This window comes from Phascolarctos cinereus, unplaced genomic scaffold, assembly GCF_003287225.1.
Source record: "Phascolarctos cinereus isolate Bilbo 61053 unplaced genomic scaffold, phaCin_HiC Scaffold_4;HRSCAF=312, whole genome shotgun sequence".
In the NCBI taxonomy this organism is placed as follows: domain Eukaryota; kingdom Metazoa; phylum Chordata; class Mammalia; order Diprotodontia; family Phascolarctidae; genus Phascolarctos; species Phascolarctos cinereus.
In genome coordinates, this window is record NW_027555847.1 from 99400181 (window position 1) to 99472269 (window position 72089).

Sequence of the window (72089 nt, forward strand, 5' to 3'; positions counted from 1 at the left end):
TAAGGAAAGTCTGGAGCCATACAGCTTTTTAGTCCAGTAAAAAATGCTAAAGAAAGATTCAAAACTGTGTCTCTAAGGTTATTTTCTATATAAAATAATTTTGGTGAAGCCATTGGGCAACTACTTTCATCATTTTTTTTTTTTGGCTATGCAATGTGGTTAAGTGACTTGTCCAGGGTAACACAGTTGTAAGTGTCAAGAGTCTGAGGCTGAATTTGAATTCAAGTCCTCCTGACTCCACGGCCAGTGCTATATCCACTATGCCATCTAGCTGCCCCAAATGTTCCTATTATTAACAATATAGACTAACTCAAACTAAGTAAAAAAAAAAAAACTTTTTACCAGGTAGATATATTTAATGATCTTCCTTATTAATTGCAATGGTTTACAACTAGTATTACTTTTAGAATAATAAAAAGTATATTCTGGAAGTGATCTTAGAGGCTGTCTAATCCAACTTCTCATTGTCTAGCCTAGATTCTATCTAACCTTAAGTGTTGTCAGGCTTACTTATTATTGTCCTGAGACAATAAATACTCAATTGATAATCAAAATATTTTCATAAGTAAAATGTTTTCCTTGCTTCCACTTATAATGTGTAGAATTCCTACTTTTCTAAGAGACATTCCCCAGAGATACATGGTCAAAGGATATAAACAAGATGAAGATCGATTACATTACAATGTTGGAATTAAAGTACAGTGTTTTTGACTGTGGTTTATCAGTTCAATATGAGGTCAGAATGAACATTTGGAATGGAAATATCTCTCAATTTGTGCATCTCATGTTTCCTTTGTGCTCCTGCTATACTGCTTTGCTGGTAGAACACAGCACCTTCTTTGAAGCAGGCACACCATGCTCGGTGGTCTTATAGTGGCATTTCCCATGTCTCACAATCAATGCTCGCATTCTTCAGAGAGACCTTGAGATTGTCCTTCTACTGTCTCTTCTGACCTCTGTGTGAATGCTTGCCTTGTGAAAATTTTACATAAAATAACTTTTTAGGTAAATACATTTGGCATTTGGACCATGGGGCCAGCCTGTCAAAACTGTGCTCTCTGCAAAAGAGTTTGAATGCTTGGCAATTGAGGTCAAGAGATGGCCTCAGTGCCTGGTACCTTATCTTGCCAGGTAATCTTTAGAATCTTCCTATGGCAATTCAAATAGAAGTGGTTGAATTTTCTGGTATTGCACTGGCATTTTTCCTAGAGTTGTCAGACAGCAAACACCATGCCAACCACTCTTTCAGAAACCAACTGGCTCTTGAGTAGGTGCCAATCTCCCAGATGAAGTATCAGCTGATAAGGAGGGTTCTGGCAGGGACCAGATTGGCAAAGATGACAAAGGAAGAAAGTGACAAATCTTGGTGAAGATACAGGAAAACAGGCACTGTTAGTAAAGTTGTGAATTGCTAAAAATCATTTTGCAAATCAACTCGGAACTATGTCTCCCAAGTTACTCACCCATGTATATCCTTTGACCCAGTTAAAATAATACTAGGCATAGAACTTCCAGAGATCAAAGAAAAAGGAAAATTACCCACATGTACCAGAATATTCATAGAAGCTCTTTTCATTGTAACTCCAAACTGGAACGTAGGCCAACTGTTCACATTTGGAGGAATGAATAAACCAATCATGCTGCATAAATGTGAGGGAATATTACTTTATCATAAGAAATAATAAAATGGGCATTTTCACTAGAAACTAGGAAGAGCTCTATGAACTAACTCCAGATGAAGTGAGAATTAGAATAGTTTATACAAGGACAATAACATAAAGAAAAACAACTTTAAAAGCCTTAGAACTCTTGTCCGGATGGGTAAAGATGCAAAGTGTAAACCACTTCTTGCCATAAAGGTGATAGAATTATAATCCAAAGAGATAGACCTACTTTTTTTTTCCCACAAATGGTCAATTTGAGGATGTAAAGGTAGACAGACAGATAGATAGATAGATAGATATAGTCTTAGTGGCAGTGCAAAAAAAAAAAAACAAAACAGAGAGCTGCCTGAATAATTGAAGTCTCAATTAATATATTTTACTTTTTCCTTATTCTTATAAAAATATTTGCTCAATTGTAATTATACTTATAATTCCTATCTCACAGGTATTGTCTTCACACTTTTGTCTTAAGTCACTGTGTGAAATGTGTGCTATTTAAATATTTGTTATTATTACACATAGATCTTAAGGCTACCAGCACATTTACTTTATAAATATGAAGAGAAAGAAATAATATTAGTTATTTCTTTGTTGCTATGAAAAGATGAGTTACTTAGGGAGATTCAACGGACTTTTCATGCTCAGTGATGCAAAACTGAACACCTCACTTGGTAAAGAGAAGCAACTCCTTGTAGAATATACTGCTTTTACACAAATGACTGTACTGATTGCATCTGATTAAACTAATTTAGAGCTAATCAAATCTCTCCACAAAATGCTGTCCAGATGATTCTATTTTACTCTGAGTACATTTTAATGATAAGGACTTTATTAATAAATTCTTGTTCCATGGGTCGTTGTTTTGTACATCTGTGTTTAATGCCCCTATTCTCCAGGGCCTCATCCTCAGGACTGAATCAGTAATGTTATTTTAAGGCATTTCATTCTTTGACATCAGCAACTTTGCTCGACCATTGTTTGGAATGTGTATATAATAGTTTCTTCAATTCAACTTAATTAATATTTATAGAACCTTAACAGAATCAATGTAATTTTCTTAGCAAAATAAGATTTGAATGGAAAAACATTGGTGCTCTAATGACCACTTTTCGTATTTATTACACATTTAGAAGTTAAGACAAATCCACTCATCTTTCGTCACTTGGGTAATCAGTACATAGAGGGATACATTGATGGAGTGGAAAGAGGACTGCACCTGGAGCCAAGAGTCCTAGAATTAAGTCCAAAGTCTGAATTTTATCACCTGCCTGACAATGGGCAAGTCACTTCAACAATTTGGGCCTCAGTTTCTTCATCTATATGATGATGATAATGATGATAATGATGATGATGATAACAATAGCTAATGTTTATGTAATACATACTATGTGCCAGTACTGTGCTAAGCTATTTATAAACATTATCTCATTTAATATTCACATCTAAAATGCATTATATACTTATGCTACTTCATAGATTGTATGTTTTGGGGGGATGAATAAAATGCCTTGTAAATCTTAAAGCACTGTGGGAGAGTTAGCTGTTAATTAAATTCTATCTATATACTGTTATAGAAATTGTCTAATCTATCAACTTTCCTCTTCTGCCACTCAAATACATACACACACACACATACACACACACACACACACACCACACAATTATTGCATAGTCTCTCACACACAGAAGGTAAGTAAATCCTCCAGTAAGTACATCTTCAACCAAAATTCACTTAGAAAGTATTACATAGAGGCATTGTTGTTTATCTATCAGTTGAAACTGAGAGTCTATCAGATGCTTTCTGGTGAGAGAGTCAGTGATTTTGATCTTGGAAGCAGTTAAGAATATGGAGTTTGTAATAGGGAAAAATGGCTGCAAATCCTACCTTTCTCAACAGTTGTCTGATCATGGGTAAGTTCCTTAATTACTCTAAGCCTCTGTTTTCTCATCTTTAAAATGGGCATGATCATATTTCATTTATCTTTTTTCCATGTTGAAAGATCTTTTCTGATGCTTAGGCACAACATAAAAGTTAAAATAGTTTGTTGAAATATATGCTAGCAGAAGATAAATGGGAGAGATTTAGAGTCTAGGTCCACTGATGGTCCATAGGTATTTCATTGGATGACCAGCCTAATCAAGCTTGGAACTTTTCTGTAAGTTGTGTGTAGGATGATTTTTCTATCTTCTTTCTTTCTTTCTTTCTTTCTTTCTTTCTTTCTTTCTTTCTTTCTTTCTTTCTTTCTTTCTTTCTTTCTTTCTTTCTTTCTTTCTTTCTTTCTTTCTTTCTTTCTTTCATCAGCACTGGCATCTCATTACAGTTTTCGTTTAAGGTATACGGGGCCTGAGATCAGCAGTCATGAAGGAAGGACCCACAAAAAAGAAACTGTAGATCCTTGGAGTACTAAAGTATAATCTACCTGCCTTACAGGGGGATAGTGAGAGGCAAAGAAGATAATATATGGAAAGTGTGTTGCAACTTGCTGAACCCTACATAACTATCCTATTTTAGCTCTACTAGAGAGGCACGGGAAAACACTTTGAAATTAGATACCTTCTTAGAGTTGATTACAATAGTCTAGCCTGCTCAGTAATTACCAGATTATCTGTTTTGTTTTGCTCTTATTTTTTGAAATTTTATTCATTTTATTATGAACTTGGGAAATAAAACAAGGATATCTATAGCATAGCAGAATAGAAAAAAAAAAGATGATTGTATATGAAATTACAAATCTAGTATGTAAAACTTGCTATTCCTTTCAAATATATAATACAGTTCCAGGAGCCAAGATGGCGGAGTGAAAAGGTAGTTGCTCTCACTCTCCCCTATCAACCTCTGAAAACCCAGAAAATATCACCCCAGAAAAAAAAAATACCTGTAACACTTGAACTAGAAGAAAGACGGGGAAACAGCAGTGCAGCAGCCCAGCAAATGGGTCTCCCAGTGCCTCAGCAGTAATAAGGGAAGCAGAACTACAAGGGGCCCCAGGCAGATAAGTACCCTGCGGCATTCATCTGAAAGGAGGTGAAGAAAACAACTTAAAGGCTTCCTAAAGCCCTGGCCTTGCTGATTCCAACCCAACATCAGGTGAGCTGTAGGAGCCCTGAAGCCTCCAATTGTGAAGAAATCCTGAAGCCCAGGTGGTAGAGCAGGCAAACACCAACACCTGGACCTCCAGTGCCTCAGTGAGGGCGGAACCGGTGGAAACCAGCTCAGAAAACCACCAGGACCTGGCATCCACCAAAGGAATCTCCCAGTGCATTAGCAGAAACGAGGGAGACAACACTGCAGGGGGCCCCAGGCAGATAAACATCCTGCAGCACCCATCTAAAAGGAGCTGAAGAAAGCTAAAGGAAAGGAAAAGCAGGCAACCTAGAATTGCCTGAAAGTTCCAGCCTTGCTGATTCCAGCCCAACACAAGGTAAGCTGCCAGAAACCTACAGCCTCCAATTCCCAGCATAAGAGGCCCCAGCACAAAGCCAGTGACCAAGACCTAGGCTCCCAACACAAGAAGCTTGGGTCAGTACCCTCTGTTCCCCAGCAGGAGAGCTCAATCTCTTTAAAGGCCAGGGAATAAAGAAACACCATGAGTAAAAAGAAACGTACCATAGATTCATATTATGAGAAGAGTGAAGATCAAGACAGAAATTCTGAAGAGGACAACATTGTCAACAAACCCACATCTGCAACAACAAAAGGGAATATGAACTGGTCTGAAGCCCAAAAAGCCTTCTTAGAAGAGCTCAAGAAGGATTTTAATAGTCAAATGAGAGAGGTAAAGAGTCCTTCAAAAATACAATTGGCCATTGGAAAAAAAATACACTGAAGAAAACAAGTCCCTAAAAAACACAATTGGCCAATTGAAGAAGGAAGGACAAAAACTAACAGAAGAGTACACTGAAGAAAACAAGTCCCTAAAAAACACAATTGGCCAGTTGAAGAAGGAAGTACAAAACTAACAGAAGAGTATACTGAAGGAAACAAGTCCCTAAAAAACACAATTGGCCAGTTGAAGAAGGAAGTACAAAAACTAACAGAAGAAAACAATCTGTTAAAAACTAGAATTGGACAAATGGAAACTAATGTCTCTATGAGAGAGCAAGAATCAGTCAAACAGAAACAAAAAAATGAAAAAAATAGACGAAAATGTAAAATACCTCATCGGTAAAACAACCGACCTGGAAAATCGACTCAGGAGAGACAATTTAAAAATTATTGGACTACCTGAAAATCATGATGAAAAAAAGAGCCTGGACAGTATCTTTCAGGAAATCATAAAGGAAAACTGCCCAGAAGTCCTAGAACCAGAAGGGAAAATAACCATAGAAAGAATCCAGATCACCACCTGAAAGAGATCCCAAATTGACAAACCAAGAATATAATAGCAAAATTCCAAAATAAACACATGAAAGAGAAGGTGCTGCAAGCAGCCAGAAAGAAAGAATTTAAATATCATGGAATCACAGTCAGGATTACACAGGACCTTACAGCTTCTACATTAAAAGACCGCAGGGCATGGAACATGATATTCCTAAGGCAAAGGAGCTTGGAATGCAGCCAAGGATCAACTACCCAGCAAAAATGAGCATCATTTTTCAAGGGAGGAGGTGGATATTCAATGAAATAGGAGACTTCCAAACTTTCCTGATAGAAAGACTAGAGCTCAACAAAAAATTTGATCTTCAAGTACAGGACTCAAGAAGGACTTAAAAAGGTAAATAGGACAATATGTTGTTAATAACGGAGGGGGGGGCTGTTTAAACCCCTACAAGGGAATATGAGACTTGCAACCCTTGAGAACTGTATTGTTATTACACCTTGTTAAAGGAGTATACATAAAGAGGGTGGATATTAGTTGACTTTGATGTAATGATAACAAAAAAAGTCTAATCAAGTGGGTTGAATGGATCCAAATAAGTGAATCAATCTGATCTTAGAAAGTGTACTGAGAAAGGAGGAAGCAGAGAAGGGTAAATCACATTACAGGAAAAGACACAAAATCCTATTACAGCAGAGGGAAAGAAGCTGGGTGGGGGGAAGCATTGTTTGAATCTTACTCTCATCAGATTTGGCTCAAGAAGGGCATAATATAATCAGTTAGGTATAGAAATCTAACTTGCCCTATAGGCAGTAGGAGGGAAAAGGGGAAAGGAAAGGGAGGGGGAAAGAAAAGGGGGGAAGAAGAGGGAACAGCAGTAAGACTAAAGGGGAAGAAAAGGGAAAGGGATAATAAAAGGGGAAGGGACTGAAGGAGGCGGTGGTCAAAAGCAAAACACTAGTGAAGGGGAGAAAGGAAAAAGAGAAAGAAAAGCATAAAATGGGGGAAAAAAGGATGGAAAAAAGACAAGATAGTAATCATAACTGTGAATGTGAATGGGATGAACTCTCCCATAAAAGAAATGGATTGCAGAATGGATTAAAAACCATAATCCTACAATATGTTGTTTACAGGAAACACATTTGAAAAAGAGTGACACATACAGGGTAAAGGTAAAAGGCTGGAGCAGAATATATTATGCTCAGCTGAAGTAAAAAAGCAGGGGTAGCAATCCTGATCTCAGACAAAGCAAAAGCAAAAATAGATCTAATCAAAAGAGATAAGGAAGGAAACTACATCCTGCTAAAAGGCACCATAGACAATGAAGTAATATCATTACTAAACATATATGCACCAAATGGTATAGCATCCAAATTCTTACAGGAGAAGTTCAGGGAGTTACAGGAAGAAATAGACAGCAAAACTATACTAGTGGGGGACCTGAACCTCCCCCTCTCGCACTAGATAAGTCTAACCACAAAATAAACAAGAAAGAAGTTAAGGAGGTGAATAGAACATTAGAAAAGTTAGGTATGATAGACCTCTGGAGAAAACTGAATGGGGATAGAAAGGAATATACTTTTTTCTCGGCAGTACATGGCACATACACAAAAATTGACCATGTACTAGGGCATAAAAACCTCACAATCCAATGCAGAAAGGCAGAAATATTAAATGCATCCTTTTCAGATCATGATGCAATAAAAATTATATGTAATAAAGGGCCATGGAAAGATAGACTAAAAATAATTGGAAACTAAATAATCTAATCCTAAAAAATGATTGGGTCAAACAACAAATCATAGAAACAATCAATAATTTCATTCAAGAGAATGACAATAATGAGACAACATACCAAAACTATGGGATGCAGCAAAGCAGTTCTTAGGGGAAGTTTTATATCTCTAAATGCTTACATAAATAAAATAGAAAAAGAGGAGATTAATGAATTGGGCATACAACTAAAAAAACTAGAAAAAGAACAAATTAAAAATCCTCAACTAAACACCAAATTAGAAATATTGAAAACCAAAGGAAAAATTAATAAAATTGAAATTAAGAAAACTATTGAACTAATAAATAAAACTAAGAGCTGGTTTTATGAAAAAACAATAAAATAGATAAGCCTTTGGTTAATTTAATTAAAAAAAGAAAGAAGAAAACCAAATTACTAGTATCAAGAATGAAAAGGGAAGCTACCACCAAGGAAGAGGAAATTAAAACAATAATTAGGAATTATTTTGCCCAACTATATGCCAACAAATTTGACAATCTTAGTGAAATGGATACATATTTACAAAAATATAAATTGCCCAGATTAACAAAGGAAGTAAAATACTTAAATAACCCCATCTCAGAAAAAGAAATTGAACAAGCCATTGATGAACTCCCTAGGAAAAAATCTCCAGGGCCAGATGGATTTACATGCGAATTCTATCAAACATTTAAAGAACAATTAATTCCAATACTATATAGACTATTTGGGAAAATAGGTGAAGAAGGAGTCTTACCAAATTCTTTTTATGATACAAATATGGTGTTGATACCTAAACCAGGAAGAGTCAAAATAGAGAAAGAAAATTATAGACCAATTTCTCTAATGAATATAGATGCAAAAATTTTAAACAAAATACTAGCAAATAGATTGCAGCAACTTATCACAAGAATAATACACTATGACCAGGTAGGATTTATACCAGGAATGCAGGGTTGGTTCAATATTAGGAAAACTATCAGCATCATTGAGCATATCAACACAAAACCAACAGAAACCACATGATCATCTCAATAGATGCAGAAAAAGCTTTTGATAAAATACAACACCCATTCCTATTAAAAACACTAGAAAGCATAGGTATAAATGGAGTCTTCCTTAAAATAAATAGCATATCTAAAACCTTCAGCAAGCATTATATGTAATGGGGACAGGCTAGAAGCATTTCCAATAAGATCGGGGTGAAACAAGGATGTCCATTATCACCACTGTTATTCAATATTGTACTGGAAACCTTAGCTTTAGCAATAAGAGAAGAAAAAGAAATTGAAGGCATTAGAATAGGCAAAGAAGAAACAAAGCTATCACTCTTTGCAGATGACATGATGATATACTTAGAGAATCCTAGAGAATCAAGTAAAAAACTACTTGAAATAATAAACAACTTTAGCAAAGTTGCAGGCTATAAAATAAACCCACATAAATCATCAGCATTTCTATATATTACCAACAAAGCCCAACAGCAAGAGATAGAAAGAGAAATCCCATTTAAACTTACTGTAGACATTATAAAATATTTAGGAGTCTACCTCCTGAAACAAACCCAGGAACTCTATGAACACAATTACAAAACACTTTTCACACAAATAAAATCAGATCTAAATAATTGGAAAAACATCAGTTGCTCATGGGTAGGCCGAGCTAATATAATAAAAATGACAATCCTACCTAAGCTAATTTACTTATTCAGTGCCATACCAATCAAACTACCAAAAATTATTTTATAGAGTTAGAAAAATAATAACAAGATTCATTTGGAAAAACAAAAGGTCCAGAATATCAAAGGAACTAATGAAAAGAAATGCAGGGGAAGGTGGCCTAGCAATTCCAGATCTTAAATTGTATTATAAAGCAGCAATCATCAAAACTGCTTGGTACTGGCTAAGAAATAGGGAGGTGGATCAGTGGAATAGGTTAAATATGCAAGACACAGTAGTCAATGACTATAGTAATCTATTATTTGATAAACCCAAAGACCCCAGCTTCTGGGATAAGAACCCACTCTTTGAAAAAAATGCTGGGAAAACTGGAAAAGAGTATGGCAGAAACTAGGCATAGACCCAAATCTCACACCATATACCAAAATAAAGTCAAAATGGGTTCATGACTTAGATATAAAGGCTGATACCATAAGTAAACTGGGAGAACAAGGAATAGTTTACCTATCAGATCTATGGAGAACAGAAGAATTCATGACCAAACAGGAGATAGAGAACATTATGAAAAGCAAAATGGATAATTTTGATTACATTAAATTGAAAAGTTTTTGCACAAACAAAGCCAATGCAACTAAGATTAGAAGGAAGGTAGAAAATTGGGAAAGAATTTTTACAACCAGTCTCTCTGATAAAGGCCTCATTTCTAAAATATATAGAGAATTAAGACAAATTTATAAGAACACAAGCCATTCCCCAATTGATAAATGGTCAAAGGATATGAACAGACAGTTCTCAGATGAAGAAATTAAAGCCATCTATAGTCATATGAAAAAATGCTCTAAATCATTATTGATTAGAGAAATGCAAATCAAAACAACTCTGAGGTACCACATCACACCTATCAGATTGGCCAACATGACAAAACAGGAAAATGATAAATGTTGGAGAAGATGTGGGAAAATTGGAACTAATACATTGTTGGTGGAGTTGTGAAATGATCCAACCATTTTGGAGAACAATTTGGAACTATGCCCAAAGGGCTACAAAAATGTGCATACCCTTTGATCCAGCAATAGCACTTCTAGGGCTATATCCCAAAGAGATCAAACAAATGGGAAAAGGACCCACATGTACAAAAATATTCATAGCAGCTCTTCTTGTGGTGGCAAAGAATTGGAAATTGAGAGTATGCCCATCAATTGGGGAATGGCTGAGCAAGTTGTGGTATATGAATATAATGGAATACTATTGTGCTATAAGAAATGATGAACAGGCTGACTTCAGAAAAACCTGGAAAGACTTATATGGTCTGATGCTGAGTGAAGTGAGCAGAACCAAGAGGACTTTTTACACAATAACAGCCACGTTTTGCAATGACTAAGAATGTTAAACTTAACCCTTCTCAGCATTACCAGGATCTAAAGCATCTCCAGAGGCCTTGGGATGGAAAATGCTGTCCACATCCAAAGAAAGAACTATAGAAGTTGAATCGCTATCACTTATTTTTACCTTCTGTTGAGTTTTGTTTCATCTTTCTAATTGTTCCTCCTATTGGTTTTAATTTTTACTTCAACTTCACTAATGTGAAAATATATTTAATGGGTATATAAATGTAAAGCCTATATCAGATTGTGTGCCATCTTGGGGAGGGAGGGGGGGAAGAAAAGGGAGAAAAATTTTCAACTCAAAAGCATGTGGAAGTGATTGTTGATAAATCAAAATAAATTAATAAAATTTAAAAGAAAAAGGAAGAAAAAGAAAGAGTGGAAGAGCGCAACAGGGAAGAGAAATGTCTGAATTTTTAGACAATGGAACAGAAAGGGATCTGCAACATTTAGACCAGAATACTTGATTTGAGTTCCTGGAAAAATTTTAGAATGTCTTAATGATAGGGTTTATGAATAATTAGAAAGGGAATCAATGATCACTGAGTTAGCATAATTTCATTAAAAGCAGGTCATGTTGGACCAACCTCATTTCCTTTTTTGACAGGGTTAATTGTCTAGTAGATAAGGGGAATTATACAGTCAGTATGCTTAGATATCAGCAAAATCAGTGACAAAATTTTTCATGTTATCTTTTATCACAAAACAGACGTGTGGGCTAGATGATAACATAGTCACATTAATTCAGAGAGAATGTATGACTGGACCAAATTGTAGCCTTTGTTGTCAACTTGGAGGGATTTATCTGTTGGAGAGTTCCAGAAATCTCCCCTGTGCTGAGAAGGAGAGAGAGAGAGAGAGAGAGAGAGAGAGAGAGAGAGAGAGAGAGAGAGAGAGAGAGAGAGAGAGAGAGAGAGATCAAAACTGGAAGGGATAGAGTAAAGTTTTTGATAGAGTTATAATCTGAAATGATCCTGAGAGGCTAAATCTAAGATGAAATCTAGTAGAGATAAAATAAAAGCCTACACCTGGAATGTAAACATTTTTCAGGAAAGCCAGTTTTCCAGATTTGTGCCATGTATAGAACACAATAAGAGTAAATGTAGCTTTATTAAAGAATAAAGTTATTGTATTTTTCACAATAGGAAAACAAAACAAAATATAACACTTTTCACAATTTTTTCAAGTTTGATTGGATGCTGAGAAATATTAATGAAAACCTTATAGACCTCACTTTAAGGTTACTTAGAGGTAGGTCTGTCTTTCAAAGTAATTGCTATGAATGTGTTGCATTCCCCAGATTATAGAAGTCTTTTGGGTGTTGGATGATATGTCAGCAAATCCAGAAATCATTTCTGCAGCCAAAAATCTTCTCCATCAAATAGATTTTCAATTTTTGTTCACCCTGGTAACCTGGGATTGAATTCTGAGTCATATTGACAAAGTTAACAAGCATTGCAAGATGCAATGTAAGAATTTTGCAAGCATCAAAAATATTAGTTGGATACACAGGCATATTGAGACATATGTGTTGATATAGAAGAAAATAAAAAAAACCTCTTGTTTATGAAAATAAAATTACAGAAGAATTAGAAATTATTACGATTTTCTGTTGAAGTGAGGCAATAAAAGAAATAGTCCACATAGGGCAAAAGGGGATTGATTTTATCCAAAAGGTATTATTTCATATACTGTAAAAAGAAAGTTTTGACTTCCTCATGGCCTATGTAAGTTTCACAGATAATTTAAATTGGAGAAGTGAAGTTTTGTGAGGAATATTATTGGATTTTCGATTCCTTTCTTTTTTCTGTACTTTGATAATGGAATTGAGCTTCAAATACTCATATTTTAAAATAAAACATGGATCTCAATCCTTTCTCTTAATGGAAATATGGGATACTGGGAAAAGATGACTTGGTGTCTAGAGCCCTGAACTTGAATCCCAGTTTTGACATTGACTAGATGTTTGACCTTAGGTAAGTAACCAACTCTCTATTCCTCAGTCTTTTCATTTGTTAAAAGGAAGATAATAGAAGTTTCATTGTGTGCATTTCAGGGTATTTGTGAGAAGAAATCTTTAGTAAACATCATGTTATATAATATCTATACGCTTATATCTTATATAAATCACTTCGCATTGTAGTACCCTAGGCAGTTCTCTATGGGAACAGTTAAGGACTGCTTTGGCAAAATGGAATTTCCTCACCAGGATTTTAATGTGTCAGGGACATCACAAGTGCAAGCAACAATGCACAAAAGCAAAAACTATACAACATTATACAAGTATGAGTCATTACAATGATTCTGAGTTTGGCTTAGAATCAGGAAGAATCAGTCAGCTAGGGAGTGCCAAGACAATGGATAGAGCAAAGGACCTGTTCTCAGGGGCCCTTGAGACCCCAGACATTTACTAGCCATGTGGCCATGGGAAAGTCACTTAAATTCTGCTTCATTTTTCATGTATAAAATGAGGACAATATTAACACCTGCTTCCTAAGGTTGTTGTAATAATATGTGTAAAGCATTTTACAATCCTTAAAGTGGTATATAAATACTAGCTGCTGCCATCATCATCATCATTATCATCATCATCAATGCATTACACTTTGGATTTGCAAGATGATACAGGACAGCGTTCTTATGGGATTGCTATCCAAACAAATAAACATTAGGGATTTTTATGTGCAATCATTAATTCACATGTTCTTATTGAATGATTTAGGAGAAGGTCTTTAGAAAACTGAAAATGATTTGTGTTTAATATCATCTATGATACCATTTCAGTTCTCAGATATAAGTAGATATATCATGGAATATGAAGAAGAGTACATTATATTGTATGGCATAACCAGGACAGTAATTATGAATTTGCATTGGAACTATTTTTACATTTGAAATTGTACTCATATATTAATAAAATATATTTTGTCATGCTGATATTATCTTGACCTTCTGCCATTCTCATGAGAAATCTAGAAAGGACTCTAACCTTTGGGTGAACTCCCTGAGGCAAGGTGATGGGAAGACAAGAACAAAAGTTAAACAAGAAAGGCAGGGATGGACAACTTATGATACATATCTTCAGAGAAAACATTTAGATAGATAAAATCACATGCCTAATGAGAATTTGAGCTAACTCAAAAGTGGTAACTTTTCTCAATTTAGTTTAATTGAACAACCAATTCAGCATGATACAAAGAGAAAAATCAAATATTCTCTGACTTTAAGAAACTTACATTTTACTGGGGGAGATGGGGTAAAGAGGGAGGATATGATACAACATATCCTTATATTAGTAAACAAAACGAGCATATGAAATAATTTTTGGCCTGGGAGGGCCACTAAAAACTTAGAGTGGCACTTGACCTGAGCTGTAAAGGGAACTAGAGTTTCCAACAGGCCAAAATGAAGAGGGAGAGCATTACACCTACGGAGATGTTTATTGATGAAGACTAAGCTTGTAAACTTTGGTCACTGGACAGGTGGTGGTGTCTTCAAGAAAAATAGGTAATATTGAAGGATCAATAGGTTTCAAAAGAAAAAAAAAGAATTTTTCTTTGACCATTTCAAGTCTGAGATGCCTGAAGTACATTCATCATGAGGTGTGCAGCAGGCAGTTGGTCAGGTGGGACTGGAATTCCTCAGTGCAGGTCTTTTCTCTTTGATGCAGATCACAAAACTTTCCAAACCTTTGTAGATAGTGCTATTAATAACTGATTCCAAAAATACCATGTCCTCAAGTCCAACCATTTTCTGATGAGGCCCTCCTCACTAAATTAAGCTGGTTCTTGCAAATAAGCACACAGCATGAAATCAGGCTTCTATGCAAAGCCTTTCTAGCTAGGTAGCTAGATCCTCACCAGTTATAAAAGATTCCCTAGTTACAAAAGATTCCACAATCTCAAAACTATCATAGCATTTGATTTAGATAGCTCTTCTAATCCATTATCAAATTCATTTTTGTATTATGGGACTTGTGAAGGTATCCAATTTAATTTACTTACTAGATCTGTAAACTCCTTGAAGAAAGGATAAGGACTGATTTTTTTTTTTTGGTATATAGAACTCCCTGGATGAGGAAGTTCCCTCTACCAATGGAAGTCAGTACTTTTTGAGTGACTAATTATCTAATAGAATTTCATAGAACATTGAGAAATTAAGTGACTTGCCCAGGGTTACACAACCAAGATGTGTCAGGGAAAGGATTCAAATCCAGCTCTTCCTGGCATCTCAGTTGAGCTCTCTATTTTCTATACCATGCTGCCTATCATGGAGGACAGAGGCTTAATTTGCTTTTCAGTCTCCATTGTGCCTAACAAAGTGCCTTCAAAATTGTTGTTTTACAATCAATTTTCAGTCATATCTGACTCTTCATGACCCCATTTGGGGTTTTCTTGGCAAAGATATTGAGGTGGTTTGACATTTCTTTTTCCAGATCATTTTACAGATGAGGAAACTGAGGCAAATAGGGTAAGGGACTTGTTAAGGGTTACACAGCTAGTAATTGTCTGAGTGTGATTTTGAACTTGGGTCTTCCTGACTCTAGGCTTTGTGCCTTATCCCTGACCCAGCAAGCTGCATACCTTCAAATGAGCAGGTCTATAATTATTAGATTCAGATTGAATTGATTTGACCTGAATTCAGTTGCCAATGCACTCTCTGAGTTAATATTAGTCCTTCAGCAACTGACAGAAGGTAGAGACAAAGTAGCATAGGAGAAAGTGTGCTGTGCTTATAATCTGGGAAGAAGATTTTGAATTCTAGCTGTCATACTTATTAATGGTGGTAAAAAAGAGCAAGCTACTGAAGTTCTCTGGTCTCGGCTGTGAAATGGGAATAACATATTGACCCTTCCTAATTTTTTAGTTTGTTATGAAAAGTGTAGTATAGGTTTAAGATGTTATAGAAATGTGAGTTATTTTTCTGATATTAATAAGAACAGCAGTGACTGAGTATGCCTGATTGCACTAGGTCCTACTCATACATAACAATAATAGATTAAACAAACGCTCTGAGAGCAGTGAATTACCTCCATTTATCATGTGGCTACTATAACCTTATGGAGAGGGCATGACCATTCTTCATCAGATTTGGAGAGAATAGCACCAAGGCACATACATGGCCCTGGGAACTATTAGAACCAGTATATATGAAACATTTTTTTCTGGTGGTTGTCTCCATGTTTCTGGCAACTTTAGTTCACTACAGATTTCATAGTAGTAACACAACTGAACTGATACTCTATAGTCAGAATTTCATTATGCAAGACAAAGAAATTAATGGAGTTCCATTGTCACAGCCATTGATGATCTATTCTTTCATCTTTATGTTAAGCTCCAGGTGCTCCACCTTGGATCTGGGACTATAGCCATTGCCTTAGGATAGGATCATCTTAGCCCTGATCCTGGAGGTGAGATCTTACTGGATTCCCACTTCCTTTTAAGTGTGGGCAGACAAAGACAGATTAGGACCACCATTATAACTGTAAGAAGTCTGCTCTGAGTTTGAGGAGCTTAAAAATGAGGAGATGTGATTGATTCCTCCTGCTCTTTCAAATTCCTTCACTTGGCAGTTAAGTGTGCCTCCTAATGATAGATTGTGTAAAGACAAGGTAAGAGAAAAAGCAAAAAGGCTCCCCCATAAGACTTAATGTATCCAAAGAGATTTACTAAAATCTTTTCTTTACACCTGGCTGGAGACAGGAGTGACATGATATAGCCCTGAAAAAACTATGCCAGTTTAGGGCAATAATGTATTGTGTGGTGATGAGAGTGGAAATTAGGAATGAGGCTTCCTTGCTTTTCCTTTATGTACAGAAAAGTTATATCTCTGACTTGGGTTACAGATGTTTTCTCATTTTCAGGGGTGATTGGTAAGAAGGGACGTGTTATCTACTACTTCCACTCTTGTTTTTTTGGAATCTTTGAACACAATAATTGGTTTAGGGGAATGAGAGTGAGTGAGGAGGATGTTTTCCAATTTACTCTAAATTAGTTAACAAGAAGGATATAGAGAGTCTTATCTATATTGCCAGATGCTATGGGGATTTCTAGGCAAGACGAATGTTTATCTGTGAAGTTATTGAGAAAAGAAGGGGATGACCTTCTTGGCTGGTTTTAGGGATGAAAGTAAAAGAAAGAACAAACAGCACTTGTATGATTCTAGTGCATTGATATGGGCATGAATCTTTTTCTAGGGACTTCTACCTGTTAAATTATTTGGTAAGAGCCAGGAGATTACCCCTGGGTTATTCTTTTGTTTTTCTTTTTTTCTTTTCCTTTGGGACTCTAAATATTAATAATTATAGATTCGATGGCAGAAGGAGAATGGCATCCTAGTACACAAAGATCCTAAAGCAGGGAGAACATGCTCACTTTTAATATAGTTATGTATAATTGTATATATGCATATATATATATTCTATAACAATAAAAATACATTTATACCTCTCAGAAGGAGAAAATATTTACAATTATAAAATCCTAAGAAGCTAATATATGCATATACGAAATGTTGTCAAGAACACAGAACTATGGAGAATAATAAATACTACTAATAGTAATGACAATAATTTAGCACTTATTTTATGCCATATATTGTGCTAAGCACTCCACAGTTACGATCTTATTTAATTCTGACAAATAATCCTTGGAGGTACATGGTAATATTATTTGACAAATAAGGAAACTGAGGTAAACAGAAGTGAGGTGATTTTCCCAGGGTCACAAATCTTGTGTTTGAGGCCAAATTTGAACTCAGATTGTTCTGATCCCAGACCCAGTGCTGTATCAGGAAAGAATTGTAGAATTTTAAAGTTCTGTTATCTGTCTCCAAAAGTTGGGTAGGAATAATTTCAGGAAGTCACCTTGCATAAAGTTTGCCATTTGTTTTGAGATGTTCTCACAGATTATCCCCCCATCTCCACCCCCATCCCTTATGAGTAAATAACTCTTCTTCTAAGTCCTATTCCTCCAATACTAGGGAGTCTATTGACACCCTATCCTAATTAGTCCTTATTATATCAATAAGGTAAGAGAGGGAAAAGGAAGTGGGAAAAGTATAGAATAAGCATTTACATAGTGCCTACTAGATACCAAGCACTACGCTCATTTCTTTTTATAAATATTGTCTCACTGGATCCTCACAACAACCCTGGGAGATATATGTTATTATTACCCAATTTGACAATTATGGAACCTGAAGCAAACAATTACTTGCCCAGAATCACACAGCTAATGTCTGAGGCACAATTTGAAATCAATTCTTTCTGACCCCAAGCTCAGAGCTCTATCCACTGAAACACCAGCTGTTCCTAAAGCACACTAGTATTTTTTTTGCTTCTTGCATTTTCATTACCTAATTGGTAGTTCCTTGGTAAGCAATGGGTGGCCTTTGAATGATTTTGAACAGCAGAGGGCTGTGAGCATAGTTTTCTAATAGTAAGGCCAATCTGATCAAAGTTTGTGTAAATAATCATCTGTCCTGTTATAACAGCAGCCTCCTAACAAATCTTAAGTTTCTTCTATTTCCAATTAATCGTTTGGTCTTTCTGTGACATTAATATATTTATCCCCTCCATTTCTCTAAAACTTATAAAGGTTTCCTCTTGCCTATCAAATAAATACCACATGGCTTAGCCTGACATTTAAGGCCTACAGCAATCTGATTCTACTTTACATGACCAGGATGACTCACATTCTTCCTTCTCATGTGCTTTATGCTCTGGTTAAACGTGACTACTCAGTGCCCTCTGAGATAATGGCACGTTTGTGTGTCTTCTCTTGATTCCTTTGTTTGAATCTTCCTGCCATGTGAAATACCCTTGACCTTGCATCTCTGATTGTTGACATCCTAACTCTTCCTTAAAGTCTAGCTCAAATATCATAGCCTCCACAAAGCTGTCTTAGATTTTCCAATCTGGAAGCTGATTTCTCCCTCTTTTGATCCTGATAAGTCTATATAATTCTTTTAAGCTCTTGCCAAACTCTAATTTGTTTTATATGTCATTGTGTTATATGCTATATCACAGCTATTAAAATTCCAGAATTTTAGGGTTAGCAAAGGCCTTAGAGAAAATCTAATTCCATGGCTTTACTTTATTGTTAAAATAAATGAGACCAAGAGATATTAAGTGACTTGCTCATTGTACAATTAGAAGTGATATAATTATGACTATACCCCTGGTCTCCTGACATCTAGATTGGAGTTCTTTCCATTCAACCACACTATCATTAGATTATACATTATTTAAGGAAAAGGACCATTTCTTATTTGCCATTGTCTACCTCCCCATGTGCTAATAGTTTACTTTTATGTCTTTTATAGATTTTTAGTAAATGTTAGTCAAGGCTGACTACAGCTTTCACATAGTCTCTTACAAAATGTGTTACCAAGTAGAGTATGTGGGCGTGATCCCATAGGCAGGTAGATAAGATATCCATATAAGCCTGGATCTTCTCTCTGAGAAAACATGAAGGTGGTACAAGAATTTTGATAAAGTAATCCAGAGACCCCACAAAGTCTGAGAAAGATAAAATAAGAAGGCAGAAACCAGTTAAGGCAATTATAATAAGGGTTGCTACAGAGGCTCTGAGTTTCCTGAGCTCCTGTGATCCCTGTTATTTGGTTGACTTTGATATGAGCTCAGGGGGAATTAATGAAACAGCTATCAGCTCAATAGCACTGAAATTATTTTTCTTTCCTTAGAACTTTTAAGTCACTTCATGTCTCTATATATACTTCTTTTATGCTTTGTTTTTCACTCTAGTTTACAGACTTATCAAGAAGTGAGTGAAGAGATGAAGCATTAAATGAGGGCTTACTGTTTACAAAGCACTGAGAATAAAAAGAAAAGAAATTTAGACAGTCCCTTGCTCTCAGAGTTTACATTCTAATGGGGGAGACAACACATATACAAGGTTTCACCTGCAAGTCAAATGGAAAAATCTCATGCTCTTTATGGTACAGAAGCAAAGCAAATGCTAATGTTTCTTCTTTAATGCCACTTACACTAATACATGTATATGGTTCTTATGTTGACAAATTAAACAGTGTCAAGAATTTTAGTGTTAAGGACTTTCTTTTTTTGGGTCTTCATTATATCTGTTTATCAGACCTGCAAGAAGAGTCTCTAGGCTGCATCTCTAGAGCTTTCCAGGGTGATGAATGAGGATACTGATCTAGAAGCATTGTTATTCCCAAAATTTTTTTGGTTCAAGGGGCCAGGTTGTTACCATGAGGGTTTGAGGTAAAATAACAGTCAAGTTGGTGGTGGTGACTGTTTAATTTGCTTGGCACATGAAGCCACCTACCTTTTCCTCACAATGTCTTGCTGCTTTATCTTGGATGACAGAGGGGATGGCTGTACCGTTCTCCACAGCATCTACTTCCCCAGAAAGGGAGCTCAGACAAGTGAGGTAGCAATCAGGCTATGCGCTGCATAAAACCATTTTGGAGGCACTAAAAGTTTGCAGATTCCCAGCCAGAGTTGTCAAAATCAAATTCTTTTATCCTGAATTGATTTGGAAGCAAGGTTTTGTATCTGGTAAAATTACCTTGATAAAAGTACAGGCCATATAAAGGTCAAACAGCAGTTACAATATGAATGAAATACTATTTGACACAACCTTGATCTTTAGCTTTTTTATGGTTAGAGGACCTTTAATTTCTAATGAAATAAATTACCTTGGCATAGAAGATGGATCTTTCCCAAAGGTTTTTCAAATCACAGAAATGGCATAACAAGGCTGACTCTAACTCGTAATTGTATGATTAATGCATTGAATAGCCTTGTGCCTTTGTTGCACATTCATCCATTTTATTGAAAGAATTCCCTGAAGATCAATTCTCTGTACAAGACAGAGTGAAAATGCCAATGAGTGAAATGTTTAAAATAATAAGGAAATCACAAGACAAGAATTAATTCCTATACTAACAATCCATCCCTATCTCCCACACCCTCATCTGTGGGATAAAATGTCCAAATGAAATCATGAGTAAGATTCCAAGGGGGTATGGTATCACAAAAAGAGCATGGGCCCAGGAGCCTGAAGTCAGAGCACTGGCTCCCACTCTTACTTGTGTGATGTGAGTAAGTCACTTAACTACCCTGACCCTCTGCTTCCTTTTCTACAAGTTGAGTATAATATCTACCTTGCCTCCCTCATGGGGTTGTTGAGATGATCAAATGAGAAAATAGATGTGAAAGCTTTTTTATAGACCACAAAACACTATAAAAATGTAAGTAATCTTATTTAAAGAACATACCTAATAACAGAAATCATTACTTGTAATATTTCTGGTAAATTTACTAGGCTTTTCAAAATACACCACGTATCAATTCACAATTATCGGTATGTTTTTAATATCTCATTTTAAAAGACCTTATAAGGTTCTTCTTTCTTTCAAAATTATAGTGGAAAAATAAAAAGAAAAAAAGGAGTAAGTTAAGATTTTTCCTAACACGTTTATAGAACAACTTTGGACACAAAAATTACAAGTTACAGACTTTTCTCCTGTAGAAAGACTTATAAAGAGTGATCCTTATTTGTCTTTAGGATTTTCCAAGTATGCTTTCGAGGACTTTCTAAATTAACTGCATTGAATGAATCAGGAAGCATCCCATTGATTTATGACTTCATGGAAACTGGTTGTTTCACTGGAATGAATACTTCATACCATTGTTTCACTGTGTTTAGTTACAGGCATAGGAACTGTTTAAAAAACTTGAAGTGTACATACTAAGCCCAAAATGCAGAAGTCTGTAAGCCAGACCACCTACAGACTTGCTCCTAGAATTCCCAAGTATATACAAAGTCTGCATCTATTCTTAAAACTGATAAATGAAACATATCAGTCTAAGGATATGAACTGACGCAGAGTGAAGTGAGAATTAGGACAACATTGTACACAATAACAGTAATATTGTAATGTGATCAATATTCTGAGCAATAGAATAATGATTCCAGACAATTCTGAAAGACTTACAATAAAAAAAAAAATGCTATCCACTTTCAGTGAAAGAGCTGATGGAATCTGAATGCAGTTTGAAGCAATTTTTTAAACTTTATTTCACTTTTTTTGGGGGGTTGGGGGTCTGTATTTTCTTTTGCAACATAGCTAATATGGAGATAATTTCCATGACTGCATATTTATAATCTATGAAAAATTGTTTGCCCTCTCAAGGGGGGTCGGGTGGCATGGCAGGGAGAAAGAGAATTTGAAACTCAAAATTTTAAAAAAAAGAATGTTAAAAAATTTACATGAAATAGGGAAAAGGAAGAAATTTTTAATAATCTGATAACTGGTAATGATAAAGACAAAATAAACTACTTGGTTTAATTTATAAACTATAAATTACTTATGCAAAATCAAGCAAAATAAAATATATTCTTTAAGCTGATTCACTGATACATATTTTTGATAACAGATAATTCATAATGGACAAAAAAAAATCTACAAATCATATTCCCAACAGCAGTGTTACTTTTAAATTTAACACTATGGCATTTACACAACTCATAAAATTGAACAGCTTTCTCTCTTTTCTATATTGATTTGATTTATATTGCTGTAGTCATTTCTTCTATTTTAATTTTTTCTGCTTTATTCACTACACATGACTTGATGAAAGGCTCTCTATTTTAATCCGAACTCTCTATATTTGTTATTGCTTATCATATAATTCCATTGACAACTATGTGGTGCCTCGGATAGACCACTGACCAATGAGAAAAAGTTTGAGATCAAATCTGACCTCAGACACTTACTAGCTCTGTGATCCTGGACAAGTCACTTCACCTTGTTTTCCTCTATTCCTTATATATAAAATGAGCTGGAGAAGGAAATGGCAACCCACTTTAGTCTCTTTGCCAAGAAAACCCCAAATGGGGTCACAAAGAGTTGTACACAAATGAAATGACTGAAAAAAACAAAAAGAGTTCAATTATATGTTATAATCTTTTCCTGCAATCTACAATCATTGAGGACCATATTCTCTTTCTGTCTCTGTACCCATCTCTCCATATACATACGTGCATGTGTGTGTGTACACACACACACACATATGTATTCGAGCATATATATATATATACATACATATATACACACACACATATATATATGTATACACACACATATACATGCATATATCACAAGTAACAGTCCCATGGACATTTCTGAATATGTGATTATTTTCTTTCAGTCACTGAACTTCCTAAGCTATAGCTCCAATAATGGAATCTCATGGTAAAAAAAAGGATGTGTAATCTAATACTGTCTTCCATAATTTTAGATTGTTTTCTGGTCTTTGCCTGCCCCTTGTTTCCTCAATGATCCTTAGACAACATGAAACTAAAAGGACAATAATCTTACTTTCAATTCTTCTAAATTGTAGATACTATTAGAAGTCTTTCTTTACTATACGCCCTAATGTAAAAATTACAACATAAATTTTCATTAGGTGAAATATCATATGACTGTATTATTTACAAAATATAAATTATTACAGTTTTATAGAACAGGTGAAATTTACTTACTTATATCTGCCTTATGTGGCTCAATGTTCCCCACACCATTGAAACCACAAATCCTTGTTGCTGTTGTTGTTGTTGCTGTTTGGGAAGCACAACCCCACAGTAGGCCTACAAATATAGAAGACTATCTACAACCAAGGATAAGGTGGTAGCCAAACAGAAAGAGAAAGGGTGACATTTTGCCTTCTTCATGGCTTTGGGTGTGAGCAAGGATATGCTAAAGCTAGTTCTAAATGGCTTTCAAGAGCAGATTGTTAAATTTTCGGTATGAACATTTGCACCTAAGAAATTGCTACAAGACATATTAAAGTGTTAATGCAGATTAAACTTTAAAGTGTATCTATCCATAGATTTAGATGACATATTTAAAAAGACAGATGGTAGAAAGAAAGAAAGAAAGAAAGGAAGAAAGAAAGAAAGAAAGAAAGAAAGAAAGAAAGAAAGAAAGAAAGAAAAGAAAAAAGGAAAGGAAAGAAAATAGAAAGAACTTTTTTTTTCTTTCCTAGAGAACTCAGTTAAATATTACCAGTATACCTCTGGTTGGACATCCTTTCTGGGGTGTGTATGTGTGTGTGTGTGTGTGTGTGTGTGTGTGTGTGTGTGTGTGTGTGTGTTGTCACAGTTGTGCTTGTCTCATAGTCAAAGTCATATTGTCCTGAGTGCTTTAATGTTTTCAGATAGAAATTTCCATTTTGTAACGTAAACATAGACACAAGGTAAATTATAATGATCCATATAGGTAATTAGCCAAAAGCAAGATCATTGTGAGAAGTCTGCAAATCTAATGGAAATACTTGTTCCTTATTCAGCAGCCTAAAAATATGATTGCCTTATGGAGGAAGTTCATAATTTTTGTTTATTTTCTGTATTTTTATAGACTCCTTTGTGTCTTGTTTCCTTTGTATCTTCTGACCTTCAACAGAGTTAAATATATACTGCAGCTTACCCTAAATTCAAAATGTTACTTTCAACAATTGCATAACAGCCATTTCATCTTTTGTAAGGTGTCTAAGTAGCACAATGGATAGAGAACTAGGCCTGGTGTCGCTTAGCCCTGTGTGCATCAGTTTCCTCATCTGCAAAAGTAGCTGCAGAAGGAAGTGGCAAACCACTCTAATATCCATGCCAAGAAAAGTCCAAATGGGGTCACAAAGAGTCAGACACAACAGAAAACAATTCAACACCAACAATACTTGGTATCCTCATTTGGAGAAACCCAGACACAAACAATACTACTCTATTTGGAGATGAGCCTCAAGTAAACTCCAGATATGGGATTTACAAACCAAAGGTAGAATATGATCACCTTGGTGAGTCCTCCAGATAGGAGAAAGCCCATGTGACTCCAGAGATTGACCTGTTTGATTGCTGGGAGGAATAGTCTTCTAAGACATAAGATACACTTAACTAAAAAAAAAAAAAAGATAGTTGAACTGACTTTTTTTTCAGTCGAATTGAGACAAGATGGGTTTTTAATTGTCTTTGGATATTCAGATGATGAAAAGTGCCTGACATATAGTAAACACTTAAATAAATACTTGTTGCTTAGTTAATTGATTTATTCAATGGGAACTGAAAGAAAAAATAAATGCATAGACTCCAATAGGGAAAAGGAATTCAGAGGACACAATTTTCTGTATAGAGTCTTCATACTCTGGGTTTCATCTTTATAGAAAGTCTTCCTCCCTCCCCCCAAAAAGGCATCAGTTACTTGTCCTCTTTTGAGTGTTCTTGCCTTGTTCAAAAGCCAGAAATCTGTTACTATAGTTCAAGTATTACACATAATATTAAAGACAAAAAAAAGAAATACCAGTAATAGATTTTTTTTTTGCAAATTGATTATCAGAAGGAAATGGAAATAAAGACACAAATAAGGAGGACAGTTCATCATGAAAAAATATATATCACATTTCATCCACAAGACAATTTTACATTTTATTTGTTAACAATTAACAATTTAACATCAGTGAATTTAGTTCCTTCTATCTAATCTCAAACAACTCTAATGATGCAAACACCTGATGCAGTTCCTTGTTTGCAGAATAGATGTCTCCAATGCTACCTTCAATCCTATTTACAGTCCCAAATGAAATCCTAGTGGGTTTTATATTCATGAAGAATAAAGCACTAGGAGAAACAACAATCTGTGCCTATCCTTAAGTAAGTTGGAACATCTGGCTGTCCTGCCAAGGTACAAAAAATAAAGATTTGTCGAAGAGGTGGTCTGGTAAGGTATTATCATTCCGCTTTTATTGGTATACATGAGGAAACACCTGGACCAAGCTGCAGCTTTAATGCATTATCTACATCAGAGTCTGCTGGAGGTAAAGGGTCATTGAGTGGGCTACTTTTCCTCCCGAGTAGATAAACAGAAAAAAGACTTTAAAATAGAATTTGCAATGAAGGAAGTTATTTATCTCACAAAAGTTATCCTTTCAATCCCCTAGTGACATTCTAAAAGGCTGCAGTAGCAGCAAAACAAAGTGGGGAAAGAAGTGGCTCAAGGCTTCCTCAATCCTCCAATTTCTGATACATGTCTGACCCTTCCCAACAACCAATCGTTGAAGTGAGAAACTAATACCAGTAATAGTAGTTGCCTGTCATAATGTAAATAAAACAGCTAGAATGGTGGTTTGACTGGCATAATCGTGTGTATTTTTGATGGTTCAACTGTTTACATCGGGATGATATAGACACAGCTTTAACTAATTTATTACATAGCTAAAATATGCTCCTGAATCACACTTGTTGATTGAGACATAGTGCAATATAGGGATAAGCAGTGTGGTTATGTAAAAAGGGCTCTGGACTGGGGATTTGCAGACTTTTGAGCTAGGCCCAGATTTTTTAATTATTACTTATGTGACTGTGAGCAACACAGGTAACCTTCTTGGGCCTCAATGTTCATATCTAAGATACGGGAACAGCAATGTACTATCTACTCCATAGGGCTATTTTGAAGAGAGTTGTGAAAAAAATATGTCCACGTGAACTCTTCTAATTGGATAACGGTTCTCATGCTCTCATTTCTATTAAGTTTTTAACCTTCACCTTAATCTATTTCACACATACATTCAATGCAGCTTATATTTCATGTAAAATTATTTTATATTGCATTACATAATATATAATTTATTGTAGAGGTTCCACATTGCACTGAAATTTACCTCTACAACTTTGTAGTATACCTCCTAGCTGTAACATCTAAAGTAAAGCAAAATAAGTCTAGTCAAAATTCCATATGGCAACTATTCTAATAGTTGAAGTACTCCAGAAAAAAAAAGTGACTCCCCAAAAAACAAAATCCTAACAAACAAAAAACATAGTACTCTATCCTATTCTATAGCATTAAAGCAAGGTGATGATGCAATAACATGTTTATAGAGGGCATACAGCTTTGTAGAGTGCTTTCCTTACAACTCCATGAAGTAGTGGAAGTGGGTATGGTGTAATTCCTGTTTTACTGATTAGAAAAATGAAACTCTGAAAGGTAATGTGACTTGATCACAATTATATAGTTCGTAACTATGAAAGGATTCAAAATCAGGACTTCCTGTTCAATCTCTCATCCACTAGTAAGGATTCTGAAAAAAAATCTTCATATTTATCTTGAATAGTGTTAAGAATAGGCCTGACTCAGGCCTGTGTCCTGTTGGGTACCCTGTTAGTTCAGGTTTAATTTGAAAGAAAAGGATTTGTAGATCTTTCAATAATTTACACATTTTTACTTAGCCATAGGACTGAAAGCCTTTTCAACCTTTTCCCTCCAGCTCTTAGCTTGGGTAAATAAGGCGTCATCATCTTCATATGGAAACCAATCTGGTAGGCAGAGCGGGATGTGGCCTTATTCTCTGAGGTGACCAAGAAGCCTCATCAATTTGACTGTAGGCTACAGGGAAGCTGTGGGCTTGGGTATTTGTGACTTGAGCCTTGGCTCTTTTCCCATGATCACTCCCCCACCCTGCCCAAACTGACTAATCCACCTCAAGTTAATCAGTTCCTGAGAGTTTCATTATCTCTTAGGGGAAAAAAAAAAGAACTAGGAGAGTTAAATCGTCAAATGTTAGACATGTTTCAAATAGTACATATCTCATCTCCCATTATTCTTTTGCTCAGTAAAGTCTTGTGTCTCCCTAACACATCTAGAGACAAATATAAATTTTGTTTGGAAATCAAAGCTCTTTACAACTTGCTCCAACACACTTTTTCTGGTATTATGACACATTGCTCCTCTGCCATCCAACTGGCCTTCTTAATTTTTCCTCATGCATGATGCTCTGTCTCCATCCTTCCCTGCTCCCCCTCCCAAATATGGTAAAATCACTTATTCTTTATTCCATCTCTTAGAATCCCTACTTTCCTTCAAGACTCTCAGTTTACCAAACAACTTTTACACGATGTCTTTTCTATCACTCCCTAGTCACTAAGGCTTCCTGCCTTGCCATGTACTTTAAATATATATATATATTCATATGCTTTGTTTATGCCTAGGTATGAATTTTTTTTCCTTTTCAGTCCAATAGCGTGTAAGTCCCTGGAGGACAGGGACTCTTTCTTTTCCCCTGCTTTCACAAAGGGGTAATTATTGACAATACAGTACCTTCTGTACAACCAGCTTCAAAAGAATGAAGAAAATTGGTACCTGAAAGAACCATCTGCAGCAAAGGGGACAATGGGCCTCGTTAAGTCAAAGAGTCATTCCACAAAGTTTATTGCACAATTTGTATTAGTATCAGGTCTAGTAAACATTGTAAAAATGGCCATGAATATAACAGAATTAGAAAAACTGTTTTTTTTTTATTTTTAATTTGGGGGAGGGATCATGACTGATTTCTCTGATACCCCATGGACAGCTTGATTCTAGTAGCTGTGGGAGGATAGAAGGCTGGGCCTCTGCAAATCAAATTCCTGCTCATGTAATTGCACTTAGAAAAGAGCCACACAACCCTTGGAGGAGGACAGGAACAAGTCCATTCCACAACCAAGACCACAGGGCTGTTTGCTCATTGGACTGATTACTACAGGTAACATGGAAGAGTATTCAAATGTATCCTGGTTCCTAAAACTTTCTGCCTCCACACAACAGGCAGGTCAAAAGAGGACCTTCAAGAGTAGAACCACACCACTAGTCTCTTAAGTAAGGAAGATGTACCTGCTGGTTATCCTGAGGACACTTGGTGGAGGTTTGGGAGGATCCTGGAGAGAGCCTTGCCTGGTCACTTCTACAGAAAGCCTTTCAGGGCAGTTTAACTGGCTCACTCCATTTGCCACCTCTCTGCAGCTCTGGCCAGCTTTCTCCCAATCAGGCTAATGTTTCTCCCTTGTCTCCGTGTGGCCTTCTCCTAGTCTAGTAAGTGGGCAGTGGTCCCAGCTCTCATCCAGATGGGTTGAAAACATAGGAAGGATACATGGTTTTCCGTGCAATGTGTGGAGGAGGCAGATAATCCTAGTTTCACTGGGAGAAAGCAGAGTCCTGGTCCGAGGATCACAGTTTTAATGGTAATTATAAAGACAAACACAGTGGGAAAGGTAAAGATGTCTTCCAGACACATTAGTTGTTCTCAGGTAACAAGCATTCAGTAAATTGAAAACCCTCTCCAAATCCCCTTTTCAGTAATGACAACAAGACATGGAGATTGTCAGGAGGAAGCTCTTACGGATGCTCACTCGCTTCATCATCAGGATCATACAACGGCCTGTGCTTTCCTTTTGTTTTGCAGGAAGCCTCCAGAAGTAAGGGGGGGTGCACAATGTCCCATATACACCACATGAAAGAGCCCTGAAACTTGGGTTTGGCGAGCCACTGTCAGCGCAGATGCCAAAGGACTTGACACAGGGCTCTGTGCCCCCATGGACCCTCTTCTCAGCAGGGCCAGGCTCCTCCAGGAAATAGACATGTCAATTTTGTGGTTCTAGTCAAGGGCAAGTATTTCCTTAGTACTACAGTACACATGAAAGCTAGGGTGTTCATGTGTCCCTTCACATAATTGGTAAGTGATCTTCAAAAGGAATAATACAAAATAAAAACATCTGCAGGTTTCTGTTTCATGTGCTTCCAAACTTTCAGAGTACAAGGAAATGCAGTTTTGCAGCATCTTCTTGATGAAGGTCCTGACCCCTCGTTTTCCCACAATGTTTATCCATCTGTACTGATCCTGTGAGACCGCTTTGGTATCCGAAGGGCTTCTTTGTCCAATGCCATCACTTGGTGCAGCACACTTCAAAACTGGGAAAGCACCTTTAGGCTCTTCTCTTTACCCCCACATGGGTAATAAAACCCAGGAAGCCTAGCCTTGGAGGCTTCAGTAAGGATGAGCTTGCAATCCTTCACCAAGCACTGCAGGGAGACAGTCACATCAATCACCTGCACCTTCTCATTCTTCCTGCTCTTGTCATTGACATACTTGCCATACCAGGTGTTCAGGACGATCAGTCCCATTCTGGACTCTGGTGCCTCGATTATTCTTTGTATGGATTCCTGCATCAACCGAACAGCAGATTCTGCCTCCTGTTTCTCCTGCAGGATGTCAGTAGATGTGCTTTCTCTCTGCTTCTCCAAGTTCTTTCTCTTTCTGAGCCCTGTGGTATGGTTTAATGAGTAGTTGGGGCATGGTAAAGTAAACAAGCAGACGCCCCGTGGTGACATAGAATATAGCACTGGGAAGGAGCCGATCCCTCGAGTAAATAGGGAAGAAATAAGTCTGACTGACCCTGTTCAGCTTGATTTTAAGACTCCAACGCTGACAGTAGTTCCTAAAATACTGTGCCTAGAAATCTTCCTCTCTGCTCCATATTCTACCACCCTCCCAAAGAAACCTGTCTTGAGAGAACCCTTCACGTGTGTCTGATCATCATCTTGGAATTTGTATTGATAGCTGATTGATGCAAAGGAGTGGGGGATTCGAAGCTGAAGGGCCACAGTGAGGTGGCCAGTCTTCAGGTCCCGGACAATGCTTGTGTTCATGGCGGACTGGATGACCCATCACCACTGCAAATAGCCCACCATGTTCTTATCTAGGTTCCTCACCGACAGTGGTCAGGCCAGGCAGGATTCCCTGGGATGAAAACTGTAAAGCACAATTGGTCATAATGAAGCATCTTGGTGTAAGGTTATGAAACTGTTTTAGGCCTAATAAAGGGTGCTGAAGGTGTCTGGCTCCAAATTCAAACTCTCATCATACCTTTGCAGAGGTCACTTGCCAGAGGGCAAAGTTAATGGAACCTCCTCCATTCCTATTCTGGGTCGAGAGGCTTCAGGAGAGGATGGCTGTGTCTGCTGTTGTTAAGGGTGCCCCCATGGACTGGGAAATGTGTATTTTGTTAATTTCAATCTGAAGAAAGCTGCACCTAGACCATCTTCATAATCCTCATCATAGCAGTCAAAGTGGTCAGTGGCATCTACTCCAACGCAGATGGTTCCCTTGGGGTTGGTTCATTGCTGAAGTCTCCTCTCCTCTCGCTCTCTCTGTAGCCCCTCAAACTCTTCTCTGATTTCAGCAGGTGTTCTCCTCCTCTCCACAGTCTCCCATCCTTCCATTTCCAGTCCTGTTTTCCCATATGTATCATAGAGGGCCCTGCTTTGGAGGTCACTGAGAACTTCATAAGTCTGGTGGACAAGGTTAAACAGTTGTTTGGCCTGTGATTTGAGCTCTGGGTCTCAGTGCTTGTCTGGATGGTAAAGCATCCACAGACAGCAGTAGGCATCTTTTTGCTCTTCAGAAGCGTCCCCTTCTCCTGGTGTGGTGTGGGAGAGGTAGGATTGAGGGAAGGTATATCCAGTACTGGAGAGCATGGTGAGGGATACAGGGTCTCCAGGGGGGAGCCAGGTTTTTACAACTCTTGGTGCACGTTCAGCGGAGAGTAATAGTCTTCATTGTCCAGCTCCTTCTCTATCAAGACTGTTGTTATCTTCCTGACCTTTCATTCCGCTCAGGGACTCTTTCATTTTAGTTTTTATATTGGCAGTGCCTAGTACAATGTCACATCTTAGGTGTTTAATGTTTGTTGATTGATTCACAAATACTAGTTATAACTCAACTCTTCATAGCTTGGAAGATAGCAGTTCCACTAGATATCTTCTGACAAATACTGGACGACCCTTTGTTGAAGATTTACAGAGACTAGTTATGTGTCAGATTAGATAGTCTCCAAGTTTCCCAGCAACTCTGAGGTTTGGATTCTGTGACACTTTTAATTTTCGGTTCTCATGTTTTAGGCCACACAAGATTTATTAAAGGAATAAATATGATTTTCTCAATGCACATCTCCATAAAATAATCTAGCAACCATAAATATCCTATGAAAAGATTTGGCAATTTGACATTTTGTATCCTCCATCTCTCCGAGCCTGAAGCCTCCTTCTTTGATTATAATGAGAATAAAACTTTTTTTTTTTTTTTGCTATTTATTTTAATTAGGCCAAATGCCATGGAGGTGCCAGTGGACCAACTATATTAAACAAAAATATGTTAATATTAACATTTTGTTTTCCAGATCATTTTACTTTTTCAGTAAAAGGTCATTCTGGATAACGAATATACCAACATATTTTCAATATTTTCTTCTTAATTCTAATAGTCAACCACTCAATATTACTAAACACATCTGGTTGTAATATGCTGTATATTTCACATTAAATTATAAATTGATTTTCTCTGTGCATTTGAAGGCCTCAAATTCAATTGGCTATGATCCAGGAAAGCTGATTCTTTCACATACATATACTACTTATCTAGATATGGGCTAATTTTCAGGTTTTGTAGATAATATCTAATGTACCTTCCAGCTCAAATTCATGATCTCTGAGGGAGCATTTCAAAATTGTCTTTCTATTTATAATATATTCCAAATTACAAAAAAAAAATACTCCTATTCCCTGGAAATCAGTCTTCTAATTCTGGCACCTGTAGTCTTTCTTCCCTGAGTATTGTGATTGGGAGTAAATGAAGTCAGTTATGTCATAGGATTATAAGATCACAGGACTTAGACCTGGAAGAACCTGAGGTCAAGAATAAAGCAATGTCTTACGTTTTCATAATTTGAAAGTTACAGGTCTGGCAATTGAAGATAGCTTCTCTTACTCTAAATTCAGTGGTCTTATTTGTTGTTTGTTTCAACCATATCCCACTAAGAAAGTGATTTCTAAATTATAATGTTTTTTAAACAAATGTAAAAAGACAGCTATAATAAATGCAAATGAGGCCAGCAAAACTCTCCAGTATAGCCAGAACCAGATTAAAAAGTCATTGGGAATAATTGAACAAATGAAAACAAAAATATGATACAAAATAGCTAATGTTAATTTATGGGTTTTTTTTCTGTATCAATATTCAGCCTGCCCAAATTTGAGTTTCACAAAACTGGTTTAGTGGAAAGAGAATTGGCATCAAAGCCAAGATTTATTGGTTCATGTTCCAGCTCTGATACATTTTGCCTCTGTGACTTTGAGTGAATTATTTAACCTCTTAGGGCCTCAAACAACTCTTTAAAACTCTATATTCTACAGAACTACTAACTGACATTGGTGGAGAGTGTTTCTTCACCAAGGATTTTCCAATATCAATGAAATCATGGATCCAGTTCCTATCTTTATGTAAATAAAAAGTAATGCTTTTGACATGTAAAGCAAAGTCTTGTCACACATAGACATGAAATCCAGTATATTTCCTTTAAAGTTTTTTTTGGGTGTGTAGTTGATTTTATTTTTTTAAAATGACCCAGTTGTCAAATAGATCATTTGTATATGTCACTTAGTAGATGCTACACAGAGAACTATATAGCAAACAAAAAATGTTTTAAAGACAGAACATTACATTTACTCTTTAAAGGGAAAAGAATCAGGCAAATTAATAAGAGCATTTTCACCAAATATTTCAATGAATTCAATATAGCTGTTACACTGGGGTGACTATTTTGTGGTTGGTTAGTTGACAACAAGATAAGAATCATTACCAAGAAAACATTTATTTCGAAAATAAGGAAGAGGAAGTTTGAACACTTAATGTTATGCTATGGGTCATGTGACTGACTGACTGCCAAAGGAGACTAGAATTGGGTGTTCATGTAGGTGTTAGCATTTAGGATAAGTATGTATGAAATTTAATTGTTATTCTATGATTGTATAATGAACTATATATAACTACATAGCAGAACTATGTATAATTTAGTTAGAGTTAAGGTTAAATATGAGATTAGGTATAGATATAGGGTCTAAGAGCAACTAGGTGGAACACTGAATAAAATGCCAGGCCCTAGAGTCAGGAAGATTCATCTTCTTGAGTTCAAATCTGGCCTCAGACACTTACTAGATGAATTACCTTGGGCAAGTCACTTAGCCCTGTTGGCCTCAGTTCCTCATCTATTAAATGATATTGTTTAACTTTCATACTTTCTAATCTCCCTTCAATGGTTTTGGCTGAAAAAGAGTACAAATATATTACTAAATGTGAAGTTTAGGCCTTTGTACACAATTTATTCTAACAAGTTTTACTTTTCCTCTATGAGTTCAGCAAATTAATAGTCATCTATAATTCTATTTATCTAATTTTTATATTTACAAATCACCAGCCATTTAGGGGTCATCTGATTCAGAACCAGAACATATTTGAGAAGTCATCTTATCTTCTAATGTGATTCTGTTAAATAGGAAAGTAAGATGCAGAGAAGTGCAGTTATTTAGCCAAGTTGACTAGTTAAGTAAAGGAGAAAGGATTTAAACCTAGGTCCCATGATTGCAAATCCAGTACACTTTCTAGTACTCTGTGACTAATATATTTAATATTTGTTGACTTATGAGAATGGCACTTTAGAAGTGAATACATTGCTTTTAGTTTTATTTAAAATAATGAAAAAGGTTATATTCAGGAGGACGCATAACTAAATCTAATGCACTGGTACATCAAAGAAAGTTATTGGAAGGGGGATCATCCAAGATACTAGGTGGTATCAAGAAACTATGATTGAATTGGATTGTCTGAAATTATTTGAATATTTTAATTGAATATTTGCTGATCCATCCCCCAAGTTCAGTTGAATTAGTTAAATACCTAGTTAAGCATAAAGACAATTATATGTTTAAAAAAATTGGAATATTGAGAATAGGTTATATAGAATGTTATAATGATAAAAGAGACTTTTGAAATAAATTTGCTACCTGAGACAGGGCCAAGTCAGGTTTATTAGAAAAAAGGCAATCTCTTAAACATTTTCTGAGCTCCTTCACCTTTTGCTCTTACATTTATGCAAAGGAAGCTGACATAATATGTCTCCCTTCCTCTCATTATATATACTCACTTTGAAATCATAGGAAAGGACAGACCAGTAAGAACAATACCTCAGTATGATATTATTACTCTACCACTTTCTACAACCCAAGCTTTACTACCAGTGAACCATAGTACTTTTCACTGGTATCACTTTCTTGGTCTAGGTGTTACCACCTTTATTCTCTGGATTTGTCTCCATATTCCTAAATCCTTAGATTTCTCTGCAAGAGAATACAAACATCTATGTACATTTCCACTTCCTGAAAACAATGTCTCATACTTATTTAAATGTCTTGAAGGTTTTTACCATTTAGCTATAGAGGAGGGGCAGCTAGGTGGCACAGTGGAAAGAGCACCGGCCCTGAAGTCAGCAGGACCTGAGTTCAAATCCGGCCTCAGACCAAACAGTTGACACTTACTAGCTGTGTGACCCTGGGCAAGCCACTTAACCCAATTGCCTAAAAATTAAAAATATTTTTTTTAAATGACAAACATTTAGCTATAGAGGTAAAAATAAAGGGGTATTTCAAAAATGACCAAAGGGGCAGGTTTAAAAGTTTAAAGAATCTTATCAATGTGTTTTATTATTCACATTGATTTATTTTTCATACTTTGGAGTAAGGGTTCTTAATTTCTTTGTGTGTCATGTGCTCCTTTAGAAGTCTTTTGAAGCCTCTAGACTCATTCTCCAAGTCAAGTCGAAAAGGACTTATTGTGTTTACAATATTCCAAACATCATGCCAATAATTTTTAAGAAAAAGAAATTCAAAAATAGTTCTACACGTCCCCCTTCAAATATCTCATGGTATAATAGTGGGTAATAATGTTTTCAAATTCATAAAACACACAGGATTGCCAGGGAAATCAATTATATATGTATGTATGTATGTATGTATGTATGTATATATATATACACACACACACACACACACACACACACACACACACACACATCCATACTCAAGCACAAAAAGTTTGTATAGACCTCTCTCTCTCTGTATATATAAATATATACATATAATACATGTGCATGTATGTATACTATGTGCATACATATACATGCATGTGTGTTTGTGCATATATGAAAACAAATGTGTGTATAAATATAGATACTATGAGTATATATAGACATTATAAAAATTATGTATGTAATATATACACATACGTGTATATTTGTATACAACGTATATATGTATGTGTGCATAAGGCAAAGATATCCATGAATGTGTACAGATATACACCTGTGTATAGAGCAACGACATTTTAAGTTGACTTTACACATAAATGAAGTCATATCTAAATAATTGGAAAATATTAGTTGATCATGGGCAGGCCAAGGTAATATAACAAAAATAGCAATTTTACCTAAATTAATTTACTTAATTAGAGTCATGCCAAACAAACTATGAACAAATTATTGTATTGAGCTAGAAAAAAAATAAAATTAATCTGGAAAAACAAAAAGTCCAGAATATCTATGGAATTATTGAAGAAACGCTAGGGAAGACAGCCTAGCCGGTCCAGATCTTAAATTGTATTATAAACCAGCAATCATCAAAACTGCTTGGTACTGGCTAAGAAACAGAGTGGTGGATCAGTGGAATAGGTTAGGTATGCAAGACACAATAGGGAATGACTATACTAATCTACTACTTGATAAATCCAAAGACTTCTGCTTTTGGGATAAGAAATCACTATTTAGCAAAATCTGCTGGGAATACTAGAAAAAGTGTATGGCACAAACTGGGCACAGACCAACAACTTACACCCTATAACATAATAAAGTTAAAATTAACATGCAATTTAGATTTAAAGACTGATACTCTAAGCAAACTACAAGAGCAAGGAATAGGTAACCTTTCAGATCTGTGGAGAAGGGAAGAATTTATGTCCAAACAAGAGAGAGAGAACATTATGAAATGCAAAATGGAAAATTTTAATTACATTAAGTTGAAAAGCTTTTGCACAAATAAAGCCAATGCATCCAAAATTAGGAGGGAAGCAGAAAACTGGGGGGGGGGAATTACACCACTGTCTCTGATAAAGGCCTCATTTCTAAAATATATAGATAACTGAGTAAAATTTACAAGAATTCAAGTCACTCCCAATTGAAAAATGTTCAGAGGATACAAAGAGGCAGTTCTCTGAGAAGGAAACTAAAAGCTATCTATAGTCATATGAAAAAATGTTTTAAATCATTATTGATTAAAGAAATGCAAATCCAAATGACTCTGAGGTACCACATCACACCTATCAGATTGGCTAACATGACAAAAACAGGACAGTGATACATGTTGGAGAAGATGTGGTAAATTGGAACACTAATATGTTGTGGTTGGAGTTGTGAAATGATCCAATCGTTTTGTAAAGCAATTTGTAACTATGCCCAAAGGGCTATAAAAATGTGCATACACTTTGACCCAGCAATACCACTTCTAGGTCTGTGTCATAAAGAGATCATAAAAATGGGAAAAGGACCCACACATAAAAAATATTTATAGCAGCTCTTTTGTGGTGGCAAAGAATTGGAAATTGAGGGGATACCCACCAATTGGGGAATGGCTGAACAAGTTGTATGAATTATATGAATATAATGAAATACTATTGAGCTATAAGAAATGATAAACAGGCTGACTTCAAAAAAAACTTGAAAAGACTTATATGAACTGATGCAGAGCGAAATGAGCAGAAACAGGAGAACATTGTACACAGTAACAGCAACATTATGGGATGAATGACTTTGATAGACTTGGCTCTTCACAGCAATGCAAGAATCTAAGGCAACTCCAAAAGATTCACAATGAAAATTGCTATCCACACACAGAGAAAGTAATAAGAATCTGAATGCAGATGGAAGCATAGTATTTGCTCTACTTTTCTTTTGTTGTTTTATTTTATTGCTTCATTCTCATGGTTCCTCCCATTAGTTCTAGTTGTTCTTCATATCATGACTAAAGGGAAAATATGCTTAACATGAATGTATATATAGAGCCTGTATCAAATTGTACACTATCTTGGGGAAGGAGAAATGCGAGGGGGAGAAAATTTAAAACTCAAAATCTTATGAGAGTGAATATTGAAAACTAAAAATAAATAAGTTTTCAAAAAATTTAAAAAAAAAAGAAATAAAAGAAAATTTATCTTGAAAGGGACTTCAGATACTGAGTAGTGCAATTCCTTTATTTGAAAGATGGAAATAAAAGATCAGAATTGTTAAGTGACTTGTCCAAAATTAAGTAGCTAGTTATCATGATAGTCAAAATGACAAGTTAAATCTCTTGGCTCCTGAGGCCCAGTGCTGTTTTCTTCCCATTCTCTCGCAGTGTTATCTCTTTCAGTAAAAATGACTGCTGCTCTCCTTGCCATCCTAAAGAATTCTTTTTTTGGGCTCTAGATTAATAGACCTATCTCATTTTAACAAGGCTTTCTTGATTTTTGCATCTATTTACCAAAAAAAAGGTGATTTAAAGTCTAGGGGCTTTGAATTGTTGTTTGCAATATATCTATATCCAATATATATTCATATCTCTAGCTTAAAATGGATATGTTAATATACATGCATACATAAACACATATATTATATATATGCATACATGTATGAGTATATATGTACATATAAGGATATGTGCATATAGATTTATGAACATGTACACACACACACACTATATATATATATATATATATATATATATATATATATATATATATATATATATACAACTTTATAATGGATCAACATTTATATGTACATTCACATGTATATAATTTGTGTACATATTTCCTATGTAAGTGCATGTGTGTATTCATGCACATTTATTAATTTGGGGAAAAAAAAGATGCAGAAGTAGTAGGTGATGCCTCACTTCATATCCATTTAGCTTTTGTTGTTCCTTTCCTTCTACTTTCTCCATTCATTTGCATGTGAGATTTCAAAATTCTTGAGATATTGGGGAAAAAAATAAAAAAAAACAACCAAACCAGAGAGATTGAAACCCAAATAATCTTTAGAGGTTTGTTGAAATGATTTTGAAGAAGTACATATTGTCAGTCAGGCATTAAACAAGTTACAAGGAATTTTGAATTATAATTTCTGTGACAATAGACTGCAATTGAGTTCTAGAAGAAATTCAAAATGCATGTGATTGATTGGCTATTTAATAGAGCTGCAAAAAGAGTTTGCACTGCAGAAACATGATTCTCCTTTTAGAGAGAAAAAAAACATAGAATTAACTGACTAGAAATTACATGATTTCTGTCCTAATAGAGAAGAACAGCAACTGAGGGGTTTCCCTACTCTTCATACGGAGCCTATGAACCTAAAAGTGGTAAAGGTTGGACCTTTTGGTTCTAAGACTAAAGGGGATTATAATGTCTACATATAAGATTATAATTTAGAAATGGAAGGGATCTTGGAAACCTTGAGTTCAATCTTCCCATTTTATAGCTGAGAAAATTGAGGACCAGGACAGTTATCAAGTAGCTAGCCAATAGTAATAAAAGCTTTCAAGTAAGATCTTCCTCCCTCCACATCTAGCACTCAATCTATTATCTTGATAATTTTCAGGGTTGCTGATAAGAGATGATAAATTACCTAATCAATTTAATGAGGTTACTTTTCTTCTTATATAGTATAGATTAAGGGATAGAAATAGAGATAATAGATATAGAAATAAAGATGATAGAGACAAAGATGACACAGACAGTAGAGTTGACAGAGATGGATGAAGATGATGTAGATAGAAATAAAGATGATAGAAATAGAAAAAAGATGCAGATCTATCTATGTATTTCTCATTTTCCCATTTCTTCTAAAACTGCTTATTAAATATCTATAGAATTATGTTCAAAAAATTTCCTTAGAGTTTGGGGACATATAAAGATAACTAAGAACTCCTCCCCACTCTTATAGATATAACTTTAGTCATGGAATGAAGAATAGATTGTTATGGATTTTGAGAAAATGCTAAAACAAGAACAACAAAAATACACATTTATAAATAAAAAATTATGATGAGTGTTGTAGTTATTTTCCTTAAATAAATAAAAAATTGGAGTGTTGTCTATATGGAAAAGTACTATGTCTCAAGATGGATCAATCCCAATTGGTTTAGTAATGACAGAGAAATTCGTCTGCTTTCTTGACTCCCCAGCAGGGAAGGAGGAAAAAAATCCATCAGGAGGCTTATTATGCTTGTGTATATTTTTTGAATGCTTTGCTAACGCCTGCTGATTTACCTGCAATTCATTTTCCAGGAAGTGTTGGACAAAATGACAACATATATATTTAGTTTCACACTTCACTCTGTCCAATTAGCAGTCTTTGCAGCACCAGCTGCGAGCCTGGGAGAGTATTTAATTTTAAGTGTAGCAGTCTAGTTAACCAAAAAAAGGCTGAATCCACAGCTGCTGAATGTTAGCCTCAATCATCTTTTCGAGAAATGCTTTCTCATTGCTGTTATTCCAAAACTGCTCAAAGGACCAGTGCCTGCAATTAACTACAGTGGGAACATGAAGCCTTTTCATACCAAGAGTATGCCATTGACTCTTAATTGTGGGCTAGTTAGTGGGGCAGCTTTATTAGAACCATTAAGTTTCTTACTTGAGGCTTTTCAGCTTCAAGTAGAAGAGCAGCCTGAGACCCACATGACATACTTTACAGACTGTGTTTGTAATTGCTCTCAGAGGACTTTCTAAATCTAGTTTTGAAAACCATGACAGCATCAATGGATACAGGTGTTGGGTTTTGAATCTTGTGGGTGGGGATGGAGGATGTTGAAGATCCCACAGCTGTACACTGAGAACATCTTTAAACAAATAGCATTCTAGAGTTGACTTAATTTTTATGTCAATTTTAATTATTTGAAATGACAGGGAGTCCTACCAGTTTGAAAGTCTTGAGATGAAAAATGTTGTTGCTCTTATATTATTTCTAGAAAAGCTTCAAGTGAATGTGGCATGCAGTCACAATTCTGGATAGAGAATATATTCTTGCCATAGCAAGTCCTGCCCTATGAGTTTGGAACTTGTTAATGAATGTGTTTTGTTTATTTAGGGCAGCTAAGTGGCATAGTGGATAGGAGTGCCAGGTGCGGATTCAGGAAGACCTGATTTAAAATAAGGCCTTAGACATAAGCTGTGTGACCCTGGGCAAGTCACTTAACACTATTTGCCTCAGTTTCATCACCTGTAAAATGAACTGGAGAAAGAAATGGAAAACCAATAAAGTATATTTGCCAAGAAAATCTCAAATGGGTTACAAAGAGATGAACATGACTGAAAAAGACTGAACAACTTTTATTTGTTTTTATTGTAACCTGAAATTCAAGTGAACCAATTCCTGGAGAACAGAAGTAGAACATGAGCCCTGTGAAGGCTGTTGAAATTTGTAATGTCACTAAAACTTGTAGAACTTTGTGATGTAACTAAAACAGGTAGAAATTCACCTAGGAACAATTGCTTAGAGTCTAAGGGCTCTCATAGGAGTCTGTTGTTTCAGCCGAGCCAATGAGAGGGGCGCTAGGAATTAGCCACCAGGGGGCAGCAGAGAATCACTAAACAAAGCAGCAAAACCAAACAAGCAAACAAAAATCTCCAGCCTGGGAGGGAACTTCGTGATAAAAGGAGCTACCAGATCATTGAAACACACTTCTATTAAGTGCCTTCCGGGTGCGAGGGTTTTGCTAGAATGGTAGGCGGGTAGTATGATTAGACCTAATGTTTTTGAAATATCAGTTTGGCAGCTGTATAGAGGCAGGATTGGAGAGGGGAGAAGAACAAATAGGAAACTATTATAAGGATAGAGGCTGAAAGAATTGTTCCATTATCACAACTGTTCATATCAAAGGTTAATACGATAATATTGTTTGTGTGGGGTGGTGGGAAGAATGGACTCAGGAGAACCTCTTAGGAAGCTATCGCAATAAACCGAAGTGGGAAGAAATGAATGTCTTTGCCACTTTGATGGTAACAGAAGGAGAGGAAAAGGAATAGGTAACAGAGATATTGATAGAGTTGGGATCAACAGAACTCAGTCTCAAATTCTATTAATCAAAACACTACTATTCCTAGCCCTGCTTACTTCACAGGGTTGTTGAGAGAAAACAAAACAAAAAATAACAGTGTAATAACACATTAGAATAGAATAGGGATATAAGACATTGTTATTGTTGTTTATGACTTGTGTGCAATTCAGAGTCATTAGGACTGGACTCCTCTTATAGTCCCAAACCTATAGATAATAAATATTTGAAGATATCTTAGGCTAGACACATGAACACTCATATTTATAAGAAGCTTCACAAATATACATGATGTTAATGACTAAATATGTATACATATATGGATATAGATATATAGATAGCTGTAGATTATAGATTCATATGACAGAGTTAATTAAGCCAGATTCCTTCCCCAAAGTCATGATGTCTAAAATAATGTTTATTTTTGGTATCCAGTATAATTGTCATCATCATCATCATCATCATCATCATCATCATCATCATCATCATTGTTGGTATTAATAATAATCTTAATTTCATAACATTTTGTAGTACATAAGTAGTATGTTTATAGTACATAGCACTTCATAATATATAAAGTGAAAGTGCTTTTTCCCCCACAATACTTTACAAAAACAATTACATAATTCAATATTATTATTCTTAGTTTACAACTGAGATTAGGAATAGAGAGAATTTTTTAGCTTGCTGACCATCAGCTACTTAGTAGGGGTCAGACCCACATCGCTCGATTCAAATTTGAAGTCCAATGACCATTCTTTTCATTACATTTTACTTTCTTCTATAATATGCAATCGTGGAATAATGGCATAGTGAGCTGGTTTTGCCTAGTGCCAAAATCAATTCCTGTTTGTCCATAAGACACCTTTGAAAGCTACATTAACTCCATTAAAACCAGCAGGGTATATTTATTATTTAGTGTGCACCAGCATTTAACTTCTGAATAGGTCTCCTGTGGTCTGCAGTTTTTACTGTAGATTCCAAAGGTTACTAAGTTAAAATCAGCAAGTATATTAGACAAAGAATATTTAACTCAATGGAGATAATACACTTTTAATTTTACTTTTGTGCTCACATAAGTAGGAAATAACATTTGGGAGTATTTGAAAAAAATATAATGAAAGTCAGTAGATAAACATTTATTAAGAGCTTCCTATGTGACAGACATGTTAAACATTAAGCAGTCACTGCTCTCATGAAGCTCAAAATCTAAAAATTACATTAATTATTAAATTATATTAATAGTATTGTAGTGTGTAATTTTGACTGGGAGCTGATTACTCAGGGAGGTCATGAAACTTCATTCTTGGAAAATAACAAAAAACAAACCAGGTGTATTCCATGTGTAAAGATCTCTGTTTCTTCTCTCAAGGACCATGGAACCAATGGGGAGGAAAATGGAGGTCATTTAAAAGCAAGGTAACTTTTTTATGTTTTGAAAGAAAACTTTGCACCATTCAAATAATCTTCTTTAAAATTAAGAGCTGGAAATACAAAATATTATTTTTAAATACAACAAATGACAATAACATTTAATTTTATATTGTAATATATAAGAAATAAAGGGAAAAGGGAAAACAAGAATGGCACAGGGGAAAGTGTTGGATTTTCAGTCCGATAACCTAGGTTTGAATCCCAGCTCTTCCATCAAACACATGTATGACATTGGACAAATCATTTAGTATCTGGGGCTTAGCGTCTTCATATATAAAAGTATAGACTGACTCAATTCATTTTGCAGCTCCTAAACCATAATTCTATTATCCTAGAAATAAATATGTTGACAGAAAAGATAACACAAAGAGACAAAAAAATTGTGCATAAAGAAATATCTACAAAGATTTAGGCAAAAACAAAAAAGAGGGTGGGTGGGTGAAGCATACAGGTATGAAAAAATATGGCCAGAGAGCCGAATATGGGTACATTAATAATTCCATCATGTGTCCCTTTAAGTTATTGCTGCTAAAACTTTAAAAAGTGTTGTGTTTTTGCAATAGAAGACATAAATAGGTACTCATTATGCTGTCTAAGTACTCCAGATAAAAGTAAATAGAAGACTACATAGTTACAGCCTGTGTTTAGTAGGGCCATACAGGCAGTTAACTCATGAAATATAGGAAGATTCCTACAAGATGACTATATGAAAGAATAATATTTTAAAGAACATTTTTAGTTATTGCCTTACTTTTTGCTTAAACATGATAGCATTTAGTTAGTTCTCAATATTCTTTGATAATTCAGAGGACAAGTTTAAATTGAATTTATGCTAAGAATCAACTGTATTTTGGTTTTCATTGAATCTTTCTGCTTGCTCATTATTTCGTACCATGGATATGGCTAATTTTTCCATTCGGGAAATTTCCTTCAATACAAATAACGAAATCTATTTGTAAAGAACTAGTTAGGCAGGGTGGAGCCAAGATGGCAGAGTGAAAGCAGTGACTTGCTTCAGCTCTCCCCCAAACCCCTCCGAATACTCATAAAATATGGGTCTAAACAAATTCTGAAGCAGCAGAACCCACAAAAAGACAGAGTGAAACACATTTCCAGCCCAAGACAACCTGGATGATTGATCAGAAAACTGTATCGCGCTGGGCTGGTCTCAGCTCCATTCCCCAAGAGCATGGCCCTGGGGGGGCAGCTGCTTCCTGAGCTTCCAGCCCACAGACTGAGGGGAATCCAGTGGCTGATCAGAGAGGGACTGCAGGGATCTCTTTGCCAGTGCTGAGGCAGGAATCTCTTGCTTTGCCCGTGTGTGGATCTGGGTCATAGTTCTGGGTGGCAGTGCTGGGGTGAGGAGGAACCCTTGCATGGTGGAGCTTGTAGTGGCTGTGGAGAGGAGCCCCTCCTCACAGTTACAGGACAGGGAATACTTGTGGTCATAGGCCAGGAAAGGAGTAAACACCTCTCCCCTTACCTTGGAAAAACTGAAAATTTACAGGTCCCTACAAGTATCTCTGAAAACAGGTATACAAACCCCTGAAGCTTGGGACAGTACATTCTCCACATTGGAAGCAGACTCTTACCTTAACAAAGAGTTTAAAACTCAAGTAATTGGCCGGGATCATGAGCAAGCAGCGCAAAAAGAGTCAGACTATAATATCTTATTTTTGTGACAAAGAAGATCAAAATATACAACCAGAAGGAGCCAACAAAGTCAAAACTCCTACATCCAAAGCCTCCAAGAAAAATATGAATCAGTCCCAGGCATTGGAAGAGGTCAAAAGGGATTTTGAAAAGCAAGTAAGGGAAGCAAAGGAAAAACTGGAAAGAGAAATGAGAGTGATACAAGAAAATCATGAAAAACAAGTCAACAGCTTGCTAAAGGAGACCCAAAAAAATACTGAAGAAATTAACACCTTAAAAAACAGCCTAACCCAAATGGGAAAAGAGGTCCAAAAAGCCAATGAGGAGAAAATGCCCTACAAAGAAAAATTGGCCAAATGGAAAAGGAAGTCCAAAAGATTACTGAAGAAAATACTTCCTTAAAAATTAGAATAGAGCAATTGGAAGCTAGTGACTTTATGAGAAATCAAGACACTGTAAAACAAATCCAAAAGAATGAAAAATTAGAAACAATGTGAAATATCTCATTGGAAAAACAACTGACCTGGAAAATAGATCCAGGAGAGAGAATTTAAAAATTATTGGACTATCTGAAAGCCATGATAAAAAAAGAGCCTAGACATCATCTTTCAAGAAATTATCAAGGAAAACTGCCCTGATATATATTAGAACCAGAGGGCAAAATAGAAATTGAAAGAATCCACAGATCTCCTCCTGAAAGAGATCCCCAAAGGAAAACTCCTAGGAATATTGTAGCCAAATTCCAGAGTTCCCAGGTCAAGGAGAAAATATTACAAGCTGCCAGAAGGAAACAATTCAAGTACTGTGGAAACACAATCAGGATAACACAAGATTTAGCAGCTTCTACATTAAAGGACCGCAGGGCATGGAATATAATATTCCAGAGGGCAAAGGAGATAGGATTACAACCAAGAATCACCTACCCAGCAAAACTGAGTATAATCCTTCAGGGAAAAAATGGTCATTCAGTGAAATAGAGGACTTTCAAGCATTCCTGATGAAAAGACCAGAGCTGAATAGAAAATTTGACTTTCAAACACAAGACTCAAGTGGTACATGAAGAGGTAAACAGGAAAGAGAAATCAAAGAGACTTTATTAAGATTGAACTGTTTACATTCCTGCATGGAAAGATGATATTTATAACTCATGAGACCTTTGTCAGTATTAGGGTAGTTGAGGAAAAAAAATATGTATGATAGTAGATAGATAGATAGATAGATAGATAGATAGATAGATAGAGGGCACAGGGTGAGTTGAAGATTAAGGGGTCATATCTGGAGAATAAAATTAAGGGATGAGGGAGGATTATACTCAGAGAAGAAGAAAGGGAGAGGTAGAATGGGGTAAATTATCTCAAAAAAACAGAAATGTCTCTTACAGTGGAGGGGAAATGGGGGAAGGTGAGAGGGAATGAGTGAATCTTATTCTTATAGGATTTGGCTTAAGGAGGGAATAACATACAGATTCAATTGGGTATGGAAATTTGTGTTACCCTACAAGAAAATAGGGGGAGAAGGGGACAAAGAGCAGGGGGATGATAGAGAGGAGGGCAGATTGGAAACGGTGTAATCAGAAGTAAATACTTCTGAGGAGGACAGGGTCAAAAGAAAGAATAGAATAAATGGGAGGGCAGAATAGGATTAAGGGAAATAGAGTTAGTTTTTCACAACGTGTGTACTATGGAAGTGTTTTGCATAACTGCACATGTACAACCTATATTGAGTTGCTTGCCTTTTCAGTGAGGGTGGGTGGGGAGGGAGGAAGAAAGAAAATTTGAAATCTAAAGTTTTAAAAACATAGGTTTAAAAACAAAAATGTTTTCACATGCTACTGGGAAATAAGAAATACAGAAAATGGGGTACAGAAGTCTATCCTGCCCTACAGTAAAATAGAAGGGGAAGTGGATAAGAGAAGGGGGGAGAGAAAGAAAAGAAGACAGACTAGGGGAAGGGTATTCAGAATGCATGCCATCTTGAGGTGGGGGTGGGGTGAGACAGGGTGAAAATTTGGAACTCAAAAACTTGTGGAAATGAATGTTGAAAACTATAAATAAATAAATTTACATTAAAAAAGAAAAGAACTAGCTTGGAAAGACTTAGGACTTCCATTCCTGGGAGCCAAGATGGTGGAATAAGAAGTAAGTTGCTCTCACCCTCCCTTATTGACCTCTGAAAATCCAAGAAAATATTGCTCCAGGAAAAAACCTGGAACAGCTGAACCAGTAGAAAGACAGGGTGCAGCAGTCATGAAGGCCATGAAGCTTGGGGGATTAAACAGGAGGAAGAGTGGGAAGATCCCCTTTTGCTTTGGGGAAGGAGGAGCAGTACAGGACAGGAGGCATCCCAGCAAGCCAGTGGCAAGCACCACCTCAGCATACCAGAGGGAGATCCTGAGTCTCAGAGCAGTGTAGCAGGCAAGCATCAACACCAGGATCCCCTGAATACTTTAGAACATGCAAGGGAACCAGTAGATACCAGCATGTGAAAACCACCATTTTTAATGGCTTTCTTCAGCAGCTAAATCTTCCAGGGGCCTCAGCATAATTCCAGGAAGCACGACTCCAGGGGTCAAAGCTCCAGGCTAACAGACACTCTCCAGCACTGAAACATCCCTGTACAAGGCCTGGGAGAGCAAGAACCAAAAAAAAAAAAATTAAAAGTTCAAGACCCAGGTGAGCTGGCATCCCCCAGGGGCCTGAATCTCCAGCCCCATCCTGAGAGTTCTAGTGTTGCTGACCCTAGCCCAGCACCAGGTAAGCTGCCAGAACCCTACAGAATCTAACTGCCAGCATCTGAGGCCTCAGCACACAAAGCCAGTGACTAGTTCCAGGGCTCCCAATACAAGAAGGTTGGGTCAGTGCCCTCTGTGATCCAGCAGGAGAGCTCAACTTTTTTTTTTTTTTAAGTTAGGAAATAGCCAAACACCATGAACAAAAAGCAGGAATGGATAATAACCACAGATTCTTCTCATGGGGAAAGGGAAGATTAAGGCACAAATTCGGAAAAGGACAATGTTGCCAACACGCCCACATCCAAAACCCCAAAGGGGAATATGAATTGGGCTGCAGCCTAAAAAGCCTTCTTGGAAGAGTTCAAAAAGAACTTTAAAAGTCAAGTAATAGAGGTAGAAGAAAATTTGAGAAAATAAATGTGAGGTATGAAAGAGAGAGCCAATAGTTTGGAAAAGGAAGGACAAAAATTAATTGTAGAAAACAAATCCTTAAAAAAATACAATTGGCCAACTGGAGAAAAAGTACACTGAAGAAAACAACTCCTTAAAAACATGATTGGCCAAATGGAGAAGGAAGTGCAAAATCTCATAGAAGAAAACAATTCATTAAAAATTAGAATTGGGGCAACTGGAAGCTAATGACTCTATGAGAGAGTGAGAATCAGTAAAACAGAAACAAAAGAATGAAAAAATAGATGAAAACATACATACCTCATTAGTAGAACAACTAACATGGGAAAATAGATCCAGGAGAAAAATACTAAAAATTATTGGTCTACCTGAAAATTATGATGAAAAAGCAAGCCTGGACAACATCTTTCAGGAAATCATTAAGGAAAACTGCCCTGAAGCAGAGGGTAAAATAGCCATAGAAAAATCCACTGATCCCCTCCTGAAAGAGATCCCAAATTGAAAAAAGCTAAGTAATACAGTAGCCAAATTCCAAAATTACCAGGTCAAAGAGAAAATACTGCAAGCAGCCAGAAAGAAACAATTTAAATATCATGGAACCACAGTCAGGATTACTCAGGACCTTGCAGCTTCTACATTAAAAGAGCATAGGGCATGGAGCATGGTATTCTGTAAGGCAAAGGGGCTCGGATTACAGCCAGGGATCAACTACTCAGTGAAAATGAGCATAATCTTTCAGGGGAGGAGGTGGACATTCATTGAAATATGGGACTTTAAAACTTCCTGATAAAATGACCAGAGCTCAACAGAAAATTTGATTTTCAACTCCTGTTATTAATAAGAGCAAACTGTCTACATCCCTACAAGGTAAAATGACACTTGTAACTCTTGAGCACTGCATTATTATTACACCACTTTAAAGGAGAATACATAGAAGGGATGTGCATAAGTTGACTTTGATGTAATGATAAAAAAAAAATCTAGCCAAGTGGATCTAAGTAAGTGGATCAATCTGATCTAACTAAGGGAATATACTGGGATAAACCCAAAGACCTCAGCTTCTGGAATAAAAACTCAGTATATGACAAAGACTGCTGGGAAAACTGGAAAAGAGTATGACAGAAACTAGGCATAGACTAAAATCTCACACCATATATCGAAATAAAATAAAGATCGATTCATGATTTAGATATAAAGGCTGATACTATGAGCAAACTGGGAGAGCAAGGAATGGTTCACCTATCAAATTTATTGAAAATAGAAGAATTCATGACCAAACAGGAGACAGAGAACATTATGGAATGCAAAATGGATAATTTTGGTTACATTAAATTGAATTTTTTTTGTACAAACAAAACCAATGCAAGCAAGATTAGAAGGAAAATAGAAAATCAGTAAAGAATTTTAACAAATAGTAACTCTGAAAAGGGCCTCATTTCAAAAATATATAGAGAATTAAGTCAAATTTGTAAGAGTATAAGTCATACCCCAAATGATAAATGGGCAAAGGATATGAACAGGCAGTTCTCAGATGAAGAAATTAAAGCCATCGACAATCATGAAAAAACACTCTAAATCATTATTAATTAGAGAAATGTGAATCAAAACAACTCTGAGGTAACACATCATGCCTATCAAATTAGACAACATGACAAAACAGGAAAAGGAGAAATGTTGGAGAAGATGTGGGAATATTGAAACACTAATGCATTATTGGTGGAATTGTGAAATGATCCAACCATTTTGGAGAGCAATTTGGAACTTTGCCTAAAGGGCTATAAAAATGTGCTTACCCTTTGCACTTCTAGGGCTATATCCCAAAAAGATCACACAAATGGGAAAAGGACCCACATACAAAAACATTTATAGCAGCTCTTTTGTGGTGGCAAAGAATTGGAAATTGAGGGAATGCTCACCAATTGAGGAATGGCTGAACAAGTTGTGGTATATGAATGTAATGGAATACTGTTGTACTATATATAAGAAATGATGAGCAGGCAGACTTCAGAAAAACTTTGAAAGACTTGTATGGTCTAAAGCTGAGTGAAGTGAGCAGAACCAGAAGAATGGTGTACACTGTAACAGACATGTTGTGCGATGACTAACGTTGATAGACTTCGCCCTTCTCAGCAATGCAAGGATCTAAGACATCTCCAAAGGTCTCATGATGGAAAATGCTATCCACATCTAAAGAAAGAACTATGGAGTTTAAATGCAGATGAAAGCATACTATTCCCTATTTTTTTCTTCTGTTTTGTTTTGTATTCTTTTCCTTATGGTTCCTCCTATTGTTTTTAAGTTTTCCTTACAACATCACGAATGGGAAAATATGTTAAATAGGATTATATATGTATAGCCTATATCAGATTTTGTGCCATCCTGTGAAGGGGGGGGGATTGATTGGAAGAAAAATTTAAAACTCAAAAGCTTATGGAAGTGATTGTTGATAAGTTAAAATACAGTAATGCATTTTTTTAAAAATGAGAATTGGACAAGTGGAAGCTAATGACACTATGAGAGATCAAGAATGAGTCAAACAGAAACAAAGGAATGAAAAAATAGAACAAAATGTAAAATTCTTAACTGGTAAAACAATTGACCTGGAAAATAGATCCAGGAGAGACAATTTTAAAAATATTGTTTTACTTGAAAATCATGACAAAAACAAAAAAAATAAACAAACAAACAAACAAAAAACAGATCCTGAACAGCATCTTTTAGGAATTCATCAAGGAAAACTGTCCCAAGATAATAGAAATAGAGGGTAAAATAGACATTGAAAGAATCCATCAATCACCTCCTGAAAGAGATCCCAAATTGAAAATGCCAAGAAATACTGGAGCCAAAATGTCAAATTATTAAGTCAAAGAGAAAATACTGCAAGCAGCCGCAGAGAAAAAAAAAATAAATATCATGGAACCACATTCAGGATTACTCAGGACCTTACAGCTTCTACATTAAAAGATCATAGGGCATGGGATGTGATATTCCATAAAGGAAAGGAACTTGGAATGCAACCAAGGATCAACTACCCATTGAAATTGAGCATAATTTTTTTCTTCCAGGGGAGGAGTTGGAAATTCAAAGAAATATGGAAATTCCAAATCTTCTTCATGAAAAGATCAGAGCTAAAAAAAAATGATATTCAAATACAAGACTCAAGAGAAGTATATAAAGGTAAACAGGAAAGAAAAACAAAAACAACAATATGTTATTAATAAGAGCAAATAGTTTACATCCCTACAAGGGAATATGACACATGTAATTCTTGAGAACTGTATTGTTATTATGACATTTAAAAGAGGTATACATAGGCAGATGTCATGGGTATAAGTTGACTTTGATGTGATGAAAAAAATCCAATTAAGTGTTAAAAAGGGATTGTAGTGGGAGAAAAGGAAAGGAGGAGGCAGACAAGGGACAATTATATCACATAAAAAGGCACTAAAACCTATTAAAGTAGGGGAAAATAAAAGAGGAAGTTGAGCACTGTTTGAACCTTACTCTCATCAGATTTGGTTCAAAGAGAGAATAACAGAATCAGTTAGATATAGAAATCTAACTTTCTCTATAGGAAGAAGGAGGGGAAAGGGAAAACAAAAGGTAGGGGTGGTGAGAAGGAAGGGAAAAAATAGTAAGGGTAAAGGGGAAGAAAAGGGAGGGGGCTAATAGAAGGGAGGGTAGACTGAGGGAGGCAGTGGTCAAAGCAAAACACTAGTTAAAAGTGAAAGGAGGAAAGGAGAGAGAAAAGCATAAAGAGAAAAAGCAAAATTAATTACCTATTAAATAAAACAGGAATTTGATTTTCTCTGTCTAGACACAGAAGGGTAAACTTAGAACAAGGGGGGCAGAAAATAAACAGACATATTTAGGCTTAATGTCTTTAAAAGTTTCTAAAAACTAGAACTATACAAAAATAGAATGTGAGGTAAGCTGTGTACACTGAAATGACCTTGAATATTCTGTCCAGGAATCTCTACCATTTTAAGCAGCAGAGATAACCTATTAGAAATAACATTGGAAGGGCAGGGCAGAGCCAAGATGGTGGAGTGAAACCAGTGCCTTGCTTGAAATCTCCCCCATTGCCCTCCAAATACCTGTAAAAAAATGGCTCTAAACAAATTTAGAGCAACAGAACTCACAAAAAGACACAGTGAAACAAATTTCCAGCCCAAGACAACCTGGATAGTTGATTGCACCAGGCTGGGAGAGGAGTACAACTCAGCACGCAAGGACAGGCAAAGAACAGGCCACAGTGATCCTGGTGCAGCCCTCAGAGGACTGAATCACAGGCAGGTATGACAATTTCCAGACTTCTCAACCCACAAATGCCAAAGACAACTTAGAAGGTATGAAAAGTCTGTGATTGCAGTGAGAGAGAAGCTAAGTCCAAGCCTCAGTCCCAGCACAGCCCTGGGGCAGTGGCTGCTTCCTGAACTCAGCCCACAGACAGAGAATGAATCAAATGACTGATCAGAGAGAGGTTGCATCAATCATTTTGCTGTTGCTGAGGCAGGATTCTCTTGCTCTGCCTGTCTTGAATATGGGTGGCAGTCCTGGAGCAAGGAACAGTGCTGGCATGGTGGAACTTGTAGTGGGGGTAGACAGAGATTCCTCCTCACAGTTCCAAGGAAGAAAAGAGTGCTTGTGATCAATCATAGACCAGAGTACAGGCCAGGAAAGGATAAACACTTCACCCTTGATCATACCACCTTGGAAGAACTGAAAATTACAGGTCCCTAGTAGTATCTCTGCATACAGCTGCACAAAACCCCTGAAGCATGGGACAGTAAATTCTCCACACTGGCAGCAGACCCCTACTTTAATAAAGAACTTATTTTTTAAATTGTATTAATTTATTATGATTTATCAACAATCACTTCCATACGCTTTTGAGCTGAAAATTTTTCTCCCCCTTCCACCCTCTCCAAGACAGCACAATCTGATATAGGCTTTACATTTACATTCCTTTAAACATATTTTCACATTAGTGAAGTCGTAAGTAACAATTAAAACCAATGGGAGGAATCATCAGAAAGATGAAACAAAACTCAACAGAAAGTAAAAATAAGTGATAGTGATTCAACTTCCATAGTTCTTTCTTTGGCTGTGGACAGCATTTTCCATATTGAGACCTCTGGAGATGTCTTAGATCCTTGAAATGCTAAGAAGGGTTCAGTTTAACAATATTAGTCATCACATAATGTGGCTGTTATTGTGTACAAAGTCCTCTTGGTTCTGTTCACTTCACACAGCATCAGACCATATAAGTTTTTCCAGGTGTTTCTGAAGTCAGCCTGTTCATCATTTCTTATAGCACAATAGTATTCCATTACATTCATATGCCACAACTTGCTCAGCCATTGCCCAATTGATGGGCATCCTCACAATTTCCAATTCTTTGCCACCACAAAAGAGCTGCTATGAATGTTTTTGTACATGTGGGTCCTTTTCCCTTTTGTATGCTCTCTTTGGGATATAGCCCTAGAAGTGCTGGATCAAAGGGTATGCACATTTTTATAGCCCTTTAGGCAGGGTGGGATAGGATGAAGGAAAATATAGCTAATTTCTTACAGCATGACTACTATGGAATTGTTTGCATGGCATTGCTTCCCTTCTCAATGACGGTGGGTGAGGAAGGAAGAAGGGAGAGAATTTGGAACCCACAGTTTTGAAAACAAATGTTAAAAATTGTTTTCACATGCAACTGGGTAATAAGATATACAGGCAATGGGGTATAGAAATCTATCCTGCCCTACAGGAAAATAGAAGGGGAAGAGGATAAGAGAAGAGGAGAGGAGATTAGGGGAAGGGATATTCAGAATGCATGTTATCTTGGGGTGAGGGGATGGATGAGATGGGGAGAAAATTTGGAACTCAAAATCTTATGGAAGTGAATGTTGAAAACTAAAAACAAATAAATTAAAAATATAGTGAAAAACAAAGAAAAAAGAAACTAGGCAAGGGAGCCTAGCTGTACCCAGAATTTAAATTGTCTTGTAAAGCAGCAATCATCAAAACTACTTGGTACTGTTTAAGAAATAGTGTTGGATCAGTAGAATAAGGTTAAGACACAACAAATGACTACAGTAATCTAGTATTTAATAAATCCAAATACACTAGCTTCTGGGATAAGAATTCACTATTTAACAAAAACTGCTGGGAAAACTGGAAAATAATATGGCAGAAAGTAGGAATAGACCAATATTTTATATCCTATACTAAGATAAAGTCAAAATGGTTGCACGATTTAGATATAGTGATACTATAAGCAAACTAGGAGAGCAAGGAATAATTTGCCTATCAGATATATAGAGAAGGGCAGAATTCATGAATAAACCAGAGATGGAGAAAATTATTAAATGAAAAATGAATGACTTTGATTATAGTAAGTTTTTTAAAAAAATTACACAAAATTGTTACAACCAAGATTAGAAGGGAAGCACAAAGCTGGGAAACAATTTTTATAGCCAGTGTCTCTGATAAAGGTCTCATTTCTAAAATATGTAGAGAATTAAGTCAAATTTATAAGAATATAATTTATTCCCCAATTGATAAATGGTCAAAAGATGTGAACAGGCAGTTTTCAGAGGAAGAAAGTAAAGCTATCTATATTCTTAAGAAAAATGTTCTAAATCACTACTGATTAGAGAAATGAAAATCAAAATGACTCTGAGGTACCACATCACACCTATCAGAATGGCTAACATGACAAAACAGAAAATGATAAATATTGGAGATGTGGAAATTTGGAACACTAATACATTGTTGGTGGAGCTGTGAACTGATCTAGCATTTCGGGAGAACAAATTGGACCTGTGCCCAAAGGACCACAAAACTGTGCATACCTTTTGAGGTCTGTATCCGAAAGAGATTATAAAAAAAGCAAAACCCACACATATTAAAGTATTCATAGTAGCTCTTTTGTGGTGGCAAAGATTTGGAAATTGAGGATGTTCCCATCAATTGGGAAATTGATGGGAATAAGCTGTGGTATATGAATGTAATGGAATACTATTGTGCTATAAGAGATGATGAGCAAGCAAGCTTCAGAAAAACCTGGAAAGATTTACATGAACCAATGCTGAGTAAAATGAGCAGAACCATAAGAATGTTGTGCACAGTAACATCCATTTTGCGATGACTGACTTTGATAGACTTAGCTCTTCTCAGCAAGGCAAAGATCCACTACTCCAAAAGACTCATAATGGAAAATGCTATCAATATCCAGAAAAAGAACCATGGAATCTGAATGAAGATGGAAGCATGCTATTTGCTCTCCTTTTCTTTTGTTGTTTTGTTTTATTTCTTCTTTCTCATGGTTTCTCCCATTAGTTCTAATTCTTCATTACATCATGACTAATATGAAAATACGCTTAATATAATTGTATAAGTAGAGCCTATATCAGATTACATGCCCTCTTGGGGATGGGGGAGGAGAGTGAGAGGGACAAAATTTAAAACTCAAAAATCTTATGGAATTGAATATTGAAAACTAAAAATAAATACACTATTAAAAAAAAAAAGACTTAGGACCTGTACAACTCCTCTATGCTGTTCTTATTACTGAGAATATATGCTACACTATCCCTCTGAGTAAAGGAAAGAATCCCCCTAAAAAGAACTCCCTTCTCTTTAAGTAACTCTGCTTATGTTATTCTTCCTTATCCTACTGGGAAGGAGAATGAAGAGGTAATAAAGTAATTTTGTTTAAATGATCTCTCCTGTTGGCTAAACGAGGAAGATGGGAAGGGATTTGTATTTCTCAAAATAAATTTTTCCTGATTAGCTGAAGGCTACCAGTATAGTAAGTCTGCATAGGTGAAAAAGAAATTAGACCTTGAAATCAACATAACACTACCCAGAATTACCAGAAAAAAACACATTAGTCAATAGAGGTTTCTAGTGCCCTATAGGTATATTGAATGATAGAGAGAGAGAAAAAAAAGAATAACAAAGATTAGCTATGGAGAAGAGAATAACATATATGAAATAATTGTAGAACCATTTAATTTCAAAATCCACTCATAAATAATGAAGAATTATCTGGGGGAGTTTTCAAATTATTTAAAAATTGATTTTTGTACACAAAATTAATATGAATGATACTTTTATCAGAATGAAAAACAACTACTTATTTACTATTAATGCAAATGATTCACCCCATACTCCATTCTTTAGTAATATGCAGATGCTGCTCTTTTCTCTTTTTCTTATTACTCAATTTCTTGATATTAACCATATCTTGCCCTTCTTTGATCCAGAATAGAAATGGGTGTATGTTGTCTCTTTCATAAATATGAGAAAATTTCCCTGCCTTCCTATCCTATCCCATCCTATCCTATCCTATCCTGTCTTATCCTATCTTATTCTATGCTATGCTATGCTATCCTATCCTACAATCTAAAAGGGCATTTTAAATGTAAGCTATTTTGTTAGTTATGGAAGACTAAATGATGAAAAAAAACAAGGTTCCTTCTTTCAAGGAGTATATAATCTTGTAAATTAAGGAACTGATTCTCTTCTAGACTCTTATGTCTGACTGATTCTTTTCCTTTTCACTCATCTCATACTATCTTTTTTAAGGCAAGAGGTATTATATGTGGCTATTTGGCCAACGCAGATTGTGTACCACCAAAATTGGTACAGATGTGAATCATGGGGAAGCAAGAGTAGATAGCTCTAATAATTTTTCTCCTCCCCCTTTTCCAAGGAAGATTTTGATTCCTGCTAGGAGGAAAATTAAGAGGTCATGGCCAAAGGCTGGTCATTCTTCTGTCCTCAGAGATTGGTGATATTGGGCTAAAAGTCTAGTTATCTGCTTTCTTAAATATTATTAGTTCTTTGTAGTTCAAAAGGTTTTCAGTCATATCTAATTCTTTGTAACCACATTTGCGGTTTTCTTGGCAAAGATACTACAGTGGTTTGTAATTAACTTCATCAGATCATTTTACAGTTGAGGAAACTCAAGGAAACAGGGTTAAGTGACTTGCCCAGGATCACACAGCTAGTATCTGAGGCTGGATTTGAATTCAGGAAAACGAGTTCCTAACTCCAAACCTGGCATTCTATCTATTATACCACCCAGCTGCCCTATATTGTTAGTCAGTGGATGCAATAGTTAGATTCCATCTACTAATTACCATTTCTTGGTAGAGAAAGGAGAGGCCACACTAAGTCTCTAAGGCTTGATTTCCTTACTATCAAATGCCTGTTCCACAATGGACACATAGTGAACAAATTAATTTATCTAGATTAATAGCAAAATGCAAATCAGGTAAATTATACGTATGAGAATATATACCAAACAAAACAGATTGAATCTCAACTAGAAATGTTTCTAATAACAGCAAATGGGAAATATCCCAAAGTCTCAAGGATATTATACAAGAGATAGCAATAGAATAGAGACTGCTTGCTCCTCTAATGTTGGCTTCTTCCCAGTCTTTCCTTTCCTTTAGCAATTTGAAAGGTGGTCAGCATCAGTCATCTTCTTTCTCAAAAGTGGAAACTGGAAAATCCCTGGATTTTTCTCTTTTACTGCTTTCTCACAATTCTCTCAGCAAAGAAAGAATAATCATTATTCTTCCTTCCTCAGTGGTCTTCTTACAGTCATCAGAACAATGGCCTAAGCAAGTTCAAGAACCTCAGACTGAGACCAAATGCTTTCTTTTCAAAATAGAGCATGCTCCTCTATGCCATCCTTTGCCTGCTTCCTCATCTCTATGCTTGCCATGTCCTTGGAGTGCTAAGTGTGAAACTTCTTATAGTCAGGTTCAACTCTCCAATATATTGAAAGAAGAAAGAAGCTATATTCACTTTTTTTTAAATTAAATTAAGTGAAAAGGCAAGAACTACAGGTTCCATAGTGACGTAGCAACCAAAATTCTAACATCTAGATGAAAATTAAGGAAAGGGACCTGAATCTGGCTCTTGGCGTTACTATTATAACTGGTATTTCTTTAAAAAAAAATCATCTCTTCAGTGCCTCATGTCAAATAAGAATCTTCCAGATTCAGTACCTCTAAGCTTTGATAAACTAAAGCAAGTACACATGCATGACAGAATTAGCAATATCTACACATTCAATTGAGTCTTCTCTCTAGGCCTCTCTTGCCTTCTATATAGAATCAGTGAGTGGGACCAAAAAGAATTAGCCTTCTGCTCTGACATTCTATGAACTAATTTAAAAATATGCCTTTCCCCAAAATGCATGTGTTTTATTTTCCCCAATGCAAACTAATAAAATTTCAATCAGCAGTTATTAGTACTAACTTTATGTGAAACACTGTAGTAGGTTTTAAGGACACAAAGAAAACAAACAAACAAACAAAACAAAACAAAAACAGCTCCTGTACTCATTACACCCATCTAGGGGAAGATAAAATGCTTATAGAAAATATGACTATTTAGCAGTTGTTAATTGCTAATTATATATCACTTACTATGTGTCAGGCACTGTGCTAAGTGCTTTACAATTATTATCATTTGTACCCTCACAACAACTCTAGGAAGTAGGTACTATTATTATCCCCATTTTACAAATTAGGTAATTGAGGCAAAGAGAAATTAATGTATTTGGGCAGGATCACACAGGTAAGAAGTGTCTGAGGCTAAATTTGAACTCAGGACTTCCTGACTCCAGCTCTCTCCACTACACTACCTAGATTCAGGAGGGGAAGAATGACTAACAACTAATGGAATCAGAAAAGACATTCCTTCAAAAAACAGAAGAAAAAATAGCATATATTCCAGGCATGAGGGATAACCTTTGAAAAGACCTTGAGCCAGGACATTGTACTGGTAGGGACATAGAGTATCAGAAGAAGAAGCCATATGAATAAAAACAATTATCCATTGGGCCTTCATTCCATTGTCATAACAAATTCTTTCATACTAGTACAAACTGTAAGTTCCTTTCTGTTGGTAATGACATTAATCTGTTAATTAATTCATTCATTCTTTCAACAAATAAGAGTTAAATATCTGTTGAGTTTGGGCAGGGGCGGAGGGAAAAGATGTGAAGTTCATGTAAGATGTAGCCTCAGACTCCATAGAGTTACCGGTCTAATGGAATAAGGGAGATAAATAATAAAGTGATATGTATGGTCTTATGGGGAAGTAGTGCCACTGTATGAGAAAAATCATGATTCTTACCAGCCTGTTGCATTTTCATGGATAGCCGTGGGACAAGTATAGCACAGTGGAAAGAGTACTAGTTATGGACTCAGAAGTCATGATTTAAATCTTAGTTTTGTTTCTTACTACTTCAGTAACCTTAGATATATCACATAAATTCTCCAGTCTTCAGTTTCCTTTTTGACAAAATAAAGAGTTTTGGATTATACAATATCTAGTAATCTCTTCCATTTCCCATGATCCAATGACCACAGGGTTTGGAGGTGTAAGAAAGGCCTAAGCACAGAATAGATATGTGTGGCCATCTATATTCCCGGAAAGTTGCCTTCTACTATCTCACTCTTCTTGGCATAGGTCTTATAAGTGTCATTTGGATTTCATTTGGACCTAGAATAGGGGCAAGGAGTATGGTGGTAAAAGAGGAAAGAATCTAATTCCTTTCCATGGTCATTTTGAACTTCCAATTGTCAACTTGCCATGGGAGGCCATCTGGAGCTTAGTGCCATAAAAACAAACAAACAAACAAACAAAAAACATCCCCAGGGAGTGTGTATTAACAGATATGTGGCTTTTCTTCTGCATTATGCATTTCTTTTTTTTTTTGTTTCAATCTGGAAAGATATAGAAACCTGCATAACGAATTGCTTTACCAAGTGACTCATAAGGTCACCTTGACAATATTCTGAAGTCTAAGGGGACTTCATCTAGGAAAGTAACAGAACTAACTATATACATATGGTATACATATACATGACATATTTACATACATATTATACACACTTGTACATATACACATACACATACACATACACATACATATACACATACACATACATATAGATATACATATGCATACATATACATATACATATACATATACATATACATATACATATACATATACATATACATATACATATACATATACATATACATATACATATACATATACATATACATGTACATATACATGTACATATACATATACATATACATGTACATATATATTATATATTTAAGGCTTGGAAACATATTTGTGTTGTTATTGTTTAGTCATTTCAGTCATATCAGTTTCTGACCCCATTTTGAGGTTTTCTTGGCAAAAATATTAGTGGTTTGCCATTTCCTTCCCCAGATAATTTTACAAATGAGGAAACTGAGGCAAAGTTAGTGAGTTGTTCAGGGTCACCCAGCTAGTAAGTTTCTGAGGCTGGATTTGAACTCAGGTCTATCTTGACTACAGGCCCAGTGTTCTATCCAATGTGCTACCTAGTTTCCCCATACCTATTTATAGTTATTTGTATATATGTATCTATTACAACCTATAATATTTGAAGCTACCCATGAACAAACTCCCCCCTTAATAATGTAAATCATTACTTAGCTTGCTGTTTCTGGGCTTACAGAGTTGCCAGGGGGACTAAGAAATAAAATAACTTACCCAGGATCAGAGAGTCAGTATGTAAGATAATATTTGTAAAGCACTTATCACGGTGCCTGAAACATAAGGGAATATGTAAAAATGCTACTGCTACTGTTTTTGTTACCATAATTAATTTGTCAAAGATGGGACTTATACTCAAGTCAACTACTCTGAGGCTAGAACTCTACCCACATTACCATGACTGCTCAAAGACTTGTATAAGGAAAGACACTTCACAATTTCCCCTTGGAATCAATTTCTATGCCTAAAAGTATTAATTTTTTTCCCCTTTAAATTAAGGCCATTCTGATTTAGCTAGGTGGTGCAGTGGATAGAGCACTAGCCCTGAAGTCAGAAGGACCTGAGTTTAAATCTGGCCTCAGACCAAACACTGGACACTTACTAGCTATGTGACCCCGGGAAAGTCACTTAACCCCAATTGCCTATTAAAAAAAAAAATTAAGGTCATTCTTCACAGCTTTTTTATTACCATAATTTACCATGAAAAAAAGTCTTAAAAGTAATTATTCTTTTTCATAAAATGACTTTAGAGTTCTGTTTCCACACACTTAATTTTCACATCATTTCATTCATATGGTGACCACTACCTAAAGCTCTGTCCTTCATTTACCCTTTATCTGTCATCAGTCAGTCAAATTGGAATCTTTGTTGAAGAACAGTACAGGAATGATGGAATGATAACGTAAAAGGGATTTGTTATGAGAGTTCTTTGATAAATTTCATGAGCTCCTGAAACAACTTAATGATCTTGTAGGAGAGTATTTAAATTTCCTAATGGAGAATGGTAGTATGGCAATGGACTTTTTTTTTTTTGAGAGAATAGAGAACTGCTCATTATTTGGTTTCAGTGAGTGTCACTGTCCCCGTATTGATTGGATGAGACTTAGAAGGACACATTATAATCAGAGAAATGGCTCCATTTTGCCAGATCATAAAAGAGAAGCAAAAAGAAATTCTCATTCATTTCCCAGTTTTACCTGTTTCTTATTCAGAATGCACCAGTGTTCTGGGCATCATAGATGAAGATGGAACAGAGGGTGGAACTTATGAATGCAAGCAGCCTCCTCTCCCCAAGAACTGATAATGGTTATTTTAGAATGGAATGGAAGGTTTCCTATGCAATAGCCTCAAAGTGTGTTTGGATTGGTTATGAGCCCCAATCACAGGAAAGCTATACATCTGAGAAGGCTTGTATAGGACTCTGTGGGAGGACTGAGATTCACTCACTATAAGGTTAGAGTGCTGCTTTGATGGCACCTAAGTTCCATTAATTTTGAGGGAAATTACCATGAGTGCTATCAGCAGTTTTCTATATTTCTTTGTGTGTTCCTATCCACCCTTCAAATGTTTTCTGTATTTATGGGTTCTGTGAGCTTTTTTTTTTATTTTCTGTGGCAGAAAATAAGTGATTTCCTATCCTAATATTCATTTGTTTTCTTGAGTAATTATTTATTTATTTTTCTGTTTCTTTCTTCATTCGTTTGTTTGGAACTGAGGCCCCTTCCAAAAAAATCTGTGTAAACTTTGACATGGGGGCAGCTAGCTGGTGCAGTGGATAGAACACCGGCCCTGGATTCAGGAGGACCTGAGTTCAAATCCGGCCTCAGACACATAACACTTACTAGCTGTGTGACCCTGGGCAAATCACTTAACCCCACTGCCTAAAATAACAAAAAAAAAAAACCCTTTGACATGTAGTTTTGCCTGGAATAATCTCCATTTGGGGACAATCAGCCAAAAAGAAAAATAGCCCTTGTGGGTCTGAGGAACCCATGACCAAAGAGTCTGTTCAACACGTACCCTTCCCCCTTCACATCCCACCCCCTCCCATTCTAAGACCACCTGTATTCCTACAATTCACACAAAACAATAAGCTTGCCCTTGCCCCATAACACAAGATTAGTGTTAATTTTCATCTCTCATGATGCTGGAAATATCTGAGGAAACCCTTCTTCACCTTGAAAAATTAATTTCCATTTCTCTTTTCCACTTTCTGTTTTTGTCCCTTCTACATACATGCAGGGGCACACACACACCACACACACACACACACACACACACTAGATGTGCCTCATCTTGGTCACTATGATTCTCCATATTCCAAGGATAGAAATGAGAAGGGGTTATTAGCATTCTACCTTTAGAGGTAGAAATGCTGAGGCAGAGAGAGCTTAATCAACTTGGCAAGTTCACAGGGTCAGTCAGGGGCAAAGTCAGGCTAGAACTCCTACTCTCTTATTCCCAACCTAGTATTCCATTCTTGATGTTTCCACACTAGAATTCAAATCACCATTCACCATCTTCCATTTTACCCACAACAATGACGAAACAGTTAGCTGTGATGCTAAATGGCTTCTATACATTGTGCAGCATATAAGCTGAGTAAAATAAGCTTAAGCTGCAATGAAATGTTTTAAGCACTCTCTTTAGGTTTACTCCCTAGAGAAATGAAAAGAAGCAAGTAAACTATAATTATTTATATCTTGCTGAATGCATTTTAAGTTACATACCACGATACTCTTTGCTTCGAGGTGCAAGTACCATGATTCACAGGGAGGTGATTTAGGCACCTTTAACTTATATTAATGTTAATCATGGTGTTGGAGGTGTGAATACTTTCACAGTGAAAATGAGAGCTATGTGAAACATTGGTAGGGTATTTTCTGAGAGCAGAAATATACTGAAGCAGACGGCATAATAAGGAATGCATTACCCTTTGTATACGCAATCCCTTGAGCCCTTAAGACAGAAATTATTTGTGAAGGTGTGTGGAAAACATATGAGTCTGTAGGTGGGAAGCCTACAATTAAAAGGAAAAACAGTTATCAGCAAATGGCTGAATTCTCAAGGAAAAAAAAATATTGGGCGTATGAGTACAACTTTTAAATTGCAATCAGTTTCTTATAATTATCTTCAGCTGTTTTGTAATTTAATAAGCTATTGTGGTGAGAATCAAGTTGTATTAATTAAAAGAACTAAAAGGATACTGATAGAAGTTGTAAAACCAATGGGATGCTCTTACTGTACATTATAATTAAGGGCATGAGAAGGAATAAGATTTGTTGATAACATATCAATTTTTTTTTAATTTAAAAGAAGGGTGAATCATGTTGTTATTGAAAGGTTGTATAGTGGATCTAGCCATGGGATCAGGAAGATTTGGGCTCAAGTTGCAAATCTGAAATAGATTGACTTTATCACCGTAGACAAGTCTTTTGACCTATTTTTGCCCCTAGTAATTCTCTATGATTATGAATTTCAGTTGTCAAAATGCATTGATAGAATTATTTTTCCCCTTGACAAATACAGACTATAACAACGCAATACCTGGTGTGTGTGTGTGTGTGTGTGTGTGTATTTGTGTGCATGTGTTTAATTCATAGGATCTAGAAAAGGGGTCAAAGCATGGATCATGTTTAATAACAAATAGGAAAAAGATTGGAGTCAGTTGTTGCAAACAAGGAAAGTCATCTAATAGTTATTAGCTCTTAATCAGTTGTCAAACACAAGGTCCACAGGCCACATGGAGACCACGATACATTCAATTACAGCCTGAACTAATTTAAAATAAAATTGGGGAAATATACAGCAAAATAAATTTTTAAAAAATTGAATGTAAATAATGTCAACATGTCATTTTCTACGTCAACATGCTTTAACTGAGTTTGATGCCACTACTCTGCATTATATCAAGAGATTTGCTCATGAACATTCAATAAGCTCCTTATGAAAAAAAAATAATGTGCCTGTCACGTGCTTTTCTAAGATAATTTGAACCATTAACATTTTCTTCATCACTTTCTTATGTCTCAATAATTAAGCAAATAATACAGATCTTATTTGTTGCATTCATGAGTTTCCAAACATGTAAATGCTTACATTGACAACTTACAAATAACCTCTCCTAAGCCAGTATAAGCTGGCTCCAGCAAACCATTAATTATATCTACCGCTGCTCTGCTACTGAATGGAGACTCAGGGATACAGCTCCTAAGACATGAGGAGTCAGAATTACAGAAAAAAAGGTAGACTAGCACAGAAAGCCATATCATAAGCACAGTCTAGGACCCAGGTCAAAAGTAGCTAAGGTTAGAAAAGGAAAGCCATAAGGCCTGAACTTTGATTAGAGCAAAAGAACATCGTGAAGGGTTGAGGCAGCCAAGAAAATTCAGGTTTGGGAATGTCTAAACATAATAGGCAAAATATAGAAATGTGGTCATTCAAAGGGGCAGAACCTGGGGATGCACAAGAGAAAGAAGACAGTGGCAAAAGATACAAAGGCCCTGTTCTTCTAAGGGTAGAACAGAGTTTTAAGGCCTATGGATGGAAGAGTTTATCACTTGTTGGTTAGTGGTTGGTTGTGACATCACTATGTTAGAGTCAAGTTACAGTGTGTCTGATTGTGGCTGATCAGACCAATAAAAGCTTGAAATGCTCTGCCACAGTTGGAGCACAAATAGTACATGTGAACATTTGGGGTGGATTCTCTAAATTTGCGCATCTCACATATTTTCGAGCTATTTCAATTCTGCTTTGCTCATAGAGCACAGCACCTTCTCTGATGAGGGCATGCCAGGCTGGAGAGTCCTGTGCCAGCGTCTCCCATGTCACGCAATCAATTCTTAAGAGATACTTTGGATCGGTGGCAGCAAGGTGGTTCAGTGGATAGAGCGCCAACCTTGTATTCAAGAGGACCTGAGTTCAGATCCAGCCTCAGACACATAACACTCACTGTGTGACCCTGGGCAAGTCACTTAACTCCATTGCCCGACCAAAAAAAGAGGGAGAGAGAGAGAGAGAGAGACCTTGTATCACTTCTTTTAACCACCACATGAGTGCTCACTCTGTGTGAGTTCTCCATAAAATGGTCTTTTTGTTAAGTGGACATTTGGCATTCGCACAACATGGCCAGCCTATTGTAGTTGCACTCTCTGCAGTAGAGTTTGAATGCCTGGCAGTTTATTTTAAGAAATGACCTCAATTTCTGGTATCTTATCCTACCAGGTGATCTTCAGAATCTTCTTAAGATTAATCAAATGGGAGATATTCCATTTCCTGGCACTATGTGGGAATAATGTCCAGGTTTCACAGGCATACAACAGTGAGATCAGAATAATGATTCTATAGACTTTCAGTTTGGCAGTTGGTCTAAAACATCTTCTTTCCCACCCTTTCCTTAGGAACCTCACATCACTTGTAATTGGGGTGGAGGAGCACTGGGATTAGGCTTCTCCAGATCTCAGGCAAGATAGAGGAATTCCAGAGAAGGGATGACAGACGTGAGGTCCTTGTCCCAAGTTTAGATTACCGCAGCCCCAGCAGATTATTGGGTATTTGAGACTCTGAAGCTATTTAGTCAAGTCTGCTATAAGAGATAGAACTAAATAACATTATGGTCAAGAGAGGAGGCATGGTATAATAGACAATTTGTGCCAAAGGAAATAAATTCAAATCCTACCGCTGTTGTCGTGAGCTTGAGTAAATTATTTAACTTCTCTGATGTTCAGTTTGCTGATCTGTAAAAGCAGGGTATTGGATTAAATCTAAAATTCCTTCTTACTCTACTAGGAAGACAGTGGTGAAGAGGGAGTAAAAACTGGGTCTAGCACTCGCAGGAACTTTATCTAAGTTTAAGAATAGGATGGATTCATGAGAACCTTCACAACTTATCAGTTTTAACCCATTTTTCCAGATATTTTGAACTCTTCCATGTGTATTTCCCCCATATCAGTGCTTATAGTCTATCATTTTTTAAATATAAGAAGTTATTTTTCTACTTCAGTGAGAAGGTAAAGTAGGGAGAAAAGGGAAAATGTTTTACACACATTTTCTCAATTGATCCTCATAATAATCATGTTTAGCAAGAACTATTATTATCATTATTTTATAGATGAGGGAATTGAGACTGAGAGAAGTTAGTTAACTTGCCCAGGGTCACACATGTAGTAAGTTTCTGAGGCAAGGATCTTACTCCAAGTCTAATGCTCTACCCTCTATTTTACTTAACCATATGTCATTATGTTGATGTACAAGATTACATATTGTAGAACTAGGCAAAGGTTGCCCATTTTGCAGGTGTCATTAAACAATGGTCCCACTTGTCTCAAGGAAGTGCAATATTCTGCCAGTCAGTAGATTTGGGTTTGAGCTCCAGCTTGGCCAGTTAAGAATCATATGGCTTTATGAAGTCATTTCCTCTCTATGGATCTCATTGTTTTTTTCATCTTTAAAGTAGATGGTTTATACTAAATGATTTCTCTAAGACTTTTTACATATTGGAATTCTATATTTCACAACCATAATAAGGAGAATAAAAAGCCTTTACATACACAAGAAAATGATATATGGCTTCCCTAAGATCATCTAAGAAAAATTGAAGGCTAAACTTACCATAACTGAAACCTAAATGCAAATTCTGACTCAGATAACTCCTACTTGTGTGGCCTTGAGCAAGTCAATTAATGCTCCCATAGATCAGTGTCATCACTTGTAAAATGTAGATAATAAAAACACCTCACTAGTTTTTTTTAATGAAGATCAAATGCATAATATATGTAAAGTGTTGAGAAAAATTTACAATAAATCTTTCCTTCCTCCTCTGCCTCCTCACATTCCTCTTCCACTTCCTCCCCCTTCTTTTTCTTCTACTTCTCTGCATTCTTCTTTTTCTTGGACTGATTTGATCTGATCCTCAGTTATAGAGGCATTTTTCCCCCCAACATAGAAGTTTAAAAATAGATAAAACTGGAATAAAGATCAGAGACTGGGCCACTCTCCATCACCCATTCTTATTCTACAATCTCTCTCCCATGTCTATGGTTTTGCTAGGTTCCCTGTGCCTAGAAGAGGCATCACCTCATCTTTCTAATAAAAATTCATCTCTTCCCTTGAAACACACCTTAGTTCTCCAATACTCCAGGAAGCTTTCTATGACACCTCTCTCTTCCTCAAGTGAAAATCATTTAACCTTCTTCAATGCTTTTTTTTTCCCCTAGTGTTTGCCTAAATTTCCTTTTTCCATTTGTCATTTTCATTTGCTTATTTTAAGGACCCATATTTTCATAACTATGGGGTACCCATCCACCAGTGTAGCTTATTGAACTTTCGTCGATGGTCTCCATAGGTTTCAGTGACCAAAAAAGTTAAATGGCCCACATTCTGGTAATTAACACTTTTGTTATCCTTCCTAACATCTTAGCTATTTGTTTCTATTATTCTTCCTATTCAATTATGTTTATTGGCTTATGAGATGGATATTTTTGCCTCTCAAATGCTAAATTCAGTTTCTTGAAACTAAGTTTTTAATAAATGCTTGTTGAATTTAACTGACATTGGTTCAATTAGATTTATTTGTTTTTCATGGATTTCAGTAAGGAAGTTTCCTAGGAGTAAGAATTGTTCTTAGGAATTAATGTGAGAATCCGCATTAAAATATCAAGTGACTAGCATGATTGGCCAACCACTCCATGGAGGTGGAAAAATGACTGTAAATTAGGTAAGGAAAATGGAACAGATGGAGACAGAAATGAATAGAGGATGAATAGAGGGAAGTGCATGCCATACTTTATCATTAACCTACTCTCAGCAGATTTTAAACTATCTGGTAGGTAGTTTTTGGTATTTATATTTCTCACTCTACCATTGTCCCTTACTTACAGTCAACAAATTCAACAAACACTTACTAAAATATCTGTTATGTTCAAGCCATTGTGTTAAGCTTTTCAAAGGCAAAAATAAAGTCTAGGCATTTAACACATTTTTGTTAAAATGGGTAAGCTTTATTACTGAGCCCCATTGCTCTGCTAGAAAAAAGCTTTCAAATGCAGACCCCTGCAGACTATATCTGGATCTTTATGCAGTGTTTAACCTCCTTTAGAAGTATAGCTTGCTGTTGAAAATCCAAAAGATCTCTCAGCTCCAAGTTTAATACTGTTACTTGGAATATTTTCCAGACATCAATAAGATTAGGCTATACTCAATTTGTCATCAAGAAAGAACACCTCCCACTTCCACTTCCAGGAGCCAAGATGGCAGACTGAAAAGGTAGTCACTCTCACTCTCCCCTATCAACCTCTGAAAACCCAGAAAATATCACCTCAGAAAAAAACCCTGGAACAGCTGAACTAGAAGAAAGACAGGGAGCAGTAGTGCAGCAGCCCAGCAAAAGGGTCTCCCAGTGCCTCAGCAAACATAAGGGAGGTAGGACTACAAGGGGCCCCAGGTGGATAAGTGTGCCCTACCTCATTCTTCTGAAAGGAGGTGAAGAAAACAACCTAAAGGCTTCCTAAAGCCCCTGCCTTGCTGGTTCCAGCCCAACAACAGGTGAGCTGTCTGACCCCTGCAGCCTTCAATTCTGAAGAAATCCTGAAGCCCAGGAGGTAGAACAGGCAAACACCATCACCTGGAACTCCAAGTGCCTCAGTGAGGGCTGGGGAACTGGTGGAAACCAGCTCAGAAAACCACCAGGTGCCTCGGCACTTTACCGCAAAGGAGTCTCCCAGTGTATTAGCAGAAACAAGGGAGACAACACTGCAGGGGGCCCCAGGCAGACAAACACCCTGCAGCACCCATCTAAAAGGAGCTGAAGAAACCTAAAGGAAAGGAAAAGCAGGCAACCTAGAATTGCCTGACAGTTCCAGCCTTACTGATTCCAGCCCAACATGAGGTAAGCTGCCAGAAACCTACAGCCTCCAATTGCCAACATAAGAGTTCCCAGCACACAAAGCCAGTGACCAAGACCTGGGCTGCCAATAAAGAAGCTTGGGACAGTGCCTTCTGTTCCCCAGCAGGAGAGTTCAGTCCCTTTAAAGACCAGGGAATAAAGAAACAACATGAGTAAAAAGAAACATACCATAGATTCATATTATGAGAAGAGAGAAGATCAAGACAGAAATTCTGAAGAGGACAACATTGTCAATAAACACACATCTGCAACAACAAAGGGAATATGAACTGGTATGAAGCCCAAAAAGTCTTCTAGAAGAGCTCAAGAAGGATGTTAATGGTCAAATGAGAGAGGGAGAAGAGTCCTTCAAAAATACAATTGGCCAATTGGAAAAAGAAATACACTGAAGAAAAGAAGTCTCTAAAAAACAAAATTGGCCAATTGAAGAAGGAAGGACAAAAACTAACAGAAGAGTATACTGAAGGAAACAATTCCCTACAAAACACAATTGGCCAGTCGAAGAAGGAAGTACAAAATCTAACAGAAGAGTATACTGAAGGAAGCAAGTCACTAAAAAACACAATTGGCCAGTTGAAGAAGGAAGTACAAAAACTAACAGAAGAAAACAATCTGTTAAAAACTAGAATTGGACAAATGAAAACTAATGTCTCTATGAGACAGCAAGAATCAGTCAAACAGAAACAAAAAAATGAAAAAATAGATGAAAATGTAAAATACCTCCTCAGTAAAACAACCCACATGGAAAATTGATTCAGGACAGACAATTTAAAAATTATTGGACTACCTGAAAATCATGATGAAAAAAAGAGCCTGGTCAGTATCTTTCAGGAAATCATAAAGGAAAACTGCCCTGAAATCTTAGAACCAGAAGGGAAAATAACCATAGAAAGAATCCACCGATCACCACCTGAAAGACATCCCAAATTGAAAAAGGCAAGGAATATAATAGCAAAATTCCAAAATTGCCAAATGAAAGAGAAGGTGCTGCAAGCAACCAGAAAGAAACAATTTAAATATCATGGAACCACAGTCAGGATTAAACAGGACCTTGCAGCTTCTACATTAAGAGACCACAGGGTGTGGAACATGATATTCTGAAAGGCAAAGGAGCTTGGAATACAGCCAAGGATCAATTACCCTGCAAAAATGAGCATCATTTTTCAAGGGAGGAGATTGCAGCTGTTCAAACCCCTACAGAGGAATATTATACTTGCAACCCTTGAGAACTATATTGTTATTTCACCATGTTAAAGGAGTATACATAAAGAGGGTGGATATTAGATGACTTTGATGTAATAAGAAAAAAAAAATAATCAAGAGGGTGAAATGGATCCAAATAAGTGGATCAATCTGATCTTAGAAAATGTACTGAGAAAGGAGGAGGCAGACAAGGGTAAATTACATTACAGGAAAAGACACAAAATCCTATTACATCAGAGGGAAAGGGGGGGGAGCATTGTTTGAACCTTACTCTCATCAGATTTGACTCCGGAAAGGCATAACATAATCATTTAGGTGTAGAAATCTAACTTGCTGTACAGTTAGTAGGAGGGAAAGGGGGAAAGAAAAGGGAGGGGGAGACAGAAGGGAGGGAAGAAGCAGTAAGAATAAAGGGGAAGAAAAGGGAAAGGTATATTAAAAGGGAGGAGGCACTAAAGGAGGCGCTGGTCAAAAGGAAAACACTAGTGAAGGGGGGAAAGGAAAAAGGAGAAAGAAAAGCATAAATGGGGGGGAAGGATGGAGAAAAAGACAGATAATAATCATAATTGTGAATGGAATGGGATGAACTCTACAATGGAACAGATATAGATTGCAGAATGGATTGAAAACCACAATCCTAGAATTTGTTGTTTACAGGAAGCACATCTGAAAAAAGAGTGACACGTACAGGGTAAAGGTAAACGGCTAGAGCAGAATATATTATGCTTCAGCTGAAATAAAAAAAAAAAAGCAGGGGTAGCAATCCTGATGACAGAAAAAGCAAAAGCAAAAATAGATGTAATCAAAAGAGATAAGGAAGGGAACTACATCCTGCTAAAAGGCACCATAGACAATGAAGTAATATCATTACTAAACATGTATGCACTAAATGGTATAGCATCCAAATTCTTACAGGAGGAGTTCAGGGAGTTACAGAAAGAGAATAGACAGTAAAACAATACTAGTGAGCTACGTTAACCTCTCCCTCTCTGCACTAGATAAATCTAACCACAAAATAAACAAGAAAGAAGTTAAGGAGGTGAATAGAACATTAGAAAAGTTAGGTATGATAACCATCTGGAGAAAAACGAATGGTGATATAAAGGAAAATACTTTTTTCTTGGCAGTGCATGGCAGATACACAAAAATTGACCATGTACTAGGGCATAAAAACATCACACTCCAATGCAGAAAGGCAGAAATATTAAATGTATCCTTTTCAGATCATTATGCAATAAAAATTATATGTAATAAAGGGCCATGGAAAGATAAACTAAAAAATAATTGGAAACTAAATAATCTAATCCTAAAAAATGATTGGTTTAAAAAATAACTCATAAAAACAATTAATAATTTCATTCAAGAGAATGACAATAATGAGACAATGTACCAAAACTTATGTGATGCAGCAAAAGCAGTTCTTAGGGGAAGTTTTATATCTCTTAATGCTTAAACAAATAAAATAGAAAAAGAGGATATTAATAAATTGGGCATACAACTAATAATACTAGCAAAAGAACAACTTAAAACTCCTCAACTAAACCAAATTAGAAATATTGAAAACCAAAGGAAAAATTAATAAAATTGAAATTAAGAAAACTATTGAACTAATAAATAAAACTAAGAGCTGGTTTTAAAAAAAACAATAAAATAGAAAACCTTTGAAAAAAAAGAAAGAAAGAAGAAAACCAAATTACTAGTATCAAGAATGAAAAGGGCAAAGCTACCACCAAGGAAGAGGAAATTAAAACAATAATTAGGAATTATTTTGCCCA

General features: G+C 36.2%; 1 pseudogene; it reads right to left on the reverse strand.

The window, feature by feature from the left end:
- Positions 1 to 29469: 29469 nt before the first annotated feature.
- LOC110219126 (dnaJ homolog subfamily C member 11-like) lies at positions 29470 to 40247 on the reverse strand (annotated as a pseudogene).
- Between the last annotated feature and the right edge of the window lie 31842 nt (positions 40248 to 72089).